At 37.4% G+C, this 60,748-nt stretch overlaps 5 protein-coding genes across 9 annotated transcripts; 3 read left to right on the top strand and 2 right to left on the bottom strand.

Annotated features, from left to right (window-relative positions):
• Positions 1 to 740: 740 nt before the first annotated feature.
• Positions 741 to 6,255, bottom strand: LOC103706259 (tubulin beta-5 chain-like). The gene is made up of 4 exons (XM_008790314.4): positions 6,138 to 6,255; positions 5,089 to 5,488; positions 3,687 to 3,956; positions 741 to 1,846 (listed from the first exon to the last, which is right to left on the bottom strand). The coding sequence occupies exons 2-4, from the start codon at positions 5,480 to 5,482 to the stop codon at positions 1,170 to 1,172; spliced, it is 1,341 nt and encodes a 446-aa protein (XP_008788536.1). The 5' UTR covers positions 5,483 to 5,488; positions 6,138 to 6,255; the 3' UTR covers positions 741 to 1,169.
• A 6,336-nt stretch (positions 6,256 to 12,591) lies between these two features.
• On the top strand, positions 12,592 to 18,324 carry LOC103706261 (DNA-directed RNA polymerases II and IV subunit 5A-like). Of its 2 annotated transcripts, none has more exons than XM_026804357.2 (4): positions 12,592 to 12,892; positions 15,305 to 15,478; positions 17,113 to 17,226; positions 17,923 to 18,324. In XM_026804357.2, exons 1-4 carry the CDS (start codon positions 12,740 to 12,742, stop codon positions 18,046 to 18,048), a joined length of 567 nt encoding a protein of 188 aa, XP_026660158.2. In that variant the 5' UTR covers positions 12,592 to 12,739; the 3' UTR covers positions 18,049 to 18,324. The 2 variants fall into 2 exon arrangements, with proteins under 2 accessions (XP_026660158.2, XP_008788539.2); XM_008790317.3 differs by having other exon boundaries at positions 12,592 to 12,937.
• A 1,888-nt stretch (positions 18,325 to 20,212) lies between these two features.
• LOC103706260 (DNA-directed RNA polymerases II and IV subunit 5A-like) lies at positions 20,213 to 34,047 on the top strand. 2 transcript variants are annotated; one of them, XM_008790316.4, is made up of 5 exons: positions 20,213 to 20,622; positions 27,466 to 27,561; positions 28,896 to 29,075; positions 29,249 to 29,340; positions 33,665 to 34,047. In XM_008790316.4, exons 1-5 carry the CDS (start codon positions 20,524 to 20,526, stop codon positions 33,729 to 33,731), a joined length of 534 nt encoding a protein of 177 aa, XP_008788538.1. In that variant the 5' UTR covers positions 20,213 to 20,523; the 3' UTR covers positions 33,732 to 34,047. The 2 variants fall into 2 exon arrangements, with proteins under 2 accessions (XP_008788538.1, XP_008788537.1); XM_008790315.4 differs by having other exon boundaries at positions 20,223 to 20,622; positions 29,249 to 29,362.
• A 2,856-nt stretch (positions 34,048 to 36,903) lies between these two features.
• Positions 36,904 to 43,754, top strand: LOC103706262 (U3 small nucleolar ribonucleoprotein protein IMP4). Its single transcript, XM_008790318.4, has 9 exons — positions 36,904 to 37,182; positions 37,271 to 37,354; positions 38,054 to 38,163; positions 38,267 to 38,317; positions 39,295 to 39,438; positions 39,579 to 39,668; positions 41,134 to 41,240; positions 43,226 to 43,310; positions 43,473 to 43,754. The coding sequence occupies exons 1-9, from the start codon at positions 37,071 to 37,073 to the stop codon at positions 43,569 to 43,571; spliced, it is 882 nt and encodes a 293-aa protein (XP_008788540.2). The 5' UTR covers positions 36,904 to 37,070; the 3' UTR covers positions 43,572 to 43,754.
• A 1,282-nt stretch (positions 43,755 to 45,036) lies between these two features.
• On the bottom strand, positions 45,037 to 56,724 carry LOC103706321. 3 transcript variants are annotated; one of them, XM_017842562.3, is made up of 11 exons: positions 56,611 to 56,724; positions 56,220 to 56,318; positions 54,943 to 55,086; positions 52,799 to 53,812; positions 51,423 to 52,560; positions 50,986 to 51,290; positions 49,571 to 49,677; positions 48,427 to 48,580; positions 47,416 to 47,568; positions 45,908 to 46,090; positions 45,037 to 45,700 (listed from the first exon to the last, which is right to left on the bottom strand). In XM_017842562.3, exons 1-10 carry the CDS (start codon positions 56,653 to 56,655, stop codon positions 45,953 to 45,955), a joined length of 3,297 nt encoding a protein of 1,098 aa, XP_017698051.2. In that variant the 5' UTR covers positions 56,656 to 56,724; the 3' UTR covers positions 45,037 to 45,700; positions 45,908 to 45,952. The 3 variants fall into 3 exon arrangements, with proteins under 3 accessions (XP_017698051.2, XP_026660159.1, XP_026660160.1); XM_026804358.2 differs by having other exon boundaries at positions 48,487 to 48,580; XM_026804359.2 differs by having other exon boundaries at positions 56,220 to 56,334; positions 56,611 to 56,721.
• Between the last annotated feature and the right edge of the window lie 4,024 nt (positions 56,725 to 60,748).

Below are 60,748 nucleotides of genomic sequence, written 5' to 3'. Positions count from 1 at the left end.
AGCAATCCCACGCAATCTCCTGGGATCATAGTTCAATCCTATGGATCAATGAGTCAGACAAATTATATAAACTTGGCACAAGATATTATTATTCCACTTTATGTTTTATAAGCTCAGATGAAGTATGCAATCCAGTAAACAATCTTATTATTTCTCAAACAAGCAAAAAGGAAAAACTAAGGAAGTTTATAGAAAGAACAACAAAAAAACAACCAATCCATTTCAAGAATGCAACCGACCGATACAAACTTAAATGCGACCAAGTTTTTTTTTGAAAAGATAAAAAAAGAAAACATTGATGCCATCACTTATTCCATTGTGGAGTTTAAAAAAGTTGCCTGAAACAACATAGGGCTGAAAAAGGGATCCAAATCTTGTTTATTGGTCAGATGCTAAAAATTGTTTCAGTAACCCAATAGATTCAGATGCAAAAGCTGATTCAGATGGCTTTGTCCAATCTGTTTTCACTCCCAACTGTAGCATATCAAGTCTTTATCCATCCACATGTTCTGGATCAGACGTATACACCTGTAGGCTACTGGCATACATTCGGAGAAGCATCATCAAGATGCCATCAGCACACCTTAACCATGACAAAAAAACTCTTTCAGAAACCTGGAAAAATTTCCTCAGGCATTTGCTAGTATTGACATCACAAATGAACACCTTAACGAACTCCTTAACTGAAAAGTTGCAGGGGAGAATGTGGTACATGATATTTGAGCATAAACCAGGCAATATAGATGCTGCATTAATCATTCAGGTTCAGCATTGAATGAATACATTGATCTAACTTCGTAAATAGTATCAGAAACATAGTAGCCTAAGTTTATCATCCAGGACTACCTGTAAAGGAAGCCGATACTTAGGGGCTCATTTTCCCAACTGTCACAAACCCAACATAGCGGATAATGGAGCCCAATAAAGAAATCAAGTATCTACGCAAAATATCATATAACCAACATGTAATCAAAAGATACTCATCACCAGAAGTGATAAAACTACAACACAAATAGTAATCCCCATGATGAGAGATTAAAATATAGAGGTGACAACATAGAAATCCCATCTAAAGACAACAGTGCATCATCACAGCATACCACCAGCCTAGCCACTGCCCTCGAATAACCGTGAAGCATCACCAAAAACAAATAAAGATCCATTCTATTTCACATCTCCTGTTGCATGTCCTCCTCATCCTCATACTCTTCCTCATCATCCACTGTGGCATCCTGGTATTGCTGGTATTCTGAGACAAGATCATTCATGTTGCTCTCAGCCTCAGTGAACTCCATTTCATCCATTCCTTCCCCAGTATACCAGTGCAAGAAGGCCTTCCTCCGGAACATGGCCGTGAACTGCTCGCTCACCCTCCTGAACATTTCCTGAATGGATGTTGAGTTACCAATAAAGGTAGAGGCCATCGAGAGGCCTGTGGGTGGAATGTCACACACGCTGGACTTCACATTGTTCGGTATCCACTCCACAAAGTAGGAGGAGTTCTTGTTCTGGACATTGATCATCTGCTCATCAACCTCTTTGGTGCTCATCTTCCCACGGAACATAGCAGAGGCTGTGAGGTAGCGACCGTGGCGAGGATCAGCTGCGCACATCATGTTCTTGGAATCCCACATCTGCTGGGTGAGCTCAGGAACAGTAAGGGCCCGGTACTGCTGGGATCCACGTGAGGTCAGGGGGGCGAAGCCAACCATAAAGAAGTGGAGACGGGGGAAGGGAATCAGGTTCACTGCCAGCTTCCTGAGGTCAGAGTTCAGCTGCCCAGGGAACCGAAGGCAGCATGTGACCCCACTCATGGTGGCAGAAATCAAATGATTCAAATCTCCAACTGATAAGAGGAAACAAAGCACATGTAGAACATGTTAAGTGTTGATAGCACAGGCATATAACCAAAGTAAAGAACAACCCCAATAAAGGCAGACAAACGGGAAGAAAGATTAATTTATTACCCAATAATGCAGTCAAAACTACAAGTTGATATGCTATTGAATTAGCCGATCTAAACACATCTCTCTAGGAGGGCAGCATGCTATCACGACTTCAAAGGTTTCTTGGAGATTGAAATCTCACCTTAATATTACACTTCACTCTCCTAATAGGACTTCTAGTTGTGCTATATTTCTGTAAAACTTTATCAGAAGACCTCCTGAGGTCATTGTGTCCAAATTAAGAACAATAATAAACATGACACCAACAATTTGGTACTAAAGCCCACACGCTACATGGGGAAAGGAGAGAAGAAGTCTGGTCAAAATAATTTAACATCAGAAATTCTCAAGAATAGAATAGAGGATAATGTTAGAGTACCCCATCCAAAAGAATAGTCCAAGTCTGTATGATGTATTAGAAATTGAAAGTCCTAAACTTCCAAATTTAATGCAAATTATGTGTAGTTAGATCAAAGGATGCAAGAAAAAAAAGGAGCTAAGCTAAATCATCAGCAAATTTCACATTACCAATGATCTCAAATAAAAAAGTCATTAATTGCCTGCATATGATTGAAGTTTTTACAAGTTAAGGATGAATACAAGCCTGAAAAAAATTGAAATATACGGTTAGAGGTGATTTGTACTACAACAATCTCTAAATTATATATGGAAATAATAGCTGATGACAATTAAGTTTTCCAAACACCAATTTAAAACATGCCTCCTCTTCAAAAATCCTTTGAGCGACAAGGTTGAGCTAAAAATATAAACAGACCCTGGCCAAACCTATAAGAACTTCCCATTAACCCTTAAGAACCTCAGATCAGGTTCCAACCAAAAACTCATAATAACAGAGAAAATCCAAATCAATTTAAACTAAAATTTCAAGGATTAACTTGATGAACAAGACAAAACATAGAAGCTCCTGAATCTGAAACAAGCCTGACCATTTGTATCTGCCTTATTTAGATCAAATCTCCATCGTGCCAATGACATTTGAACAAAAAGAAAAAAAAAAAAATCAAACTATGCATGAAGCCAGGCTCCAGTAGGGTCAAAATCCAATCTCCATCATAACAATGACATTTGAACAAAAACAAGAAAAAAAATCAAACTATGCATGAAGCCAAGCTCAAATTGGGTCAAGAACAGGATGGATGGATGGATGCTGTAAGGGCCATTCCAAATCATAAGACTTGTAAACTTCAAAACATGTTTCTCTTAAAAAAAAATTAAAAATGAACATGTTATTGTTTGCCAATAACAATAGCAATTGCATTCTCTCAATCCAAAGGGTCATTCCAAAATCTAAGAGAAAACAAACATCGCCACATTGTTAGTAGCATTACTTTCAGACTTTCCTCATGTCCATGCAGAATAGGCACTCCACAAGGAAATCATCAGATCATATATACAATAGATTACATATATTATGTTAAAAACAGGATGAGTACAAGCTTTACGATAACCCATGAACTCTTCTAGAACCATTTCCATGCAGAATAGACATTTCACAAGGAAAACAGGATAAGTACATGCATTATGAACTCTTCTACAACCATTTGGGACAAGTATTCAAACATTTCAAAATTTACATAAATTCTAAATGACAGAAAGTTAATTCATGTTCATGGGATAGATATTATAAGAATATTATCAACATTGTATAGCAAACAGAACATAAAGAATTGCACTGCAATGTAAGGCGCAAAAAAAAAGAAATGAGAAAAAAAAACTCACAGCTAGGAGTAGTCAGCTTGAGAGTTCGGAAGCATATGTCATAAAGGGCTTCATTGTCGAGCACCATGCACTCATCTGCATTCTCCACCAACTGGTGGACAGAAAGAGTGGCATTGTAGGGCTCAACCACTGTGTCTGAAACCTTTGGTGATGGGAAAACAGAGAATGTAAGCATCATCCGGTCAGGGTACTCCTCTCTGATCTTTGATATCAACAGTGTCCCCATGCCAGATCCAGTTCCTCCACCAAGTGAATGGCATACTTGGAACCCTAATCATAGAAAAGAAAGATTACAACACATTTAGCAGATCTAAGATAAAACATAAAATTAAGTTGAGCTCCTGAATTGGAAAACAAAGAACAATGACAAGATTATTTAATCCCGTAGGAAAAACTCAAGGACGAAAGCCCAAAAGAAATGTTACCTAGCCACAAGAGCATAGGGATCCATAGAAGCATAGTTTTCAAGAAGGAACTCAAAAGATGCTAATTATTGAGCAAACGTGAGGATAGATCCATCTAATCATAGGCCATTATGCATGTATATTGAAATGAACAATTTATTCAAACCAGAAAATGAAGCAGGATTTTCCAACAATAACACCCTAAAATAAATTTTCGAAACAAGAATGAACATTATTCTCAAAATAAAAAAGAACTAGAAAGGGAAATTAGCATCATCATAATCATTCTCAAAAAATAGATATCTAAAATAAATTTTCGAAACAAGAATGAAAATTATTCTCAAACTAAAAATGAACTAGAAAGGGAAATTAGCATCTTCAGAATTATTCTCAAAAAATAAAATGAATTTCGTACAAAATATCAAGAGATCAAGAGGAAAAGACTCGATCTGAGATTGGTCAGCGTATCATTGGCATCAATTTAATCTAACAACCTATGCTATCAGACAAGTAGTAAGAAGGACCAAAAAAGGAAAAACGTTCACTAAGCAGCTTCAGGATTTCTCATTGAACTGTTTGATATTCTCTCCTACCAGAAGTTGAGGCTAGCAAAAATCTTGATCCTCTAGAAACACCTCAGAGAAAGCAATAATTAAACTAAGAAATAAAAAAACTCATCTAAACCTACCGTTTGCTTAAGACTGACAGGCAAAGTAGATTTCCCCAGATCCACAAATAAGGAAAGTTTGAAAACCAAAATAAAAACAATATAATAGAGAAAATGATGCACATCTAAACAAAATGACGAATAATGAAGCATGATCGAGAGTCTTCCAGCGATTTCTGAAGAAAAATCAAAGGTAAAGTTATGCATCATGACAAGAAAAGCTGCATGGATCACTTGATGTGTGAATTGGATCTTCTACGCATCAAAAATGTATCAAAATATAGCATAAGATCAAGAAACCAGCAAAAGATTCAATGGCTCGCATGTATACCTTGGAGGCAGTCGCAGTTCTCAGCCTCCTTCCTCACCACATCAAGTACCGTGTCAATGAGCTCGGCACCCTCAGTGTAGTGCCCCTTGGCCCAGTTGTTCCCGGCGCCGGACTGGCCGAAGACGAAGTTGTCCGGGCGGAAGATCTGGCCGTAGGGGCCCGTGCGGACGCTGTCCATGGTCCCCGGTTCCAGATCCATAAGCACTGCCCGGGGGACAAACCGCCCGCACGAGGCCTCGTTGTAGTACACATTGACACGCTCCAGCTGGAGATCGGAGGTCCCCGTGTACCTGCCTGTCGGATCGATCCCGTGCTCATCGCATACCACCTCCCAGAACTTAGATCCAATCTGGTTCCCGCACTGCCCACCCTGGATGTGAAGGATTTCTCTCATCTTTACCTGAAATCCAAGCCAAAAAACCCAAAAATTAAGACACAAATCGACCTAAACTCCAGTTGAAATCTAGCAAAAGGAGAACCTAAATTCCCAAGAAAAATCATATTTTTTGGGATATTCAGCGTCAAGTAGACAAACTTAGGGATCAGAACAGAGATCTATTCAAACTTGAATAAAGAATAGTAAAGAAACATCTAAAAACACCTAACATCGCATGAAACGGATTTTCTTTGGAAACTCGGCGATAAGCAGAGAGGCTTGGGGTTTAGAACACAGATCGGTCCAAAGTTCGAGCAGAATATAGTAAAGAAACACTTCAAATACAAGAAAATCCAAATTTTCTTCAGAACATTCAGGCGATAGGAACAGTTACATACAGCGTAGAAAAGAGATAGATCTGCATTTTGATCGAATGCGCACTAAAAAGGCACTAAAACAATACGACCCGGAAAAGAAAACAGAGATCTCAGTAAAATCCATCCAAACAACTAAAACCTAACAAAAATCCCTCAAAACTACAAGCGAATCCAAACTTCGATCGAGTTCTCCCGACAACAAAAGCACTGGAACTCCGAGAAAATTCAAGAATCTAGATGCCAGAGCACCAAATCGAGGACTTTCGATGAAATATTTAAAAGATGCATCTACTTACCTACGAGAACTGAGGATTTCTGGCAAAGAGGAGGGAGATCTCGGAGGCGAAAGGGGGATCGAGAGAGAGAGAGGAAGGACGAAGTGAGAAGACGAGCCCTGCGAGACCTCCTATATAAAAAAAAACGGCGGAGCAAACGAGGCGATCGGACGGCTGGCTCTCTTTCCCTCCATTTTCAAGTTTACCGTTAGATGCCGTCGGATGGAGAGATCGGACGGTTGATTGGCTAGTGGGACCCAGGGAGCGTCGCCGAGGTTGTTTTTTTTTTTTTTGAAAAGTTGTGGACTGAATGACTAAAATGCCCCTGTAGTTCTTCTGAGTTAATTTAGTGGGAATGTTCGTCGTTAGTTTCAGCGGTAATAACGGCCGGTTGGAGTTTTGAAACGGGGTCCAGTGGAAGTTGTTTAGCGGAAAAGAAGACGTTACGGATAACGGCGTTGATGATATTTTGTTCCGAGATGGAGGCTTGCGGGGGCTTGCATGCACCGCTTGAGATGACCGTTACATGTGGCTGTAACGGTGCGGTCCAAACTCAAAGTACCGATTATATTATTATTTTGTTGATACCTAAATATGAAATAAGTTATGTAGGAAATCATAGTTGGAATTTCAAGATACACTCAATATTATAACAATATTATAGCAAGGTGGTGGTGCCTTTTAATTATGATAATTTTATGCACCTGCAATTAGTAGGTTTTTCATGAATTTGTATTACAAAGAGGAGATACATGCGAAGTTATTTGGGTCGTTGATGCATGTGTTGCACCCTAGGGTCCAAAAATACCATGTTGCTTGTATCTTTATAATTCATTTTGCTTTCCTTTTGGTTTTTTCGAGAAAAACCAAGGGCATGGTGGAATTCTTTTACAATCCTTTAGAGAAAAATAATATCGTTGTTGATTATTAGATGCTATAAGATTGTTGTTATATGTATATGATTCAGCGTTTTTGTACATGTGTATTTTAGTAAAAATATAGTTCGATTACCTAATTCTATCCCCATCATATACAAGATAAATATTTGTATAACTTAGACAATAAAGCTCAACAAGACAACAATGTTAAAAAAGTTTTTTTTATGAACAAATTTTTTTTTTTGAAAGCATTGAATCCTTGATGAGGCACCATTTTATATCAAATATAGGTTATTGCAATTTAATGGTTACTAAAGTTTACGTCAATATGTGCATGTTCGGCATTGTTTTTTTTACCCTTCTCATTTTGATAAAATATGTTTAGCGTTGTTAGATAATGAATTATTCCACAAAGATTTTTCAATCATTATCAATTATATAACAAAATAGGTGAAAAAAACTAGGGCCATCGATACGAATACTTCTATTTATATTTACCTCGTCTGCATCTCCTTTTCTTTTCATGGTGGAAAAAAGTGATGCAATACAAATGACATGCGAGACATTTTTCAAGAAAATTGGACCGTGAGCATAACTTTTTTTTTAATTTTACTGTATTATGTTTCTAGGTTCAACAACAAGCCATAGTTTGCAAGTATAATTTAATAATATCTTAGTCCTGAAGAAATTTGAACTCAATCTTTCTAACCTAATTGATTGGAAAGCTATGTAAGTCATAGTTTAAATGATATGCCATCACAATAACCTGAATAACACTCATTTGCATCTTATGACTCTATTATCCCATTAAATTGAGTTTTAAGTCACAAGCACAGCATATGATACCCTATTTTAGGTGTGTTCTTATTATCACAAAGTGGAACCAAACACGATGGACTCATTTGATATCTAAAAAACTATTTTGGGCATTCAAGATTTTGACTCCATACCATCTCAACCATCTAAAGGTACCTCACCTGGTGACATATTGTCCACTCCTCTCAATCAACATCAAACTCATATACATGCAACTTCATTTGATTTAGAAAAAAAGTTAAAGATCATTCATATCACTGGATTCAGTGATCATACGTAGAAAAGTTGGCATCTGAGTGATACATAAGGACCATTATATATTGCACTAATCCCCATTCGTGGGCATTGAACTGATAAATTGAGTGGTTAATGGATGGGTGATCGATAGCAAATTCAAGACTGATATAACTTTCTACTCGAAAAAATTGGTAGATTGATGCAGTGGCAGCCCATTATACTTCTTTACAGAAAGATTAAATTCATTTTTTGTCAAAACCCTTCATATCCATCATTTCCTTGATGACTATGCATGGTATTTATCATATTGGTGAACATGAAATCTCATTCATCTTTCATTAAACCTATTGGAAGACTTAAGCTCTTGAGTCTAGGTGTCTCATCTCAGGCTCCCAGGAAATTCTGTTACCATCATCATCCATCTCATATATTTGTAAACTAAGGACTGTTTTAGCAAGCCATTCATTAACTTATCATTCATGACTCAGCTTGGTAGTTGCCATTTATAAATTAACCCACCAGGCCCAAATCAATTAGTGAGGGCTAACCCTGCCATGTTGCTACAAGTATTTTCATGGCATATGGCAGATTTCTACAAGTATTTTGCATTCTGTATCCAGTACACCAAGACTGTTGATATTTACTAAAAATTGGACTTCATCAAACTCTGGATGCCGGCATTAAATAAGAACAAGAGAGAGAGAGAGAGGGTCATTTTGGTGAAACAAAAAAAAAAAAAAAAAGGAGAGATTTTCTTTTGCTGGTTTCTGCAGCGGCGGAAAGGTCAGTGGGCTCGTGGATGGAGTGAACGAATCAATATGGGACAGGGAGCACGAGGAAGGGAAGGCGACAAAAAGGCTTCAGCTTTAGCGGCACTTTCACATGACTTGGCATGTCACCCACGTGAGCCCCAACCTTTCCTCTGAAGCCGGCCACCCTCGGAAGCCGGCCCCCCTCGTTTCCCGTTTTCCCGTTATTTTATTGTTTTTGAATAATAAAATTCCATTTCCCTGGTGGTTCTTGTTTAGGCCCATTAAATTTTGATGACTCTTTAGTGCTTTCGACCACTGTTATTAGATCAATTCAATTGAGTATGAAAGAGGTGGATGATTACGATCCGCTTTTTAAAGATATTTGAGAGATGGTGACAAGTGGGATGGTCCTGCAAACCAAGTATGCGTATCGAAAGACTAATGGAGCAGAGAAGTTCTTTTGAAATATTTTTTATTAGCAGAAAATATTTTTGTTAAAGTGTTGATGACTTGAATATATGAAAACTGAAAAATAATTTTTGTATATTTGATTCATCAAAAACAAATATGCTTTTAATAAGAAAAAGAGATTATCCTATTTTATCTAAAAATTTTAGAGCATTTTTTGGCAAAAAAAGTAAAAATTCACAGCCCGTGGAATTGGACATTTTTTTATATAAAATATAAAAATCTTATTTTTATATGAAAGTTATTTTTTTATTATTTTTTAAAATAACTACAATCAAATATGAGATTTCTTTTTTTTGCTGACTTTTTTTTTTGCTGCATATCAAAGGAGTCATGGGAGATCTCTTTGGGTTGCTAATTAAAGTAGATTTTTTATGAGTTTGGTGCTGGACTACATTCATAGCTTTGCGTGGGTTGGGGACTACGCGATCTCCTGGGGTCCTAATGTTAGTTTATCTTATAGCCAATCATTCACTCTTTTTCTTGGTCTTGCCGTGAATAGAATGTAAAGGATAAGAATGCCAATAATGAGATGTTTAAGGTTTATGCGTGCAATATCAGACAATTGTGGGCATGTAGGGTATGTTTGATGGGAGCGAGCAACTTAAAGATTTTGTTAGTTGAACCGTGACAAGGCCAATTTGATAGAATTAGCATACTCAAATAAGAACATGGACATGGGGTTGTTTACATCCCATCCAACAATTACCATTTCGAAGAAGCTCTTTCACAATTATTTAGAAGTGTTACTATTATGTGCAGTAGTTCTTTCAGTGCACGCAAAAGAACAAGATTTAGATCTCGGGTCCAAGTTTGACATGAGCGTGACATGGCAAAGGTTGCCCAACAGATAAGTATAAGATTAAATAATAGAGAAACTAAAAAGGGAACTCAAGACTTGCTTTTGGGATAGATTTGCGTCCCTCAATGATGCAGCTGGGCTCATGGAGCTCTAGCTATGTGACAATACAAAAAGACATGTTCTGTTTGTGACTATAAAATAAATCCTAGTTTAAATATGACTAGAATCCTGTACTTTCTCTCACAAACATTACTAAAAGCCTACCTCTTTCTTTCTTCCCCAACTATTGAGGCCGAGCGACAAGAGGAAACGACGGAGATTTATTATTATTAGTATTATTATTTTTAAGCAAGACGAACGGATGGTATACAATTGGAATCAATACATCCAACAAAGTTAGAAAATAAAATATTACAAAGCATGATTAGGACAGGTGATAATTCAATCCACAAAACTCCTCCAGAATGCTTCGCCATATAAGAGGCAACCCAATTTACAATCTTGTTTGTCTTTTAATAGACATGCCTAGCCACTAGAGATACACACTCCCTTGAAATCTTCCAAATGTCATGCAGGAATAGGTGAGTGTCAATCATCTCTGCATAACCCTGAATGCATCTGACCTAAGTAGCTAAATCATCCTCGATGGCTATAAGGTCAGTTCTCAAAATCTGTCCTGCATAGGTAATATTGAATCGGGCCGTTCTCAACTCCGCACCAGAAATTGAGATATCAAAATTAGACTTCCGCCAATTGCCATCAGCCTAAAGTCTGGGCTTTGTATGATGAACCCCGTTCTTTCTCTGTTGTCGCCACCAGTCATGCTGCTATCAAAGTTGGTTTTAAGAAAATCGGAGGGTGGAGGCTCCCGGGTGAGGAACTCTATTATCTCAGCATAATTATTTTACATAGTGGCCCGTAAAAGTTAATGAAAGCATCGGCTCCGATGTTTTCAATTAAGGTGGACCCGGCTTTAGACTTTGGAGCCGGCATGAGGCCGGTCTTAAAACATTTCCCACTTTATAGCAGCAGAAGCAGATGATAACAAGCACAGTAAAAAGGGGAAGCTTTCAAGTTCTGATTTCACCAATTAGGAGTAGAAAGGTTTTGACTAGATAGTTCTGGTCCATAGATAGACCAACTTATCCTTTGTAAAAGGCAAACTTGTTGGAATCCATACTGGCTCATCTTAGCCTTATAGCTCATAAATCTATCCATGTTGTAGAGGATGGAGCATCTAAACATAGTCATGCTTGTGTTTTTCCACTTCAAACAATTCAATCACTTTTGATTCTCCAATGGTGTAGCGTATGCAGCATTGACAGTTCAACCCTTCGGATTTGTCGTAATTATCAATCTCACAATAAAAATATGATCCTAATATAGATCCATCCTAAATTTTGTATGAATTTAGCTTAGGTTCAAATGAGATCCCATGTTTTACAAATATGTCTCTCCCATTGTAGAGAACTTAATTGGTTGATTGCTAAATTTTTGAATCCTAAACCAATCAAATATCAAACCATGAATTAGGTCTAGTTTGATCCATCTTAAGACCAAGTACTGCAGACTCCGCTCATGCAGTTCAAGTTATAACACACCTGATTAAAGGCCATGAAATGACGGGTATAGGGGCCTTTCATGCTAGGACAGGCCCAAGTTCAAGTAGTAAATTTGTGTATCGAGTTTGGGGCAGGTTTGCAAACTCTTGAGGTACCAAATATTATATACTGGAGAGTAAATCGAGCTAAATAATCTATATTTTGAAAATTTTTTAAATATCCAGTTACGCATAGCAAGTAGTGAATGATGAATAATATATTTGAGAAGACATCCTTTACCTAAAATCAAGTATAAATACCTAGATATATTTTAACATGTCGTTACCTTTTATGCCTAAATGAAAATATATAAATAAAACTAATATTATTCTTTGATATCAAATTAATATTTTATATATATATATATATATATATATATATATATATATATATATATGTTTCTATGCATGTATGATTAGATATAATAAACTGAATAGTTTATACAAGTTTGGGTTAGGTCTGACATAAGAACCTAAATCCAACCCCAATATTTCTGCCAAACTGACCTTGATTCCATATCCAGCCATGTTTATTTTCGGATTTGGGTTGGGTCCGGGCTATGTTCATTTTTGGATTTGGGTCGGGTTCGGGCTAGATATGGTCCAGTGCTTTGGAGCGACAACGATAGGTATATCCAAATTTCCAAATTTCCATCCAAACTGATTGCATATTTCGCCTCTCCAACTGCCATCCATATCCATCGATAATGGACATGCACACAAATTTCTATGCGTATGATAGGATCCTCCCTCCGAATAGCCCAGCGAACCCATCCTACCCATTACTATACTCTTGACGGCTTGACACCCAGGCGTGACGCAGTCCACAATTCAGCACCCGCACAAAAATTTCTATGCACGCGCGCGGAAAGTATGACTCCCCCGTCCTCTTCTCCCCACCGCGGAGAGGAAACCAAATGAAACCACCTCAAAGCCTTTCCCTCCTCTGTCACCTATCTCTCTCTCTCTCTCTGAGTACTCTTTTTCTTTGGGTTTTTTTCTCGCCCAAATCTCTTCCGATCTCGCTCTCTCACCGCCGGAAGAGAGGAAGAGACTACGCCGCCGGCGAGATGGGTGACGGTAGGCTGGCCGACAAGTTCTTCCGGATTAGGCGAACTCTTCTGGAGATGCTGAGGGACCGGGGCTTCTTGGTCACCGACGCCGAGATCGCGATGACCAGGGAGCAGTTCATCGAGAAGTTCGGGATCAACTTCAGGAAAGAGGTTCTTGATTTCCATCGCTCCAAGAGGGACGACCCTTCCGACATAGTACTAATTTGTTTCTTTATTTCATCCCCTTCTCTATCGCTTCGTACACTTTTTTTAAAAGAAAATAGTTAGATTTGATGGTATTTTTTTGGTCCATTTCATGTACGATTTTGTTCTTTGGCAACTTCTGTTGACGGCTGGGTTTATGTGCTGGTTTATTCGGTGCTCTTTAGGTTTTGAGTTTGTAGCAGATTGTAATCTACTAACAAGCAACAAATCTTAGAAACCTTTTTTCTTTTTTTTTTTATTTGCAAGGGTTTTCTACTGATGCTCTGCAAGAGGGGAGTTCCAAGTCGAAGCTTCGTTTTTTTTTTCTTTTTGATTTTGCATGGATTTTTTTAGGAATGCTCTGTGAGAGTGGAATTCCGAGATGAATCTTGTTTGTTTGTTTTTGATTTTGCATGGCTTTTCTACCAATTACCAATGCTCTGCAAGAGTGGAATTCCAAGTCGTTTGCGAGTTTCTCCTTTTGGCCATCCTTGATAGGATGGAAGGGCTTTTTTTTTTTTTCGGTGTGCGGCGCATGCAAGCTTTGATTTATTCTAAACAAGCAGTATCATCTGTGAAAGGAATATATTTGGGAAAGAATATTTCTGTTTTTGCAACTCCTGGTTAACTGATATGCACTTATTGTTGGTAATATTTGACGGTAAGTGAAAGTATAACAGGAAACAATGTCATTGTTTCTTAGTTGAATTATTATAAGATTTCTTTTCCCCTTTTTAGTTGATTCATCTGTGAGAAGATTGTTAGCTAGAAAAATAATGTTCTTCATTGTCCGTACCAGTTTATGATTATTACCATGTTCTGATAATATTTAGGTATACAGCTGAATATTGTTTGCCATCATAAGAATGAATGGCAGAAGGGCCACTGAAGAATCAAAAGATTAGTCATTGGACGTTCTGCCTTTTGGTTGAAAGGAACGAGTGGGGATGCTTGACCTTTATCTTATGATGGGTCTGCAGATGTCTTCAAGTGGGAGAGCATTTGGCTTCAAAAATAAGTAATAGGCTCATTTGAGAATGGTGGTTACTACTAGAGAAGATATTCATTTGATTAAATGTGAAATAATTTGCTTATAGATAGGGGTTGATGCCTTTCATGATCATGAACATTTCTTATCTCGTTATTACGGTATAAGATTTTGGTTCAAAATGTGGATCACTCTATTTCCTTGTCGGGATATTGGAGAAAATTGAAGTTGTTAGAAGCATGCACCTGTAGTGTGGATTGCAACTAGAAGAGAAGGCATTCTATGAATCTAAGGATATAAACACTGGGATTTTCTGATGCTTTTAATATTCAAGGATGTTTCTCTTCTAGATATTATGGCTTCTGATGGTAACAGAGGACTCCATAACCTTTGGCTGAGATTATTGTGCTGGGATGTTACTACGAGAGGTGCCAATGATGATCTTTTGTGCTAGTCTATGGCATCCAATCAAAAGGAACTCCTACATTGTGAATCTTTTTGACTTGCTTCCAGGGCTATAGAGGAGGCAAATTTTTTGGAATGACAGATCATTCTGTTATCAATACCTTTCAAGTCTCTTGCTGTGCCATTGACCACGTCAATGTTGTAGTTCATGGAATAGCTTGATGCTGACTTTAACAAGCAAGTCAACAGAAGAAGAGTATTGATTGTGAGTGCTATTGCCCTGCCAAGGCAGGTTTGGTCGGTTGGAGTATTCTTCTGGTGGTTAAAAGGAGGATTTTAAGGTTGAAGAATCAGATTCATAGTTTACTCTTTTGGAAACTTTATTTGCAACAATTCGGGGCTTAGTAGAGAGACAGAGTTGCTACTTATATTTGAAACATGTTTTTTGGTTCATGATCAATGGATTCCTGTAGATGCCTTTCATCTAAAAGATTTAGGGTAGCTAAACTTGTTTAGTATGTGCAATTTTCATGGCTTTGCTCTTATTTATGAATTGGCTGCTTCTTGTGAATGCGGTTTGGAGATTGGTGGCTAATATTCTAGATTAAACAAAGTGTATTCCAATATGAACAGAAATATGAACAGGTGCTGTAAAATATCAGAATTCTCTTCTATTCTGCTAGTTATTCTTGTCCATTTGCTTATTGGCTTTTGTTTCATTTATGGTATTTTGTTTATACTATTATCTTTGAGGTTAGTTTGATGCATTCTGTATATATGTGTGGGGGGAAGGAAGGGCTGTCTGTGCATACCAATTTTGTTGCACCACTGTTTTTACCATAAACTGTATAAGTGGGGAGATCTATGACTTATGTTTGTGGGTTTTTTTCTCTTATTACAAAAACTGGCAAAATACTTATTCTTGTGGAGATCAACTGATAGGTTATGTAAAAAGTGATTGAATATTATCCTTTTTTTTGGACCAGATATGTGTTTTCTTTGTTGAGGACAAGCTTTGCATAATGTCGCTCGAGGCTTATCTAACGCAAATGAATTCTGCAAAACTCACCAGGGCAATATTTGTTGTCAAAGACAAGCCAACTCAATTGTTCCTGTGGGAACTGGGCGACCATTCTGCAAAACACTTGGAGGTTTTTACGGTGAGGTTTCCATTGCATTTAATGTCTAGATTCATAGAAACATTTGAAGGAGATTGAAACAAGGAGATTTTCCTGTTTATTTTTTAGAATTTAATTTTTAAATTAATATTTTTTTGCAGTAAAAGATTACAGAAGTATTGTTGTCTTTTTATTTTTCTTCAAAGAGCTAATGAGCAGTTTCACCACTAGTTATTTTAGCAACCTACTTCAAGCTAGATCCATTGTCCATTAACTATTGCAGACCTTGCTGCCTACCAACTGATCATTTAAATAGTTTTTGATGTGCTCTCTAGTGACATCTGGGCATGCTATGCCATACCGGCCCGAATTGGACGGTACAGAGCATATCGTACAGTACCGTACCGATTTGGTATCGATATCCGATACCGGTGGCGTACTGACACTCGGTACGCCAAAAAAACTCCGTACCGTACTGTACTGATACTGTGCTAGTATGGCATGGGTACGGAATCTGGTATCGAGACGACGAATCTTGCATCTTAGCAGACCACAGAACCTATAAGATGTTGAGTTGAAGCTGAACTTTTCACAAAATAGGAAAGATAGATATTAAATCAGGGTCTTCCTAATCAATAAATAAAATAGAAGTAAGGGAGGAACAAATTCCTGTTAAGTATTACATGGGTCCACTAAAATGTCTTCGATGAATCTTCAAAGAATTCTAAATTTAAAAGGTTTTCTGTTTATACCAGAAGAAGATGTTGGTCTTTTAATTTTTTGGGGCTTCATGAGTCGCAAAGAAGGCCATGCTGATGGTATTTTGCATCCACTTAATATGAACTGTGTTAGAATCCTTGTGTAATCATTAACTTTTTGGCATTCCTAAGTCTATTATGATGGAAAGTGAAGCACTTGACCTCTGAGAATTCTCGCTAGACTCCTTGTTATGGGTCTGTTTATGATTGCACAGAAGTTGAGTCTGAGTACTCAGGACATTCTATGATGGCTGGAACCTCTAGTTAGGACATTCATATGTTCGTTGAAGTAAGACCTCCCATTTTGTAGTTATTTCATTAAAATGAATTATTAGCTGAGATTTACTCCCATGTTAGGCAACTTTACTACTGGTGGTTCCATATTTCAACTCAAGGACCTATTAAAAAAAAAGCATGTATCTTCTTGACTGATTAATGCCTTAAACGAGATAGTCTAAAAAAGAAAGTTTTTTTTTACTTACTAATCTATCCTTTATGCTTGTATTTAGTATGCATATGTTTCCTTTAACTTGTCATATCTAACTTAATTCCTGGTGATGTTAATGTTTCTTTCAATTGTTTCTTCTTACATCCATCTTTATATATCAGTCAAAATTGCACATTCTTTATTAACTTATGTGGTAATAGTTTATAGAATATAGTCTATCCCCTAATAATATGCGGGGTAAGCACTTTTTTAATCAAATTTTCTTGTGAACATTTGAATATATATCACATATCTAAGTAAATGCTAAGGAATTTTAGATTCAAGCATGAAATTCTAACAATTTAATCCATTATAAAGTTATACTAATTTAACCTACCATGTCTCATTGAATTGATGCCCATTTTGCCAAAGAATAGTAATCAGTGGAAGTTCTTATATATGAAATTACATGTAGCCTTAACCTGTTGTAGGAGGAAGAGCTGTTAGTCAACATTTCAAAGAATGTTTTTGTTCCAAAGCATGAATTGCTTACTAGTCCCAAGAAGAAGTTTTTATTGGAGCGATACAATGTCAAAATCACTCAGGTACGTGATTTGCTAGTAATTATATAGTTAAAAACCTTTCCTTCATTTCATTCTCTTAATCACATTTCCCAAAGGTTTTTGATCATTGTTTTACAGTGAAAATTGTGAAAATACTCATATACCATAAAATTGCAACTTAAAAATAAGTGTCTCTATTATTTTTGATTTCAAAGAGAGCAGAAAGCCCATGTTCCATGTATGCTTTTTTTTTTAAAGACATATTTACAGAATTCTATATAATAAGATTTTTATAAAGGACCACAAAGCAAAGTTACTGAACTGTAAATATTAGGTTTGTCTTGTTTTCCCACAAGAATGACTTAAATCTATGCTTTAAATTACTATGGTATTCAATATAGTCTGTAGAAAATAATTGTTCTTGTATAATTTTATGATTTTTTTTTTTTGCATGATATAGTATCTTATTATGCAAATGAATTTCTAAAAGTGCCATGGCCCATCTTGACCTACACTACACATTGCAATGTAATTAGATCAAATGCTTGTCTCGTGTTATCTTTAAATTTTGTCACACAGTGAAGTTGTTTTTCTGCTTTCCTACATTTCCCAGGTTGTTAGCTATGTATCTTTTCCTGAATTGTACACTAATTTCATGTACAGGAAGTGTTACAGAGTGCAGTGATAAGGCTCTTATTTTTTTTTCCTCACTGACATATTGACCATCATGAATTTCAGCTTCCTAGGATCCAAGTGACCGATCCAGTGGCCAGGTACTATGGCCTTGTTCGTGGAGATGTAGTAAAGATTACCCGATCTTCTGAAACTGCTGGTAGATATGTTACCTACCGCGCTGCTGTCTGAGTTGGTACTGACTTCCAAGCTTGTATAGCTTAATCTGATAGTTGAGAGTAAGTCTACTTCTAGAAATTGGACACCTTTAGAGGACCTTTAGGCATGCAATGTTTTTGTGATGGTTTTTCATCAGGTTTAGGTATGTATGCTGGCTTTTGGAGACTGGCATTCAAGAATTGACACAAGATAACAACAGCTTTCACATAGCCTATAGCTACAAATCATTCTCACTTCATTATTTGAACTTTCTTATAGGTTAATTTCAAAGCATTGGTGTATTCTTATGAACTGGTATTGCATTTTTCCCTTTTTTGGGGAAAAAAAAAGGGCAGGAGGGGTGGCAGCAGTTCTCATTCAAGGATATTTACTAGAAATCTGGATTAAGCTCCTCCATAATTGAACTGTACATTCAAACAAATGTACATTAGAACAAGTTCTAGTTTGGGCATCTGCTGCTTTTTTTTGTGATCTCCGGTCATGTTACTCATGGAGGAAGATCACTTACTCTAGTTCCAGCTGAACTGGTGAAATACCATACATATTTGAAACTTGAGGAGGCATATGTGATGTCTGGGTTCAATCACACACCAGACCAAGACAAAGGGAGTAAAACAAGATCCTTTTAATGTGTTCAACTATGGGGAATATGATCCTAGTTTTTTTTTCATGTTGATCTGTCCCATTGAGCATGCTTGGCGTCCAGTGTATAGCCTCCCTATCATGGTACGCATTGCAGGCTCCATCCTTTTTGTTTTAGTCCATTTTTGGCAGACACAAGGGGTTAAACCCCAAGGTTACAATCTAACAAAAGAAGTAGAAATGTCAGCAATTGCAAAATAATTGCATCTCGGGCTCCATCCTTATTGTTCGACCCCTAAAACCGGATCCCTTTTTAATGACACCCGCATGAAACAATTTGCTTGGCTTGGTTTTCTCATGCATATGTAAGTGTATTATGTTGCCAAATGTTTTCCGTCCACAAATAATATATCCCTCATACATATCATAGCCTGCCATCATCTGAAGGAAGCTCCTAAGCTGGACTGGAAGGAAGAAAGCTAGAAATAAATTGTTCACAAATCAATTTCATAAGTTAACTTTAGCATTAATTGTGATTTTTGGGGGAAAAAAATCTACATCCATGTTAAATTATCCGGACCAGATTTGAATACTTCATGGATCAACCAAACCTCGAGATGTAAACCTGTACCATCCAAACCAATTCCAGCTCTCTAAGGAGAGAGGTGTGAGTAGGGCTTTGACCCCCAAGTCACCAGGTTCTAATATCTGTTCGATCTCTATCCTTTTGCTTCCTTATATCTACCTTATAAAAACGTCGCTTGCCGGGACTACCAAGGAACCTTCGAACGAACCCGACGAGTTGGATTTGGTTTCCTTCCCTAGCTTGAACCATGCCGTTTCCTTCCAACCATCCTCGGCTAAAAAGGGCATCTCTGTCCTTTCATCATTGGATTTCTCCTGGCCGTCCGATTCAAGGCGGACGGCATTGATTTTAACCGGAGACGAGGGTGGCTGGTGCGGTAAATAAGTCGAAGCACGTGGGTGATTTGTAATCGGAACAGATGACGGGTTAGGTAAATAATTCAAAGGTCAGATTTTTTTTTTTTTTTTTTTTTGGTGGGAACCGGCTTGTACCCCATCAGCCCCAGTGCCGGACAAAGCTGCCGACGAGGTCGGCGTCTTCTCCCTCACCTCGATCGTCTCGAAGGTCATCGTTTTCTCCTTCTCGCTCCTCTTCTCCTTGCTCCTGTCCGTTCATCGACTGCAGGGATGCCGTCGTCGCCCGCTTCCCGGCCACGGAGCTACCTCCCCTTCCCCTCCACTCCCCGTGTCGACAGGCCGCCGGCCGCCTCCCGCTCTGCCGCGGAGCTGGGAGTGCAGTTCCCGCACCGATGCGCCGCCCCCGGCCAAGCCGCGTAGAGCCGTTCCACGATCCCGTCTCGCCGTGCCCGGAGCAAGAACAAGATGAGGCCGATAGGCGTGGAGGCGGATGGAGATCGGGGGGTGGCAGATGAAGAAGAAGGCGGCGGCGGCGGCGGCGGCGGCGGATGGAGAACGGGGGGTGGCGGGTGAATATGGTTTCAATCGGATGGCGAACGGGGGGAGGGGCATGGAAAAGAATATCAAAAAATTTGTTTTTTTGGAAAATCTTAAAAAAAAAAAAGAGGCTGGGCTAAGCCAACTTTAGAATTGATTTGCCATCCTTAATTTTGACTTGATCAGCCAAGTCAGAACATAAATTATTACAGTTATATTTCTTTTTAGAGAAATTAGTAAAAGAAGGGAAGTTGGTAATCTATTTTTAACCGGCTGCTAAATACCCTCATTTATCGGACGGTCAAGATATCTCCCATTCTTGGATAAAATAATATTAAAGGGTGTCGTCGCAAAATTCAATATAATATAACAAGCATGGTTGGCGTGAGACTTCGGCAGCGGTAGCGGCCGGAGGAGGAGGAGGCGATGGCTGACGATCTGATTGGGCGGCTGTACCGAATCCGGCAGACGGTGATGCTGATGCTGAGAGATCGGGGGTACCTGGTGGTGGACTTCGAGATCAACATTGTAAACCATCTGTAAATAGGATCATAAATAGAACCATGAAGGGTGGCGTACCTGAATCCATGGATTTTCTGAATGATCAAGCTTCGTTTCTTCCTCTTGGCCCTTGTTCAAACATCCGGAGATGGAGTCCAATTTTCTGTGTTCGCATTATGGGCAGAGGGTGAGACCCCTTCGAATATCCTACCATCAAGGATATTATTCTTCCACTTCTCTAGGAGTCGGTTACGGTAATCATTCTGTAACTGACCACGTTGTGGTCATATGGGTCAAAACCCAATATTCTCCCACTTGGCCCATATGACCATACTTTGGTTAGAATGATGTAAACATTAGGCGCGCATCATTCTAATCCACAGTCAGTTGGGTCATCATAATACCATAATTAAACAACTTACTAATGCGAGTCAAGGGGGTTCCACATCAACATAATGACATAGTTCCTTCCAAGTACTACAACACTAGCAAATTATTTAACCACAGTCCATAAATGAGAAGTATCTTTAATGGTCAAACATTATGTCTTTGTCAGAGACAATTCCTGTAATCATACATTCAAACCCATACATGTACATATATTTGAAGAACAGAAAAATCAGAAACATAATCAATTATATCTAAGCGTCAAAGAAATAAACATAATGCAATCCTCAATTAATATCATGGATTACAACTAAGACCCATTCTTTCAACATGCTCTTTAAAAGTCTTCGGTTGTAAACCTTTTGTCAAAGGATCGGCAATCATGAGCTCTATCCTCATATTTTCTATAGACACATTTTGTTTCTGAATTTCCTCTTTGACAACAAAATATTTAAGCTCAATGTGCTTGGCACCATTAGAATATTTGTCATTTCTGGAGAAATGGACGCTGCAGTATTGTCACAAAAGATTCTTAGCGGCCTGGCAATAGAGTCGACAATCCCAAGTCCCGAGATGAAGTTACGCAGCCACAAACTATGAACCATGGCCTCAAAGCATGCCACAAATTCTGCTTCCATGGTGGACGAAGCAGTGCTTGTCTGTTCGGCACTTTTCCATGAGATTGCTCCTCCAGCTAATAGGAACAAATAGCCAAACGTTGACTTTCTACTATCTACACATCCAGCAAAGTCTAAATCCGAATAGCCAATCACCTCAAGGCTATCTGACTTTCTATATGTAAGCATGTAATTCTTTGTTCCTTGCAAGTATCTCATCACCTTCTTTGCAGCTTTCCAGTGATCCATCCCTGGATTACTTTGGTATCTTCCTAGCATTCCAACTGCAAAACTGATGTCCGGTCTGGTACAGGTCTGAGCGTACATCAAGCTACCAACTGCAGAAGCATAAGGTATATTTTTCATCTGCTTACGTTCCAATTCATTCTGTGGGCATTGCATGAGACTAAATTTATCCCCTTTCTGAATTGGAACAACACTGGCTGAACAGTTCTCCATACCAAATCTCTCTAGAACTCTGTCTATATATGCCTTTTGAGACAACCCTAACAATCCACGTGATCGATCACGAAATATTTCAATGCCTATCACGTAGGTTGCCTCATTCATATCTTTCATTTCAAAGTTTTTTGAGAGAAAAACCTTAGTTTCATACAATAAGCCAAGATCACTACTAGCAAGCAATATGTCATCAACATATAGGACCAAAAAGATAAACTTGCTCCCACTGACCTTCAGGTATATACACCGATCAACAGTGTTTTCCTTAAAACCGAAGAAAGTGATGGTATCATTGAACTTGCGATACCATTGTCGGGAAGCTTGTTTAAGACCATATATTGACTTTTTTAATTTGCAAACCATGTGTTCTTTTCCCTTTAATGGAAAACCTTCGGACTGGTCCATATAGACTTCTTCATCTAAACTCCCATTCAGAAAAGCAGTTTTTACATTCATTTGGTGCAACTCTAAATCATAATGTGCAACCAAAGCCATAATGATTCTAAATGAGTCCTTTTTAGATACAGGAGAAAATGTCTCTTTATAATCAATGCCTCCTTTCGGAGTGAAACCTTTGGCCACCAATCTAGCTTTATGTCGTTCAACATTACCCTTTGAGTCGAGCTTGGTCTTAAAGACCCACTTACACCCAACTGTCTTACAACCTTCGGGCAAATCAACGATATCCCAGACTTCATTCTGATCCATTGATTTTAACTCATCTTTCATGGCATCAATCCATTTAGTAGAATCAATACTTTCTATGGCTTGTTTAAAAGAAACCGGATCTTTTCTTGTCCCTATATCAAAATCAAATTCTTATAGATAAACCATATAATCATTTGGAATGGCAGATCTTCTTTCTCTTTGAGATCTCCTTAATGTCATCCCTTGTGGTTCTTCTACAACTTGTTCAGTGGTGATAACTTCATTATGGAGTGTTTGATCATTAATTTGTTGTTCATTGTTATTAAACTGTATGACAACTGTAGGAACAACAATTTTCTTAGAAGTCATGGGTAAAGGGACTTGCACCCTAACTTCTTGAATTTTCACATTTTGTGGTTTATCACTCCCACTGGTTTCACCATTCTCAATGAATTTGACATTACCGGTCTCTATAATTCTTGTACTATGGTCAGGACAGTAAATCCTATACCCTTTGGATTTTTCGGGATAACCTATAAAGTATCCACTAATCGTTCTAAAATTCATTTTTTTTTCATGTGGATTATAAATTCTGGCCTCCGCTGGACAACCCCAAACATGCAGGTGTCTTAGTCTTAAACTCGGTTTCCTTCCTGTCCATAACTCAAAGGGAGTTTTTGGAACTGCCTTACTAGGAACTCGGTTTAATATGTATACAACGGTCTTAAGGGCTTCCATCCACAACGATATGGGTAACGAAAAATTACTTAACATACTCTTAACCATATCCATAAGTGTACGATTACGCCTTTCAGCTACTCCATTCTGCTGTGACGTTTCCGGCATAGTGTATTGGGCACGTATACCATGCTTTTCTAAGAGTTTAGCAAATGGGCCAGGGTGTTGTCCTGTTTCATCATACCTACCATAATATTCACCACCTCTATCAGACCTGACAATTTTCACCTTTCTATCTAATTGTCTTTCAACCTCAGTAATGTATACCTCTAGGACATCCACTGCCTGAGATTTTTCATGCAACAAATAGACATAACCATAACGTGAAAAATCATCAATAAAGGTGATAAAATACTTCTCTCCACCAAATGATGGGGAGTCAAAAGGCCCACAAATATCTGTATGGATAATTTCAAGAAGTTCTTCACTTCTTGTGGCAACTTTCTTTGTGTTTGGTTTGCTTTCCCTTAATGCAGTCTACACACATACCGAGATCAGTAAAGTCTAAGTTTGACAAAATCCCATCCTTTACTAATCTCTCTAATCTTTCTTTGGATATATGACCCAATCTTTTATGCCACAAGTTAGAAGATTTTTCATTTATCAGGTTTCGTTTAATTCCAACATTACGATGCAAGGTCATAAGAGTTTCAGCAAAATGATTATCAAGATTTACTTTATATAAGCCATCACACAAAACACCAGAACCAAGGAAGACATTGTCTTTGAAAAGACGCAAACTACCATTCCCAATTTTAAAAAAATATCCTTCAACATCAAGTTTAGAAACAGAAATTAAATTTCTAGAAATAGAAGGAACATAAAGAGTCTGAAGCAAATCTAAATGACAACCAGTATTTAAAAACAAACGATAGGTTCCAACAGCTGTTACAGGAACTCTAACCCCATTCCCCAAAACGATAAAACTCTCATTTGGATCTTGCATCTAGGTTGTAAGAAATTCCTGCATCGTATTTGAAACATGAACATTAGAACCTGAGTCAAACCACCAAGTATTAGAAGGAACTTCAGTAAGGTTTGATTCAAAAATACATAAGCCAAAGGCTCACCTTTCTTTTCAAACCATGCCTTGCGTTTATGGCAATCCTTCTGATAGTGTCCCAATTTCTTGCAAAATGACATCTATCTTTGTTTTGTTTCTTCTTATGAACCTCGGTATCATGATGAGGCTCTTTACCCTCGGATGGTCCACTCTTCATGCCCTTTCTTGGCTTCTTCCATTTCTTCTTGGCTCCATGACTTACAAGATTGACATAATGATGTCCTTGTTGCTTAAGTCTTGTCTCCTCTTGAACAAGCATACTGGTCAATTCATTCACATTCCACTTATCCTTAATAGTGTTATAGTGAATTTGAAATGATCCAAATTGAGGAGGCAAGGAGTTCAAAATAAATTGAACTAAAAAGGATTCATTCACATCCATCCCAAGAGCCTTCAGCTTAGCAGCTATATTTGTCATTTCAAGAATATGCTCATGCATCCCACAAGTACCATCAAATTTCATGGTGGTAAGCTTAGCCATTAATGTCCCAGCCAGAGACTTATCAGCAGATTGGAAACGTTCTTCCACAGTTTTCAATAATGCTTGAGCACTGTCACATTCAGGAAGCGTTGACTTGATATTATTCGCTATATTCATCCGCATAAACATAATGCTCAATCTGTTCGATCTTTCCCAAGTTTTATAAAAAGACCTTTCTTCCGAGCTGCTCAAATCAGTAATGTCAGCCGGTTTCTCAGATCGGAGTGCTAAATCAAGATCCAGAACATCTAGATGAAACTGGACTTGTTCATTCCACTCTGAGAAATTAGTTCCATTAAAGATCGTAACAGATGAAGCTTGCGAATGAAGCGAAACAGGAATAGATACTGCAATAAGAAAATTAACAATAAGAAAATGCTTACAACATTAACACTTTGAGTTAGCAATAATGATGAATAACATAAACAGTATTACCATAATACACCTTTGGGTAGTAATTATGAAACACTAAATTACTATTATGGTGATTCCCAATTCACCTAGGAATAATTAATGATATAGGTCCAAAATTCAAATAGGTCTGTTGCCTTTGAGCATCCAATACCTATTAAATCAAGGATACTCATTAATTATCCTAACTCAGCAAATCAATCATTTGAAAGTGGTGCACCTTTGGGCCAATCCATAATATCTCATGATTGAAAAACTGTAAGTCATAATTTGCGAAGTCACTATCTTAATACCTGGGATTAGAGTATTTGATGACTTGATGTCTATTAAACATTCTAGTTGGGTTACTTTGGCAACTACCAAACTATTTCATAATATAGACATCAAATTAAAATAATGACATTGCACATAATTGACAATTCATAATATGACAAATTAAAATAAAACATGTATTTAATATTTTACTAATCTACACAATCAGTACATGTGTCATATTATGCTATCAAGTATACTAAAATGTAAAATAAATGACAAATTTTTTTATCACATTACCCTACAAGGACCTCTGCATAAATAATATGTTTACAGGGACTAAATTAACATATTTTGAGGACCTCTGCATAAATGATATGCTTTACAGGGACTAAATCAAAATATTTTGTTTCTTATAGCCCTGGAAGGATGTCAGCATAAATAAAATGTTTCACGGGGGCTTAACAGAAACAATTTCATCTTTTAACAGCCCTCTAAGGATTTCAGTATAATTAAATATTTGACAGGGACTTAATATAAACATTTTCATCTTTTAACAGCCCTCTAAGACTTCAGTATAAATAGAATGTTTCATAGGGACTTAACAGAAACATTTCATTCTTTTAACATCCCTGGAAGGGCTGTATGCATAAATAAAATGTTTCATAGGGGCTTAACAGAAAATTTTCCTTTTATTGGCCAAACGAATTCGGGTTTCGGGTTGAAACCTAAAAAACCCGAACCCGTTATGCCTTTTTTTTTTAAATGCAGCGGGTTAACGATTACGGGTTCGGGTCGAAACCCAAAACCCGGACCCGTTATGCGTAAATTAATTTTTTTTTTGTTTTGTTTAAATGGGAAGAGGAGACGGGTCGGCCCGACCCGTCTTCTTCCTCTTTTAGCGGCGGGCTAGGGTTCCGCCGAACCCAGCCCGCCTGCCTCCGATCGCCGGGCGGCGAGCGCACCGCCTGCCTCCGGTGGACTCGCCGCCCGATGGCGCGCCCACCGGCGGTCGCACGCCAGCAAGGGCAACGCCGGCGGGTTGGGGTTCCACCGAACCCAACCCGTCGGCCCTTAGGAGCTGCGGGCGGCGATCATGCCGCTGGACGAAGTGCAGCCCGACGGCGCCACCCGGATGGACCTGCCGCCGGACGAAACGTCTCCCGACGGCGTCACCCGGGCGGTCGCGCCACCCGCACAGACTCCGATGAGATTTATCTTCTATTTTTTTTTTTTAATCGGGTGGGAGGGAGACCATGGCCGGCGGCTACGCTGGATCCTTTGTTGGCTCTCGGCACCATATGTCGGCCAGATCTGGCGTCGGCTCTCGGAATCATCAAAAACCCATCCAAGGACAACGTAATGGTCGACTCTCGGCACAGTATCCCGGCGTCCCAGTGACGGCCGGTCAAGATGGCGATGATCAGATCGCCTCTATGCTGGCCAAAACGACCATTGCCTTGTCCCTGTGATCTACCCTTTTACTGTGATCTGGTTCTAGGATGAACCAGGCTCTGATACCAAATGTAAACCATCTGTAAATAGGATCATAAATAGGACCATGAAGGGTGGCGTACCTGAATCCATGGATTTTCTGAATGATCAAGCTTCGTTTCTCCCTCTTGGCCCCTGTTCAAACACCCGGAGATGGAGTCCAATTTTCTGTGTTCGCGTTATGGGCAAAGGATGAGACCCCTTCGAATATCCTACCATCAAGGATATTATTCTTCCACTTCTCTAGGAGTCAGTTACGGTAATCATTCTGTAACTGACCATGTTGTGGTCATGTGGGTCAAAACCCAACAAACATGACCAAGATCGACTTCCTCCACAAGTTCGGCGAGGGCGTCAAGCGGGAGGACCTCCTTATCAACAAGTCCAAGAAGAACGACCCCGCCGATCAGGTAAATCCTCCCTCTCCTTTCCTTACCTTTTCTCTGCCGATCTCTTAATTCTCTTGGATTTGACGATTTATTCTCTTCTTAATTGGATCTTTTAATTGATATGTACGTTAAAATTTGAATTTTTTAGCAGAATTTTTGTCTCAGCTGATTTCTGAATGCTCAAGAATGCTTCTGGTTGGATATCAGTTAATTTTTCATAAGATTTTGTATTCAGGTTCCGGTTTTTTTCCCCCAGTTTGTTTCCGTTGTTGGTGACACGTAGACTGTAACTACCTCTAAGGAATTCCTCGTCAGTCTTGTTGTTGACCATCTTTGGTGTTGTTGTTTTAGATGGGATATGCCATTTGTGTCATTCATTTGAAACATGAATTTTATGGCAAAAGGATGTGAACAATCAGTTATACTTTGGAGTAGCTGCGGTCAGTTGTTGACATTTTTTCCTTCAGGTACTGCATTTTATTTGACTCTTTAGCTTAATTGTGCCTTTGAGAAGAAACCAGCTTCATGTTATAAAATTCAACATCTTTCCCATTTTGTCGAGACTCTTTCTAAGTCTCGGGAATTCCGGGAGGCTGCTCCTTTGATTCAATGAGCTTAAGCTGCAGCTAATAGGGTAAATCTCTGTACATGCCAACTGGCCACATAGATCTTATGCCAAGCACTTCCCCTGCCTAAATTTCCTCATGTAGAAACTCAGCACCATTTTCTAGAAGGTTATAACAGAGTGACAACCAGCCATAATGTCTACTTGATTGTTCCATGAATCCTTCTCAACTTTGAGTTGTTTTTATGGCCGACACATACTTGATGGGAAAAAGGTTTGGGCGATAGTAATGATGATGGTGGTTTTGGAATGTAGGAATCTTTTTTTTTTTAATTTTCTATGTTACAAAAGATTCTGTGTGTTGCTCTAAAATGAGCTGTTAGAAATCTTGTTGTTATGTGATCTGCCTATAGGAAACAAGTGTGCAAAGATTGATAGTAGAAAACTAGGGAGACTGGGAGCAGGGCTACTAATTAGATGCAGCTGTCACCCTTCTGTAGATGCCTCATCAGGGGGGGCTCTTGGTGTCATAGAGGGTAACGAAAAGTAGGAAAGTGATAGCATCATGTTTCATGTCATTTGCGATGACTAGGAAATATGTCCCACAAGTAGATTCTCATACAAATAGGGATCATCATAAAGTGCGTTAAATTTCAAGCATAGATGTCTTGACAGATAAGAAGTGCTTGGTTAAGTATGGTGCCTGCACTGGAAAACATAATTTTCAGATGCTGAGTTGCTTCATGTGCCCTCAACTTTCTCTCATTCTTATCTTTCCTGCATGGAACAGATATATGTTTTCTTTCCTAACGATGAAAAAGTTGGTGTGAAACAAATAAAGAAATATGCCGAATTGATGAAGGCAGAGAGTGTTCCTAGAGCAATATTAGTTCTTCAGCAGAATCTGACTCCATTTGCAACATCATACCTTCAAGAATTGTCTCCAAAATATCATTTGGAGATCTTCCAGGTGAGTTAAAGAACATTATTTGTGCATACATAGTCTTGAGATCAACCATCAGTAAAGTGAGGAAAAATAGAGTTTTCATCTTATGGGTTCCATGCCAATTTCCCTTTTTTAGTAGATTTTCTAAACCATGGATTATCGATGATGTCTTTGTGATGTTTAACAATTAAATGCAGGAAGCTGAGCTCCTGATCAACATTAAGGATCATGTTCTTGTTCCAGAGCACCAATTGCTTACAAATGAGGAAAAGAAGACTTTATTAGAGCGGTATACTTTAAAAGAAACTCAGGTATGCTTTAATTATCATACGCTCATCAAGACATTTCATTTATATGTAACTTTATTAATTGCAGATTTTGATGCCTATATTCTTTATAATGAAGCCAGATAATAATCACTCTAGCGATCCAAATAAGGTATAATCTGGGAAAACACTAATCACCTCAATATGTTTAGGTTCTTAGTACAACTAGTTAACTTTTCACCTGAGGTTTTGTGAGCGTGTCCTGATCACCTTATTTTGTTATAAGCATCCAAAACTGATGGCTGTTGAAGATGTCCTTTTTTTAGTACTGAGGAATCAGAGGTCATCTAGATTGCTGTGCCATGATTTCTTGAATGAGCAATTTAATTTGTCTTTCCTGTGGTTGATTTGAATTTCTGCCAGGGAACAGGATATGCTGGCTAAGGTATGTATTGGCCATAGCAGACACCAGCATGTATTGTCCCACTTGAAAATGTATATGTCGCTCTATATGTGTCCCTGGAAGACCATATCAGCCACTAATTTACATTATGAAATAAATAAAGTGGAGTTTATAAGTCATTGAAGCATCACGTCTTACATGATAAAGTTTAAGTAAATTTCCATCAATAAATTAGCCCTCTCTTGGATTTTTGCTAGTGATTTCACCCTGTAATTGGTAAAAGTGGATGTTCAAGTTTAAGGCTTTCGACATTATTATACTGGTATGTTAGGACTGTAGGCCATTCTAAGTTGTTAATAGATGTCTTGTGGATTTCATATGAATTTAGTGGCTTCATATGAAGATGAACGCTGATCAGTGTGTTGAATTTGGAATCATTTTTTAATCAGTGGATGAATCACTTAGCTATGAGCTCTGTTGTCCATATTTATTCTTTGGCTGTGCATTTACTTGACGCCTAATTTTGTATTTGAGCTTTGAAATCATTGTTTAGACATTTAACTTTAGGATAAGTGTTCTGGACTCTGCCTTTTTTTCCCCTCAAAGGAAACTCTGCTGCATTCAATTAGCTTCCAGACAGTATACTTATTCTAATATAGTTAATAATTAATGATAAAATGCGTGTCAAATTATAATAATGAGCATATAGCATAACTATAAATTTTCCTTATTTTGCATTAGTTTTCTACTTGACTGATGCTTATTGAACAATGTCATGGCATCTCACCAGTGCGTGAATCCCCAAATTAGCTATACTGCTTGTGCACCTAACTTAACAACCCGTACTGGGGTAGAGAGCCTTGCTCCTGCCCTCAAGACCTGAATGCTTATGCATTCTTGGGCTGGCTGCAAATTAAACAGAGTTCTGAGCTCAAAACTTGTTAACCATTTCTACATGATTCAAAAGCATGCATCTTAAATTGCTCTTCTATCATTGCAAGCTTCGATCACACAGCAATTAGCCCTCAATAAGATATTAGGCTAAAGCATAATAACAGAATCCAAGGATAAGGTCCTTTACCTTCATTGCTGTTTTTGCTAGCATTAATTTTGTCCGGATTTGAAATTCTTCTAATGCACGGATAGATATATGAAGTAGCCTGCCCAAACTCACTCCTACCTGATCATGGACCTAAGTAACCTAACCCTGTCAGATGCAATTTGATGTTCGATATGAACAAAATTTGAGTTGAATCAGACCAAGCTGACTGAGGATGAGCAGAGTCAGACATATTTGTAACAGATGTCAAATAACATACATCTTATATTACCTGATAAAAAATTATTTCAATTAAGTTGCATGTGATGGTGAGTTGTATTAACATTGCATGTAATTGATTGACATGGTTATGTGGTTCATACAAGTAATGATGTCCAATTGCCTGTGTAGATATTACAATTGGGGGCAGTCTATAATCAAGTTAGCTTGGTTGAAATGAGGCAAATAAGTAAATATCTTTGCTTGGTGGCCTAGCATGGCGGCCTTCCCATTTCACACCATACTCTGTCTTCTTGATCAGATTCATTGTCCTCCATAAACAAGGATGAATCAAACCAAAATAGACAAACCCAGAGAAAACAACCTTTGAATTACTACTGCAAGAAAAAGACACCCACCCTATCTGAAAAGTCGGTGGGATTATCATGTAAAAACTTACTATGGAATACTTGCCCTCACAAGGTCATCCTCTGAGCCACCTATCATCTGTCAACCAAGCATAGTTGAACATGCACAAGAATTCGAAGACCATCTTTGAGACATAAAAGACTCGCATTTTCATCTCATGCTGCTAAAAGAAGCAACTGTTTCTTTCGAGATCCAGGAGATCTTCCCATTGACTTTTAGCAACAGAGACAAAAGAAGTACAGATGTTGGAGAAGTACAATCACTGCATCCTGGAATGCACTTCATTGTATCCCACTACCAAGCCATGCATTCCCAACAGAGACAACAGGATTATTGTGAAATATACTGAGAATAGCACCATCTTTGATGGAAATTGCAAACAATATGATATTACTCTTAACCTTTGTTGCTAAATAAACTGTCTTGTGATAAACTTCGCAACATTGCTAAATCAACTTTCAAAGTTTAGCAATAGAGACAAAAGAAGTGCAGATGATGGAGAAGTACAATCATTGCATCCCAGAATGCACTTCACCATATCCCACTATCAAGCCATGCATTCTCAACAGAGACGCTAGGATTATTGTGGATATACTGAGAATGGCATCATCTTTGATGGAAATTGCAGACAATGTGATATTGCTATTAACTTTAGTTGCTAATAAATGAACTATCTTGTGATCGAAGACATCCACTGTGGAGGATATGGAGCAGTCTCCTTCCTGCATCCTTTTTTTTTCACTGGCTTACTTTCCCAAAACTCACACCTGACTTCTCCGTCTGATATTTTGAATCTTTGATGACTAGTTTAATGTTGTTGTCTGATGATATTCTCCAATGGCTATTTGACTTGCTATAGGTTAACATATATCATACATATATCATAGTAGAATCTTCTTTCAGACTGTAGTAACTAGATGGTTGATGTAAGTTAGTCTTGGTAATATGACTCTTTTAAGGTTTAGGAAAGGGTTGCTATAAATGTTTGCTGGAAAATTTATCTCATACCTGAGTTCTGATTAAAACTGAACTACAAATGTACAGATTTCAATGCAAGTTGATCGTGGAAGCTGAGATGGATCTAAAGAATATTAAACTGTGACTTGATTAGGGGAAGAAGAGGGTTTGGAGTTGTGTAAGATTAGATCTAATGGCTTGCTGTTCATTCAAAAAATGGATCTGTTTTTTTTTCATGTTAAGTGAACTACCACAAAAAAATTACTGCAAGGAAGAGGAATCAACTAAAGAGAATCCATCTAAAGTTCTAGGATATAGGATTGGAGATGAACTGCTACCTAAAATAACACAACTAGTGATTTGATTAACTAACATTTAACTTGTGCAGCAGAGATTAAAGCTTGGCGGCAAACTGATTTGGGATCAAAAATAGAATTGAGATGTGTTGCTCCACAAAACAGAAGAAGAAAAAAAATTGATGTAGAAAAATAAAGAAAACTAAAAAGTAGATGCAAAAAAGCAAAAAGAAAAAATTCAAGGAATAGGAGAGGATATGGCCAGACACACTCCAGGGATTTAGTAATGGGGGCTGGTGCCACACCGGATCCATGCATCATGCAGGGTCGTTACCTCAGCAGCCATTATTTTTTGCAGAGTCCTTTCCGTTCAATCAAAACATAAGGTTCATACATTGCTTAAGATGCTATAAATAGAAAAGCCTAACTCAAATTTATGCAAGTCCCAAAATTATTGCCACTTCACTATTTAATGCTATTGTTGCAAGAATAATATAATGAACATTACCACTCCAGTAATTAGCCCCAAGTTATCAAATAAAACTAGAGATCTTTTAATCTTTGATTCCAAAATAACCTGCTACAACTAAGAATAACCAGAAATAAAAGGAAAATACAAAAAATCGGTAAATACATTAAAACTTATAAAAACTCCTAAGTTGCGTCCCTATGATGCATCATAGTATGATCTTGGATCTCCATCGATGATTTATCTTAATCAATAAAACCTAGTCATGAATAATGTGTCAGCACCTGTAAAAAATCAAACAAGTTGAATGATATTGGGTTGTTTACTTGATTTATTAGCATTAACCGAGTATAACTTGCACCCTGGTGCACTCTCTTCTTTTTGATATACAATGGAACCATAGCTCTACATTCATGATGAATTTGTTTTGCCAATCTTGTCTGATTTTATGATTGTAAGAGTAGAATTATATTTCAATTTCAGTATTCTTCCATAATGTAATGTTTATTCCGATTGCATGAATTCATATATTCAGTTTCCAAGGATTCAAGTTACAGACCCAGTTGCAAGATACTATGGTCTCAAACGTGGACAGGTTGTGAAGATCATCCGGCCCAGTGAGACTGCAGGCAGATATGTCACCTATCGATATATTGTCTGAGTATATGCCAAAGTGCTGCATCTTGTAGTGTTATAGCTCAGTGTTGGTTGTCTTTATTTTAAGAGCCTATGGGAATTTGAAGTGCATTCCCTGTTCAAAGTGTGTTATCATTTGCATCAGCCATAATTAACTCATGGCTGCTATTTAACTGTAGATAATTTCATAAATGTAGCTATATGTCAGTCCTGATTGATAAAGATATGATTATATTATGTATGGTTAATAAAGGTCTGTTTGAGCTTGAGATTTTGTCAAAATCTCATTGGGGTCAGTTCTAGGTCATGCTTGAGTTTACACAATCCATGTACATATTTGCTCTCCTGATTTCTTAAGTGGTGACGTGGACTAGCTAAATCAGAGTATATAACAACCATCTACAATCGATCTAGATGTTCTCAAATATCTATGGAAATAATTACAGAAATTATGAACTAGGAAGCATCCTTCCATGTAGCTCTGTGAAATGAGTAAGCTGTATTTGATCAACTTATGTTCAGCTCCAAATTGACCTAATTCAATTAGTAAACAGGTCAAGCTAGAGCTTGGCCGGTTTAGTTCGAGGTAAGCTCAGGGTTTTGATCTCAGGCGCGATCTCAGTTTGTATTCGTATCAGGCCCCTCCTTATATAATGTATGCATAAATCTCGGCTTTAAGTTTGGTTGCTATAAATTGATAAGTCCAAGATATTAGTTGACACAATATGCTTATATCGGTTGATATTTTCCAGTCACCTTTCGTTTCCTTAAATAGACTTTCTTAATTAGTAAAATCTTGAAATCAATCTCTAAATATAATTCTTAATCTTAGATTTACAATATTGGTCAAATTTCAATATCTTAGAGTGAAAATATTGGTCAAGATCTTGGAAAATCTTGATTCGAGATCTCAGTCATTTCGGTCTCAGCCACTCATTAAGATATGATATATCAAGATTTAAAAATTTTAGGTAAGTTTGACTAAGCTTGACTGTAAATAATTAAGTAATATATAGCATAGATTATTTTAGTTATTACATAGAAATAAAAACTATTTCTAGATTGTAAAGCACTGTGATGTTTGTCCGAATTATATGAGCCTACTAGATTAGATTGCAAAGCAAGCCGAGCCTGAATTAGACCTGACTTACTTAAGCTCAACTTGTTTGCAACCCCAACCGCCATACTTATCGGCTGCTTTGACTCACCGATTTGCAAAGGTTGGAATCAAATAATAGATATTCGAAATAGCAGTTGTATTTTCCTCGACAAATTCCACAAACTGTATAGGCTTTGCTGATTCTACTTAAAACTTGTAGCTGATTTGTAAATAAGCCTGTCAAGCCAACTTTCTTCTTGAGTAACTCATATTTTAGCTAGAAAGCAGCTCGATTGACTAATAAATGAATCAAATACAAGGCAAAATTTTAAGCTTGAAATACAAGAGAGTTGACCAAAGAGCTAAGTTAGCTCACTCATGTTCAGCTTGATATAGCTCCACATAATTATAAACCTAAAAAACAAAAAAAAATATTTAAAATATAAAAATCATTTATTAATTTTATGTTATATATAAATGGGAATTTTTTATTAGATGAGTTTTTATAAATGGAGTTCCCATGAAAAAAGAAATTCAGAAATATCTTCCTCTCGGTTGTATTAATTTATGATTGAGACTCATGCCACTTCAACATAAACCTAAATATATAAGGGAAAATGTTACTTAAGAATACTGCATACAAATGAAAGTAATCTCACTCATTAATTCTCGATCTAACAGTCGAGAGATATGACCTGCAACGAGAAGTTCCAACTTAGCTTGCCTCTCTGATCTAGCCAACTTGTTTGGAGCTTCATAGACGCAGGCGTAGGGATGTAGTTTTTATCTTTCAAGTCTCAACCGAGCCATGGTTCTCTGTTCCGTGGTTGAACGAGAGGGCTCACCAATTCTTTATCTCGAGCTCTAGTTTTGTTTCCCATTTTCCACATAAATGCTAAAAAAATATTTTGTCATGTATATGCAGTTGCAAAATGATAGACTGATAGTTCGATTATTAAGTAAACAATCCGATCATGTAAAATTTCGTTTTTCAAATAGTAGAGATTTAGAGTCACATACTGACATGATTTTGGATATGGAAGTCCCAAACAATTTGCCCCGTCCCTGAATCCCTAATCAACTTCCCCGACAACCCACCACCATCCTCCATATCCCGAAGGAGTAAAAAAGAAAACAAAAATTAACAACAAAAAAAAATTAATGCAAGGTTGAGATTGGATCAGATACAAATACATCTAAATTCATATTCACTTTATTTGGTGAATAAATATACAGATGCAAAATTTCTATTTATATATATTTTAAACAGATATAAATGCAAATTAAATGTTGAATATATATATATATATATATATATATATATATATATATATATATATATATATATATATATATATATATATATATATATATATATATATATATATAAAGTTAGATAATTAAACTTTATAATTATAAAATAAAATTGATAATATTACTAAGTGAAAAGTAATTAAATTAATATCATAATAGTCTGGTCATCTATTTTTCTCAAATATTCATGTGTGATGTATAAAATTAAATAGGACTATAAATATAATAAAATATTTAGATACGAATCGGATAATTATTTATCTATATTTCTATTTTTTTAATAGATATTGTTAAGCATGCCTTGAGTTTACAATTTCTAAAAACTAGAGATCGAGTCCAAATCGATTTAGGACACAAGATCGAGTCTAAATCGACTAAGGACAGTAGTTCAAGTTCAAATCAATTTAGAAAAACCAGTTCGAGTCTATATCAACATACTCTATTATGTATATTTTTTGTAATAAAAAAAAGAATAATTAAGCATCCTAAAAATTTGATGTATTGGGTGTTAGAGTTTGTGATGGAATCTCCATGAAGCTTTTTACATCATTTCTGCCTGTGGATGTAGGTTAGTAGACCAACTCCGCTAAATATTGTGTCCTCTTCTTCTCCTTTTTTTTCTTTTTATTTCATCAATCACAATAAACATAAATATAGATGTAAATATTAGATAATTAAATTTCTATATATAAATATTGATCTAACAGCAGCATGGCTCGACCTCCACCTAACGGTGTCCTATAAAACCCCTCGAGTCACCCCGGCGAGCCGGAACCGAAGGGTTTGGGCGCGCTCGGTAGGGAGACGGCGGCACGAAGTCAGAGGAAATAGCGAAAGCTAGGGTTTTCTTTCTTCGATCCGGTGAGGTCGAGTTCTCTTCTTCGTTGGAGCGATGTTGCGGAGGAACACGAGGCTGAGGAGGGAGTACCTCTACCGCAAGAGCTTGGAAGGCAAGGAGCGGGAGTACTACGAGAAGAAGAGAAAGATCCGAGAAGCCCTCGAAGGTTTCGCCCTTGTTCCGACCTCAAACCAATGTCATCTTTTGATGTTATTCTCCTCCCTTCGATTTCTAATCTGATGTCGATATCACAGAGGGAAAACCGATCCCAACTGAGCTCAGGAACGAAGAGGCCGCCCTCCGTCAAGAGATTGATCTCGAGGACGAATATACTGCAGGTATTTTTTCGGTTCCTATGCAGTTAATTTTTAACTTTCTGATGTTGTGTGTCACTTTTTGCTGGTTTTTATTTTTCCGGAAGAGGGAGAGAGAAAAGATACCATCTTTCCATCTGGTAGTCTGAAGCAAGTGTTAGAACTCGCATGAATGTGCTTGTGTATCAAATTAATTTATATCGATGCAATTGAGGGCTGCCTGATTCTAGTTTTCTCGAGGAAAATCAAAGTCCAAATGTTCAGTTGGAATCTTAGTAGAAGGATGCTCTTTAGGTGGGGATGGAGTTGAGCAAGGTATTTTTGAACAGGAGAAATTTGCATCATTTATGTCATGGAAATAGCGGGACGAGAAACATGGCAAGCAAACGGGTAGAAGGACATGACAGATGAATGTTTAGGGGGGCATTCATGAGCTCTATGATGCATTACAGAAGCGAAACAAGAAAACATATAAATTACATCGAGTGTGTGTCTGGTCCATAAAAAAGCAAGAGAAGAGGCATAAAATTGCTGTAGAAGTATTATGACATTCAGTGATGAAATGAGGAATAAATATCATGTTTAGTTTGTCTTTTGTATTAAGACATGCATATGTAAGTACACAAGATTGTTTTGATACTATAATCGTAAAGCTTTACTTTAAATTCAATAGATATCGATGCTGACACTGCATTTTTCTTGACGATATGTGAACGTGGATAGTACCAAGAACTCACATCGATGATGAGTATGCTAGTGCATCAGCGAAGGATCCAAAAATTTTATTAACCACATCTCGTAATCCAAGTGCTCCTCTTACTCAGTTTGTCAAGGTAATTATCACTCCCTGTACTGCTGGGACATAATTTCATCGTGGATCAATTGAAGCACCAAAGCTTTATAATCAATTTTAACTTGGTATTTTTGTTGTTTCAGGAACTAAAGTTTGTTTTTCCTAATTCAACAAGAATGAATCGTGGTGGTCAGGTACAATTGCCCTTCCTTTTCATGTGCCTTTTGATTATATATTTAAGCTTGTGTTGCTAGTCGCAAGCATCTCATGACATTTGTTTTCCAGAAAAAATGATTTTTTCGTTCCCATCTTTGAAAGTATTTTGCTGATGGGTGCATATTTAAATGGAAATAGCTTGTAATGTTCACGAGGCCATTAACTTCCCTGATTTATCCAATTACTGAATTCTGCTTTATAATTTGCAGTTTACTGTAATACCTGAAAAACTTGTATACAGGTCTAACTTGGCGTATCTAAATGCTTAAGTTGACGTCCATATAAATCATTGAGTTAAGTTCTAGCTGTGCATAATATAGCAGAAACAGTTATTTTTCAAGAGGTATAATGGATCCTGTTAGTGTTGTGGAGCTGCCGAGCTTGAATGGTAGATGGACTTAATTAAGCCAAAATTTGGCATGAACTAGCAGCCAAGGACATGCAGCATTGTTGAAATATTTGCAAATGACATGATACTCTAGGTTCAGAAAATCTTCTATTACAATCTCAGCTGCCATTTATTTCTTTTGTGTCAAATTTACATGAATTGAGCACCCTTCTCCATGGCATCTTATGTGTAACTTTATAGAGGACTAAACATTTTAAACAAAATCAGGCAGCCTATCAAACGCAGTGAAGTGGGAATTTAATCAGCTTGGGGGTGCCACTCCATGTTGATACCAACTGATACAGGCTACACAGACCCTTGTGTTATGTTCATAACAAAATGGCATGATGTATCAAACAACATTGAGCAAAATGCTTTGCTGCTTACATTATTGATTGCAAGTTCTTCAATACTGTGATGTCAATGTTGCACATGTAGATGTGTGTAACACATATATATATATACATATATAGACATGCAATGAGTGTGTATTTAATATTAGTTCAACCTAAATTTTGACTTGGTCTGATTCTTTAGTCTCGACTTGATAACTTTACTTCTTTGTAGGTGATCTCAGAAATTATTGAATCTTGTCGTGCACATGAATTTACTGATGTCATTTTGGTGCATGAACATCGGGGTGAACCAGATGGTTTGATTGTTTGTCATTTGCCATTTGGTCCAACAGCTTATTTTGGATTGCTTAATGTGGTATGTGGAATACTTAAGCTATTCATTTTTTAAATGACAATATGTAATTACTTTGGGATGTAGCTTGTTGTTGGGAATCTTTGTTAAACTCTTTTACATTTCCGCTGCTATGTTCTTCGTGTCCGGTTTATCCTTTGCAGGTAACAAGACACGATATTAAAGATAAGAAGGCTATTGGAACAATGTCTGAGGCTTATCCCCATCTAATTCTTGACAATTTTTCAACTAAGGTACTTTTCAATTTTGACTAACTTGAGCAATATTCTTATTTATGTGTGTTGATATCGAGAGCTTCTTGGTGCCATTTGATTTTATTTTCTTAATTGTAAAAGAATACCCTTTGTTGGTAAAAGCTATTCTTTAACCTCATTGCTACATATATAACCATAACTATAACCATCCGCCTTTTTACCAACTATTTGGCATCGGCTTGTAGCTACATAATAAGTTGTGACAGTCCAATAAGTTGCTATTTCTTAACAACAAGGGAAAAAGCTTGTTGAAACTCATTGAATATTATATAGTTTTCTGATAATGGGAACTTTTGTTAAGGCTTGCTTTATCGAAAGGTTATTATGGGGTGCTTTTATCCTGAACTATTCATTTCTTAGAACAAGCATCTGATATCTAGAAATAACATGGAAAGCATTTTTATGGTTTGTGACACAGGTTTAGAAAGAAATTAGAGAAGGATTGTGTTCAGTTATACATTACTTGTTATTGGCATATTATGGGATAAAGTCAGGTTGATATGGTTTACCAAATCATTTGATGAGCTTTTGAAATAATAAAATTACAAAAGATAGTTAGAAAAATTGTCGTGCCAATTTGTACCAACAAATGTGTTATGTAGACTGCAGGCAATTTACTGATGATTGAATCTGTGAAGATACAGGAGAGCATTCATGCAAGTTACAATAATTCATAAGGGAACTGATGTAGCTAATACATTTCTTTGTTGAGAAAGTGTGTTGTCTTGTTAAGCCTGGTATACATGGTGCACGCTTTCCCTGTTAGCTTAAGCTTTTGGTGTCAATTGGCTGGTTATCAGTCTTTTTGTCATATGCTTTATGAATATCCTGATTTTCTCAACTGGCCATTTCTTAGAGCAAATATTTGATAGCTAGCTTGAATATGGATATCATTGTTATGATTGATAATTTAGGTCTACAAAGAACTAGAAAAGGATGCGAGAGGTTACGACTGAGTCTAGTTATATATCAACAGATGTGTCATATTATGAAAGTAGATCGACATGGTTTAGTAAATTGATGAACTTTTGAAATAATGGAATAACCAAATGATATTTAGAAATATTGTTTAGCAATATGTACCAATAAAAATGTTGTGTAGACTGGCAGCAATTAATTTACACATGATTTAAATTGTAAAGGTACAAGATGTCTTTCATGGCTAGTTACAATATCAATAAAGTAACCGATCTAGCTGATACATCCTTTAGATCAAGAAAGTTTGTTGTCTTATATCATGTTCCTTAGTAAACATTCAGATCACATGATATTGGGTTTCTTTCAAATCACAGTAATAAGATTCTTTACCTTTTTAATGTTTATTTGTGACATATGCTCTTTTCCTTGACATTGATACTGGATATTATCATTTCACCAAGATATTATTTTCTTCCCTTTCTTGCTAAATTCATCTCAGTGTGCTTGATTTGGTGACTTATTGCAGCTTGGTCAAAGGACAGCAAACGTTCTAAAACATCTCTTTCCAGTACCTAAACCAGATTCCAAACGCATAATCACCTTTGCTAATCGGAGTGATTACATCTCATTCAGGTTGGTGCTTCTGCAGTTATCTCATATTATATTGATCCTACAGGAAAAGAAAAGTTACGACACCTTAAGGAAATATCTGGACATGCTAAAGTTACCTGGCATATTGGAAGTGTCAGCACTTGGACTGGTGTATGCGTTAGAAGTACATTCTGAGATTCTGTGCTTGCTGGTTTTTTGACTGTTGTCCCATATTTTGTTGTGTCCTAGTGCTTAAAGGAGTTGGTGCTCTGTAGATTCTAAAGTTTGAATTTTTGGCTATCTGTGGAAATTAAATACTCACCATGTACCGGACAATTTGGTTACTCAGCCTACTTCAACTATTTCTATAAGGTCACACTTATGATTCTGAAAAGATTTACTGCTAATATGAGGTGGTAATTACTCGTGCTTCTTGCTTACAAGAAAACACGTTTAGTTTCATCTATGTAGACATTAGGTGAGATGTATGCTTTTATGTTTTCTTTAACTCATTCTGTCTCTTTATTATGATTTGGTCAACCATAAGTTAGGTTAAATAAAGGTCCGTTTTGTTCACTTTTTTCATGAGTGAAAGAAAGGATATCCAAGTACAGGATATCTAGGTTCAGTGAGTTTATACAGATCTTACTTTGTTATGTATGATGCAGTTGTGCATTTCATAATGGTTTTTCTGAAAAATCTAGTGATTACTTCCTCTTACCCCATCAATCTTTGTTGGATACATCAAAGAACCCCTGCCTTATGGTTATTTTTGTTGATTCTCTCTCTCTCCTCCCCTCATTCATATTGTAGCATCCCTTCTTATCTTATTGTCTTTACCTCCCTACATCTTCTTTTTTGGGTCTGGACCTCATTCTTTAACTGTATTTCTATCTTCATTTTATTATCTTACTTCTGCATCCTGTAACTTTTTATCTGAATCTTATTTTAAAATAGTTCTTTGTCCTCATTATTTGATATATGTTTCTTCAATAATGATTTATGTATCCAACAATCCTACAATTATTATATAAGTGTCCATCAAATTTAGATCTGATTAGAACATGTAGCTGAGGGGCAGATCTGCGACTGGAGAGGTTATGGCTCGTTTTGGTGTTCCACAAGTGCAATTTTTTAAATGATTAATTGTGGACCATTTTGCAAGGAGACGCTATTTATTGTTAGATGCTGGCGTAAGCCAATATCATTCAACAAATATAAAGTTCATGAACTTAATCTTGATTTACTGTAATTTTAGACTTCTGTCTTAGAGGTTACAGCTGTTTAATTTTGAAATTGATACTTTGCTAGGGTCCGGATATATTTTCTGCTCTATTCTAAGGTCTAAAAACTAATTTAAGGTGGTGTCTTTTTTTTTTTTGTCCGTTTGATTTTCTTCTGCTTATTTATTTAAGTACATATAATGTGGCAATTTGTTTGTAGTGACCCCATGACGTGTAGGTTTCAATAACCTGTAGTGCATCCTCCATAGGCCAGAACTCCTTTCTATGTCCCAAATCCCCCATCCACTTCTTTTATATGTGGTCCTCATTTAGTTTGAAATTATTCTCCTATGGCTGCGCTTTAGACCAAATAATAGAAACCCAACTACTTGAGCCTCCTAAAGATGAGCAATTAAGCTACTGCTTCATGTAATTTTCATGAATTATTCTCGTTTTCATTGCAAACCTCCTCTCATATCACATCATATAGGTTCTTTATTGATATCATTCTACTAAGGCAAATCACAGTTAAAGCATGTTATTTATTGAATACATGTGGTTTGCGATTTTTGATCAACAATTCCAAATAACTTATAGAAACACATCAAACAAGCATATTTAATTGCTGTCTAGTATCTAATTTTTTTATATACAAATGCTTCTTGGTGCCTATGGTGCACTTCATTATTGACAGGTAGGATGATCTGTAGGCATCTTAGTGGTGCAATATCCAATATGTTGTTATTATGTCTTATGCTGTACTGATCTGACATTTATTATTCTCTTTTTTTTGGAACAAAAAAGGCATCATGTCTATGAAAAACATGGCGGTCCTAAATCAATTGAATTGAAGGAGGTCGGTCCTCGATTTGAGTTGCGACTTTATCAGGTGATCACTAGCAGATCTCACCTAACCTTTAAACTGTTTGTTGATGTCTTTATACCTTTTGATTTAGATGTTGAGCTCCTTATGAAACAAAAGCATTATATATTACATTTATGGTAATCATCGCATAAAACTTATTTGTGCTTTTCTTCCATTTGCTTTCAGATCAAGCTAGGGACTGTTGATCAGAGTGAAGCCCAGAATGAGTGGGTAATAAGACCATTCATGAACACTGCCAAGAAGCGGAATGTTATAGGAGATTGATTACTGATCATGCGAATTTTTTTTCTCTGTTTAAATTTGTTATACTTTTTTTAAGGAAAAATGAGGATTTGTAATAGTCCCGATGCTCATCTTGAGAAAATTTTACTAGCTAAATTTTGCCTACTGTTACCTCACCATTATATTGAATATGACAGAAGAAGAGGTTTAAATATTTTGTTCCAATCCCGTAAGTATTTAATTATCCATATGTCTTTTCCCCAAAAAAGCTAGGGTTTTGTTAGAGTTGCCAATGGCTTCATATGTACATCTAGTGTGGCACTGGAGGGTCTGGATCTGTCAGTCATTCTTAAATTTTTTGTTTCTTGGAGTGTGTAAATGAACAAGCGCTTAAGTTGTTTTACTTTTGCCTTTGTCTATAATTTGGTTATAGATCGAGCAGAATTTGAAGCATGGATGCAGTAAATAGGCTGGACTAGCAATTTTAAGAAATCGGAGGGCTTCCTAAGAAAAAAATGAATAAGTATTGCTTAGCTGGAGGATTAAGTAAAGTTACGATAAAGAGAATAGTATGACTTTGAATTATACCTCTGGTTCTTGTTGTACTCCACAAATCTGGTTCAAATTTTTCCAGGTTGCTAACCTATGGCACCAGTGGTTTTGCAACTCTGGCGTCAACCAGCCCATAAAGGCTCAACATTTGCTGGTGTTAGCCGGTGTAAATAGGTTGAAAGATGCTTCCATCGTTGCACGATCTAGGGAGGATCAAATGCAGACAACCTTTCATTATGTATGCAGACAGCCTTAATATGCAAAAAGGCTGTTTTCCTTATGTTGGACGCTGGTAATAGCCTGATATTTTACAAGATCAATAGGAAATGATTTTAAAGATTAGGGCGCCTTCTAAGGGCAGTCGATTTTCTTTTGCTCTGCTCTTTGTTGGTGGCTTAAAATCTTGCCAAGCTTTGGGAAGTTTTCAAATGCAACCTCATGAATGACGGACTTGGTAGCTAATTTAAGATAGGCTTAAAATAAAATAGCTCAATCAAAATGTCCAATTGAAGGGTTTCCAATGGGGCAAGTCGACGCACCATAAGCTACTCAAATAACTAGCTGGTGAAGATCGTCCTGTTTGGTAGGCAGAAAATAGCAAAGGAGAACTAGTTATCCAATAGGTTCTTCGTTCTGCTTCCCCTAAGAAAGATTTTGCCCCCTCTAATAGCAAATGAAACCATTTTGCAAGCTCCCTTGATCCTTGGATGACCAAAATAAGTCATGAAGTAGACAAGAATTGCATGGGTGTACCTTCTGTTGGTAACCTCAAGGCTGTGTTCAAATGTTGCCTACTCGATTTACTTGAACAAGCATGCAAAAAGCTAAGGCAGCAAATACCAACAGAGGTCATGCTTGCCAAACCTTGCAAACCATCAAGCCAACAGACTTGGTTACACTGCATATATGAGAGGTAAGAAACAAATAGCAGATACATGCACCAAAGTATTTAAGGTTATTGCATAACTCATGGAGACACTACTTTAATATGATCATACAGAGACATCAATAAAAGTAGTAGCCACATGGGAAAAAAGGAAGAAGCAACCTAGTGAATGAGACTAGGATCAAATGTGCACAAAGATAGCAACAAAAGCAATTGGCACATGCAAGAAAAAACAAAAAGGGGGATGAGTGCACAAGGTTCCCGCCATTGCAAGATCTAGGGAAAATCAAAAGCCTTATACCATATGTAGAGAGACTATTTTGTGTTTCGAACCTGTGCCGAAGCTCACCCTCCAGAAGGCACATGCAAATAATATAAAAAAAACAACTTATATTGCACAGTTTGAATTATAATATGTTAAAGGACTTTTAGAATCCTTGTAGCTAGTTCTTCTCAAGTTGATCAGATCTGTTCAAGACTGCTAATTCTTTAGCTTTTTGTTTCTTCTTTTTCTTTAGAAGGTAGCCCATGCCCCAGGAGTTATTGCAGAGCATTTAAAAATGCAAGACTCTAGAAGATGATAGTTATCCAGGTCGGTTAACAGTCTTCCTCATTAGATCTCCGAAATTACCAGCATACCATCTTCCGAACCTTCTAGTCTGGAACATCGAACCCGTATCCTTTGATGAAAGCTTCTAATTGTCCCTTTGGGTTGTATTTGCTTTTTCTCAACCTGAAAATATGACCAAGTGAACATTTCAGGTTCGTGGAAAAATAACATGGCGCAAGACTAGACACAGTGCAATAACTACACAACCTCATTAACAAACTTTGGGAATCCACACTAGTAAGAACAAAAAGACAGGAAGGAAAAGTTGGATTAAATTTTCCAGTTATAAAGTAGCTTCAACATTGTATTAGTTAATAAATAGACCATTACTTTGCGAAGGCATGGAGCTCATCTGTATCTAATATATCCTGATGATCATATTTCTTGACTCATATCTGCAGATTCGTCTTGAGGAAATTTTGGCATCTTAATTTTGTGCAATGGAGCATAGCGGTCCTTTTTGAAAGGAAGTAGCTTGCCAGAAAACAAACTGTTCACAATCCAGCTGGCTGGCTGCAAGAAGCACCCAAAATGAAACTATTAAAATAAAATACTAAAAAAGTATGACAGAAAATGTGGCAGCCAACTTATGATAAATGTACATGTCAAGCACAAGAATAACTACATTAATCAGGTGAAGCTAATATTAGAAAAGTACTATTACAAATTGTTTCCATATACATCTTTTTAGCAGCCCTTCATTCTTTCATGAGTTCATTAAAATATCTAAAACACATACCCAAGTGAACAAATTTAGAGTGGATTGAAACATAAGACAACTATTCTTCCCCTTCACCAAAATAGTAGGGCTTGATAGTATTTAAGGTTTTAAATTTGACCGGGAGAATGTGATACGTAGGACAAGAGGAAAGTCTGGACAAAGTTGACACCTTTATGAGAGAAACTTTTACCAAGTATATGGAGAACTCCAGTCCTTATAATCGCAGTCTCAAACTCTTCAATATATATATATATATATATATATATATATATATATATATATATGTAGAAAACATCTTGCATAAGATGGAGGAGGCACCTAATATACTAAAAGCTAGACACAACATAAAAAGTGATGCAAAGCACTCTAATGTTATTCTTTTTTCCTATTTCTTTTCTCGTTATTTTAATAAATTATTGGTTTCTTTAACATTTTAACAGATGTTGCTAGTGCTTGAGATTGAAAACCCCAAAACCAAATAAGATTCCTTGCGATTTGCTCATTCAGTTAAGGGGCTTGTATGATGAAAGGGGAAAGGAAAGACAACCTCATTTAGGCAATGTTTGCATAAAACACACGAGGAATTGTGGGACCAGGGGCCTTACTGATCCCTTCTGATACCTCCTCTTCCAAGTGGACCATCAGTAATCCAGGAGATCATATGGATACGATAACTATGCAAATATACAGGATACAAGTTTTAAGATGGCTGGCACAATTGAGAGTGGAGCTATAGGTTGAATCCATATATTCCAATTCAGATTATAAAGCACCATATTAGCTAATAAAGTTGTGTATCTGCATAAGTATTTTGATATGTTGTTCTACCATATGGGATCATGTCATTTCCCCTCCATGTAATAAGTTGCATCCTGTTAAAACCATACGGAACTAAGAAATATCTACCAAGATTAGTTAAATACGATAAAATTCCAGGCAGCCAAGGCTTAAATTGGATGTATCAAGTTATCTGCCAGAATTAACATTAAGGCCAATTTAGATAGATGAATCTTGCAACCACTGTCATGTAATAGAAGATAGCTGTTTGACTTTATAAAGCCCACACTATGAATGTTTATGATATTCCAGTAAATCTATGATCAGAAATGATAGTTACCACCGTCTGTAGATTGTGCTCTGACGCACAGTGCTTCAGGTGACGTGAAACACTTCCCTCATTCTCAACAAGAATAGCCCCCAGCTTATTCTTCCCATCCTTTAAGCTCTGGACCAGTTGCTGCAGAGATTTAAATACTCGACCACCGCCATGCTGCAATATGAGAAGATATTAAATGCATAAGGGAATAAAGACAAAAGAAAAGAAATGATAGCAAGACCAAGTAATATTAGAAAATACACTAAAACAGTGGAAACTAGAGCTACATTTTGACATTTGTAGATATTGGAACAGAAAGTGACCTTTTTAATTGTATCACAAAAGGCATGCTTTGGTTTGTTGTCTGTTGGTTGCCTAAAGGGAGAGATTTGAGATTTTTGGAAGGGAAAAGGGATCGTAGTGCTTCAGAAAGCTTAATAGTGTTTGGGGAAAAGAAGTGGTGATCATTGGTGCAAGGGACCCTCCATGATAGGCTCTTAACATTTCCTTCTTTCTTTTTCTTGACCCCCTCATACCACCTTGGCATACAGTTGGTCCCTTCAAATGCTATAAAATAATATTCTAAAATTACTAAAAAAATGTCTACGGCCATATGCATATACAAAATGGAGCATGTATATTATTCATGCATATCATATTTATGTACATTCATTAGCAGCCATGTGCATGTCATAAGCAATATAGAAGCTATTACTTCAAATTGATTAAAATATGCAGCTTGTTGCAATTGTTGCTCTTGAATTTTGGAATCTCGATGAAGCTAGGAAGCTTGTCTATCTGCTTGGGTTGTCATAATGCTGGTTTTTGTTGTGACATTCTTACTAAGCATGGTCAAAATTCAGTAACTTCAGATAAGAGATACATGTGACATGAAATGTACAGATAAAAATAGGGCCAATGATTCAGGAAAAATGAGATGCATCAAACTAATAAGATAACAAAGAGTTAAAGCGACAAGATTCTCAAATAAATTTAGGGTTTCAGCTACCAGCACATTTGATTGAAAGTCACCTTTATAATTTTTGAAAATTTGGTACAGAAACTGATTTTGCCATTAAGCATGATTCCTACTTGGTCAAAGATTAAGGAGTGGTCATCAAAGCAAAGTGGCTCTCGAATTCTTAAGCCTTCCTCTGCAGGGAGTTGAACTGGTCGAGTCATGTACCTGGTGAAGGAAGAGCATGATGAGAAGCGTTAGTATAAAGAAGGCAAATCATTTCTATTAAAAGAGGAATAACAGGATCAAATGCTAAATACTCAGCACTGCCTTTTTAGTGTTAAACTTAATATGTATAGAGCACATTCAGCTGCATAAATAAATGATAAGGTCAAATAGCACAGGCAAAAGCAGGGGGAAGATGAATTAAGAGGTTCCAATTTATTTGGCATTTTTCAATTATTGATTTTTAAAGAAGCCCAGATGCATGAAAACTAAAGAACCAGTAAAAATGTCTAGTGTAAAATATCTTAAAATGAGCTTAAAGATAGGAAGTTTATTCCAATCATTAGGTTAGCACGTAAATCCATATGGCACAAGTGGCAGCATAAGCTTGTTACATGAAAAATAATCAGCACATAAGAGAGTTCATATTTATTAGAAATTGTAACCAAGCACATGCTTTAGAACTTACAGCAGATTTAGGGGGCAAAAAATTATCTTAATGATCTAAATCTTGCAAAACGCACAAGGGACACTTTGATGATGATACAAAAAAGTTGCGGTTGAGATTTTGCTTATTGATCAGCCACCTGATAATGGTTAGTACTTGATAATTTATATAATTATTATCATAAAAAATTGTTGTTATCATTTTGATTAATCATTATTAGGACAATGTACTGACAAAATAATTCATTCTGGCCCATTCCATCAGGCTTATAAATGATAAATCATTAGTTGCCTAGGGTCATCTCTCTATGAACCATGATCACAAGTTCCTTGGATCCTTAGTCACAAGTCCCATCACAGCCTACTAGGTATTACTTTCTCCTTCTTCAACCGTTCAAAATTTGTCAGACTACGAAAATAATTAGTTGATTTCCTTCACCTTTTCTACCAAAATATGAAGATAGCATGTTTTAAGGTTAAAAGCTCAATAGGCTATTACAGAGACGCAGATACAAAATGTTACAGCAGACAATATTCAAAACTTACTTCCCAGGTGACAAAACAGAGCCATCTTGAACTGAATCAACAAGCCAGCTAGCATTGAGCGTCCAGGTATTAATTGCACAACCATATAAGAACTTAGTTGTTTGTACCTGTGTAAGCATGCATGACAGGAATCAGTGTGCAATTATAGGGAAGATCTTTTAGATGCAACAATTTGTTCTTGTGGTCTAGATAACTGTAATTACAGCAAAATCAGGAATAATATCCAACATAAAAATGAACAAGCTAATTCCAGAACAGGAATCCCAAGAAAGAAAATGGGTGAAGACAGTGCAAGGCATGGTAGTTCTTTTATCCTCCCATGCACAAAACCTACCACAATTAACAGTCTCCATGTTAGATCTCACAGGACCTGAATGCCAACAGTGAGCATTTTGGTTGTACTATGACTTATAGTTTAATTGGTTACCATGATCTAAGGTGTAGACCATATAAGTTATATTCCTCAATGAAAACAACGAAGAGAAAGGTGAAAATAAGGCTTGCTCCCATCCAATGCAAAGTGAGTACAAGATCTATATGTGCATGGTCCCTCAAAGACATTTAAATTCATGCATGCGCACATGTTCCCAACCATTTTGATACCAAATTAAAGGTATTTGCGATAACAGAGGCATGAAGGTGCTTCTATATTCAATTTTATTTTTTAAAATATCTAACAAATAAATGTAGCGCTACCATGCTATCCATCAGAACAATCAGCTACTTGCAAAGATGATCTACTTGGAAACCTATGGATACGTTGAAACGAAAATCATATAGAAATTAGTGGATATTTGATCAAGCATATGACACCCCACAATTTAACCTCACTAAATTTTTGCTGCTAATGCAACTTCTAAATTCCAATTACAAGCCATGTCATCTTAGTTCATAGTAAGCAGACAGCACAATAATTTAATCAAGAGGTACATCTAGCAGAAGTAAGGTTCGCCGTCTCGGTACCAGAGCCCATACAGGTACCATCTTATTAAGTGTCCATACGTGGTACAGTACAGTAAGATTCAATATTGAGTGTTGTTACAGTACAATACCACATATTAGTTCGGTACCGGTACCAGAGCCCATACAGGTACCATCTTATTAAGTGTCCATATTAGTATGATACGGTACCGATCGGAATGGCAGATCTTGAGCAGAAGTTCTACAAATCTGATTTTGGAATGAATTTTTGTGCTTTCTTAAACTTTAGCTAAGAAAAGTAAGCATAATTTTCAGCAAGTTAAATTGAATGTTCCCAATTTGAAGTTTTATATGTGCGATATCTTATTGCCATATTTTCAACAAGATCATACAAACAGTTCAAAACTCTCAACTATCTTGGTGGCACTATTGCATCGTAATCAAGCCAATAATAATGACAAAAGGGAAAGGGTCCTGAAATTTTAAATGCAAACCTTCTTCGGAGATAGTATGATGGGAAGCTTCCAGCACGCTGGATCTCCCTTCCATTTCCCTCTTAAATCTGGTGAACATGCTGGTATATTTGAAAGAACATAACCTCCATATTTTCTGATCAGTGCCTCAAGTTCCTTTCTCTTCTGACTTGAAAACCCAGTCAGCAAAAATTCTAGACCAAGAAAGATCATTTCTGTTCCATCTATCTCATGGGAACTTGTCCAATGATTATAACTCTTTTTAGTTCCAGACTTGTGCTGCAATGTGGAGTTGTTCACTCTTTTACTGGTTCTATGTTGTGAGCCTACAAAAGTATAAAGTTTCAGAATTTTGATGGAGACAAATTAATGGCATTTCTGTCGACAAGTTTTGTCACTGAAAGTTACAGAGACAATGAATCAAATGGATAAATACAAGAAGCAAATCTAGGACTTACCGTTCAGCCCATATCTAAATTGCAGCCTTGAACCGGTCTTGGGTGAGTCAATATTATGTTTAGCTTCCAAAAAATGAACTCGCTTATTCTGGAGCCCCTGTTTATTTGGAGGACATAAGCGTGGACTTCTTCGCAATGGTAATGATGTGGAGTTGGTTTGATCCTTGTGTATAACTTCGCTCATGGATACTTTTGATTTGCATTTCCTCAGCTTTGATGCTGAAAATCCTCTTAGACTCCCTTCTTCAGCAGCACTACTTAAGATTATATTATAAGCCTGAAGGCGAGGCTTCTTATTTAGTACAAAAGGTGAGGATACCTTCTTGTGCTCAAGACCCAGAATCGCAAAGACATCATGAGGGATCTCCGGAAGGGGAAAAGGTTCATTGACACTATCTTGAACCTTGCTTCCGAAACTATTGCCATTTTTTGGGCCATCCACATCCACATATTTGTCTGTGCACTTCAAAGGAACAGTACAATCATCTTTATTAGGCAGAAAACAATGGGTGTTTCTTTCATTACAAAACAAATCCTTAATCTTTCCACCCATGTTAAGGGATGAAACTGAATCATAGCAGAAAGCCATCTTCTTTGGTGTGTTCAGGGTAGGCATCACCATGCTGTAAGGCTTGAGTGAGGAAACCTGCTTGCAACTTGGCATGTCAAAATCTTTAGCATGCTTCTTAGAAAGATCACGTTCTTCTGCCTGAGCTAATGGTCTCAGGGATGAAGTCTCCTGAAAATTTGGTGCTGTAGGTTTTCCATTCGAAATTTGCTCCTTAACATCTGCCTTAGAACTCATGAGCTTTTCACCATCCTCTTCAGTCTTCTTCTGGTTGGAATCGTAAATAATAAAGGCATCATCTGAAGAAATACTGCATGGTACAATAGAACAAAGAGGATCTACAGATGATAAGCCAGTAGATCTCATAAGCTCTTCATGAGCACTTGCATTTTCCTGACAAGCAAAACTACGTATGTTAGTACATGGAGTGCTTGATGATCCAATTATCTCTGGTTCTGCTTCCATTCTCTGCTCAATTGGGTGATCATCAATAACATCCATGGATTCTGAGATGAAGCTAGTCTCTCCATTAAACAACCCTCTTATGTTTTTCCTGTTAGTTGCATTCCCCTGTAAGATTAACTCTGTCAACCTTCAAAAGAAGAGAGAAAGTAACAATAATAGGAGTCATACAAAATGAGGTAAAGCAAGACATCCTTTAGAGATACAAAATTGTCAATCTCTCAATTCTATTTAGTGCTTAGAAAATTTTACATGACATATATAACATATTTCACTGACACAATTTAGCAACTTTTTTTTTTTTGAAGACAGCCATTTTGCTTGCAGAAAAACAAGTAGGCCTTACCTTAAGAATTGCTTGATCTTCTTCAGGACCCTTCTGGTTTGCAGTTAAAGGATATGCATTCTGGACTTCTTGTACTCGAGCTATAGATTTGTTTTTCAAACATGAAGTGTTGGAACCAAAACATAGAAATACAGAGGGCCTCGTTTGTTGCACAGAGAGAGGTTTCAATGGCAAATTCTTTGATTTAGTAGCAACAGCACCACATGTTTGGGCAACGGCTTCAGTGGTGTCCACTTCATGAGCCTTGAGTTTCTTGCTCTGTGTTTCTGCCTTATCACCACAAAGACTTTCAAAGACATGTGTATTTTGTTCACATGGATAGTTGGATTGTAAAATCCTATGCTTTTTGATATCTGAACTGCAAAAGTTGTCAGGATATTTCCTTCCACGAGGTGAATTATCAGAAGAATTAAGAAGTGGGGAAATTAACAGACCAACATCTTCAAATGCATCTGCCATAAAGCTTTCATCCAAATCACAAAGTTCATCGGTCTCATCAATTTCATCACTTGAGAAGGCAGGACCATCCTCTATGTCCAAGCAGCATTGATTTCGTGCATGCTTCACATGAAGAGCAATTTCTAGAATAGTTTTGGCTTTCAAGAGTTCGGAATGGCAGCTACTAGACACCATTTCTGAAATGACCATTGCTTCTGAGGCAACAACAGAAAGCTCAACTGCATCATTTATGTCTGCATTCCTGAGATTGCAAGTTTCAAGCTTTCGTTGAAATCTCTTCCGATTATTCTGCTCAGTTTTGCTGAGTGGTTCTCTGATGGGCTTGATGGACATCCTTGGTTTGCAGCCTACTGAAAACATATCATGTGTTGGGCCTCCATCCTCCATTAGATGCTGATAGAATTTTTCATTCTGGATGCCTGGAGTTTCTGGATCAGGTTTACAGGATGAACCTTCATTATTTTCATGCTTTTCTGTTTCAGGTATATCACTAAGTTGACTTGAGGAGGGCTGTGAAACACCGACTGAGGAAAGATGCAGATGAAAATGTAATGCCTATTGAAAGGAGAATAAAAAAGAAAGAAAAAGGACAAAAAAGAAATAGATGTTAGGATCAGCTGATTACATTGGTCATAACAGTAATAAAAAGGTGAGAGAAACACTATTATATGCTCAATAAGCTTCATGGAATATATGGTAGTAATGCAATAATCTCAAAATGATTTTTTACATCAAAAGAAATTACAGAATTTTCAGAGAGAGTGATCCACAAGAACAAATAATCAGATGGCTACTTTGTGTATGGATACAGGTTATATTTATTCTGGTTTCATCTTGCCACAGTAAAGCAATATAAGTTTAGTTCATATAGGAATAGCCAAGAACTATTGCACATAGCATGCTAGCATGCTAGCGTGTGGGTGGGTGTGTGCATGATACAGAAGCTGACATGTTCGGAACAAAACCTGGTAACTAATGTGTATCCATGGCATATTCATAACATGCAATTCAATAGTGGTAAGTGTTAAAAAAACTTGTTTGAGGGCCTAGAATGTAGGAAAACATGAAGAGAAATCCCTCATAAGCATATAACAAAAGGGAAACATAACAAGCAAGCCAAAAAGGAATTCTAGGGAAAGGACTAGAAGCATAGTTTAAACTTCTATGTTACATGAGAATCTCAGATAGTTAAACAAGATATAGTGGTCATGCACAAAAAAACCTCCTGATTTCAATAGCACATATTCACTATGTCCATGTTCTTGCAGAAGCATTCATTTGCAGTTCTGTACTAATGCATAATGATGTCATACCCTGTCATTCATTTCAAAGCTTGCCGGATTTTGGGTTTTGTTCATGACAGAGCTCATGTTTGGTAAGTATAATTTTGACAACAAATTGGAAATCCTACAATAGTTAAGGAATAAAAAGTAGGAACTGCAAACAAGGGGCTACCTGTCCTGTCCTATGAGCATGTTCCTGCAGTAGTAGCACAATCATATGTAGTTCTGCCTTAGTATATTTATACCAGGAATAAAGCATTTTATGATTTATTATAGTTTCATTCACAATTTTTGCAAGGAAATTCAGTGATGCAACACTGAATCATTTAAGCATAATACAAAATTTTGTCAAAATTGCAAACACATTACTGACAACTGGGAATGATAGTTATAGAGATTTACATTTCCAGAAGATGGTGTGCTTCCAGCAGGTGTCTCATCATTACCAGATAAATGTAAACGGCAACCACTAAATCTGGCATGATCCCTGAAAAACTGACCATGCTGTCCACTGTCGATAGCTTCTTCTTCAATAGGTATCACATTCTGAATGTTATTATAATAAGCACAATAAATAAACAGATGCCAACAATCTTTAAAACCTATTAAAATAACATAATTGGTGTCAAACACATAGTGTAAACTTTTTTTTTATTCATTAGGCAACACACCATGGGATTCTATGAATCAAACTAATCTGCAAGTGGTGATACGTGCAAACAACAGTTCAGAAGTGCTCAAGTAACAGGAATATATATATTAAAGACTAGGAGATGGTCTTATTATATCCAATAGTAGATTGTTGTGGTGATTTTTTTAAATTATGAAGGGGAAAACTTCCTTAGGCATTCTGTGCATATTGTTTCAATTAAAAAAGGGAAAAATTGTCACTCTTCATTAAAACTTAATTCCTCTATCAGTATTGTTTTGTTGATATGATGATGATAAAGCAATTTAATCAGGTAAAGGAAAAGGTGACTATGAATTTCATTCACAGGATTTGTTTTGAGAGAAGAAAATATGAAATGGCATAGACTAACTGTTTGTGAGCCTACCAAGGAACGGAGGGGGGTGTTGATTGGTTGTAAAGAATCATAGATAAAACAAAAAAAGTCTTTCTACTTTAGACAGACAGTAGCAGCTTGGAGAGCAAAAAAAGGAACTTTAGAGGCAGGCTGTTACAAAAAAAGTTATTAAGATGAAGATTTCTGTGAATTGAGTGTGATGACATGAAGAGAGAATATATTCCCCATTGAGATAAAAAAATCCTTTATTTTGGTCTATGGCATTGAGATTCAAACAAGTCCATGAGGCCCCATTGAACATTTCATGTGACACAATGCAGTGCTACTAAAATCATGGATTGAAAGCAGTATGCAGAATGTGACTAACAAAATGCACGTGTACTTGGAATACTTGTTCTCCATCTAGGCTCAGTTTCATTTACATAGCAAATGCTTTCATAGTCGCTCTTAATAAAATAACTAAAAAGGTGAGCTCCCAAAAGTTATGTGGCCATCTACATGCTTGATACTGACAAACAGAGAGGAAACCATCAATCACATTTCGCACATAAAAATTCAGCTTGCATTTTGGGTTCAGCAGCTAGACTCTCCTCAAATAACACTATTTCATTGCAATGAATATTATAAATCACTAATTGGCATTGCAGCACACACCTTGCAGACCTGAGGAGAAACACCCTGTTCATCTTTATCGCCATCGCCGAACATAGGTAGCTGATGCGGCTGAAGCCATGGAGGGAGCCAAGCTATATCCTGAAATTATCAGATCCTAAGCTCGAATATTAGATCCAAATACATACACGTTTTCTTCAACAAATCTCAAATGATCATAAAAAACGTGAAAAATCTAGAGGGAACCCATAACTCATGAAGTCCCTGTGAGATGACCGTCACTCAAAGAATCATTCTCTGTGGAAATGTAGAGAAATACTGATACGGGGATTCAGTCAGAACAGGTGATGACTGAAGAAATCTTGCATGCATTTTGGGTAGAATAAGGGCGCGATTTGGATTTTGGGGAGCAATGAGAAGGAAAGACGCTCACCTCTGAGAACTGGGGGGAGTGATAGCCAGAGCCGCCCATCGCCATGGCATCGGGGGTGGAGGAGGAGGCGCCTCTAAAGCTTTTTTGCCGCGAGATGAGGAGCACGGTGGCGGGAAGGAGGCTTTTGGGTTTTGAAGGGTTTTTGGTAAAGCGGGGTTACGGGTTTTAAAAATGGAGCTGATTGTTCCCGGAATTGCAGGAATACCAGCCATCCTGGTTAAATCCTATGCACGCTTAACTCGACCTCGGACCTGACACAAATTCTTGGGTTTGTGGGTCCCAAAAATTTTCCAATGATGTACGCTTAACTCGACCTCGGACCTGTCTTATTATTTTGTAAACTAGACAAAGTAACTCCTATCATTCTAATAATCTCTTCTTCGTAATCATTCATAACATGGATTTCTCTATCATGTAGCTCATTCACTATGAACCTCGTTTACCAGTAAAAAACACAAAAGTAGAGTTGGTGATGCCAAAGGAATGGTTTTTGTTATGAAAGATGAAACACATATTGAATTAGTTCTTTTAATTATTATCGTTGTTGGTGTCGTGAATGAGCAATAAAAGTTCATCCTTATTAATCTTGATTGTTTCGTAGTAATATTTTCTAAATTTTGATTGCTTTGTTTTTCTGACTCCAAACTTAATAAAATTCTTAATACTAAGAAGAATAGCGTACAAAAAAAACTAACTGAAGATCTATTCTACTGCATAAATTAAAGTATAAGCTATATTTATGAAAAAAACCTGGAAAAACAAAAGAGAGAATAGTATCCAAATTGCTACAATGTCATGGCCCCTTAGATTACCCACTTGATAAAATTCTAGACCAACATGCATATGCAATAATTAAGCTCTTGTGATCAAACTGAAGATTTAATCCACTGTATTTCTCATTATATTATTTGCTATGTTTCTTCATACTAGAGTCCATCTCGGCCCAATAAGTGGGCTTGAAAAATTACTTTGCCCATGGACAAGCCCATGAACAGCCCTAAAACGATATACATGAACAGAGGATGAAAACTGGAGATGATTCGAAGTTCAAGTACATGTTCAAAGCTCTTCATTTTTCATCCAATCACCAAGATGATGCTTGCTAGGTCACATCTGATTGCTATGTGGACTGGCGACCATCCAATATGCCTTCAATTCTTAGTTATTTTTCCACTCCTTTGGAGCCCATTTAAGTTATAGTTGTGAAGTCTCGAACAAGTCCTAAATTATTGAGCCCACCGCAAAACTCGCTGCATTCACAAGCGTGTGGGGATACCAAAGTGGGGGCAAAAGCTACGGTCTCGAGTTAAAAGCGAAATCATCAACCAGAAAAGCATTGTGACTCCCAGACGATGCCACTGCCCCCCTACCCTCCTGCCACAACCAATTAAAGATATAAAGGCCACCAAGAAAGAAGCCAACTGATGTCTTTCACTGTCTCACCTAAATTTAGTTGGCCGATGAATCATTTAACAAACAGGACCGGCATATAATATCCTTAAAAGCTTATGTCACAATCTAGGATCTTACCAAAAAAGATTGACCGAAAGATATTTTTTGGATTCTTTAGTCATGTATAAGTACCAAATATCTCCTTGGCGAATAACCGATATGGGATTAAACACACGCTCGCACGGGTTCTTACATACTTCCTCCGTTCAAGCTCTGATGTCCTCGTTAGGTTAAGAGTTCAAATCCATTCAAATCTAATCACCTCTACCACGATCGGCTCGTGGTCAGCCTCCATGAATCAACGCTGCAGTGTCTCCTAGTTCACATGAGTCATTGCCGAGTTTGCTCTGATACTGTTTGTCACAATCTAGGAATTTATCCAAAAAGACTAGCTGGAAGATATTTTTTGGATTTCTTGATCCTATATAAATATCCAAGATCTTTTTGACGAATAACTGATGTGGAGCTAAATACACCTCTGCATGGATCCTCGCAGCTTAAGCTGAAATAGTTACTCAATATGATATTAGAGCTTAGATATACTGAATATTGCAAGTTCAGATACCTACCTATCATGCTAATTAATTATTTAATTATTTTGGCTATTATTTTGATTTATTTTAGCCATTGTTGTTCCTTCACGTACACGATTTGAAGTTAATAATTCTCTATCAGCTTAAATTTCTGGGTCCAGCCAATGGTTACTAGATAGGAGTCGTCCATGATTATGCCCCACATGTCTCATAGCCAATTAGCCACAACCTAAATCATGCTACCCATGGACCTTCTCAAGAAATTAAAATTCTTCTATATAAAACCTGCCCTTTAAAAAATCTCAGTCGCCTTCTCTGACCCCAGATCATAATACGTGTCTTGCCTTTTGGCCATGCTATTAATTGAACTAGTCATGAGTCATGGTAGAGTTGTCTTCCCCCATAGAGAGTAGGGAAAGGGCCCATGAACAGGATCCCCTGCTTGAGTCTCCGAGAAGTCTAATATGTGGCGAGATTGCCTCGAATCCATATGTCTTATCAATTCTTATTCTTCTCTCATGATCACAAGCATGGCTGCCCGGGCCAACTCAAGAATATGGGGCCACAACTAGCTTTCATTAATCCCATCTGCACGCCGTTGCACTTCTTTGGGACTCTTCAATTGATCCGAGGATTTAAACTAATATTGCTGAACTCAAGCATCATCTTCATATATCAAAAATAACAAAGAATGGAATTAACATAAGTCGAGCAGCTTTTTAATAGTAATTTGTCATGGGTCATTTACTTCCGAACCCATCGCTGAATCTCTTAGGGCATATTTAGTTCGTGACCAAAATCGAAATCGAAATTGGAATGGAATTTGAATACTAGAAGAGAGTAGAATTTAGATTTTGGAAGATTGGGGCATTTTTATTTTTCTCTAAAAAATAGAATGAAATGAGATTCTCATCAATGAAACCGCTAGAATGGAAGTTGCTCGTATCCATTCTCATTCTCATTCTAGAATTCAACTCCCTCGCCCAAACATATCTTTAAAGTAGTCTTCTTTCTCCTTTGATTCGTCGTCATCTTCCAATTGTGGCCAACATGAGGACACGCATCTCTGCAATGCATCAAAATTCAGCTGTCCCTTTCTATCTTGCGAACCTTGGATGCATACTCTTTCAGCCTTGTGATGCCACAATGTCATTATCTACTCCGAACCCATCGCTGAATCTTTTAGGGTATATTTAGCTCGTGACCAAAATCGAAATCGAAATTGGAGTGGAATTTGAATACTAGGTGTAATGTCCGGGCCCACAACCTACTAGGCCCAATAAGGAATAGGCCCAGTTAAGGTTTGGGCCCAAATTTCACTGTGGGCGGTGCTGTTATAATGTTTAAAAAAAAAAAAAAAAAACGAAGGGATAAGACCGACAGAGAGGGGTTACCGCACCCCCTGCTGGCAGCCGTTGCCGGCGCGCCGGAGACAGGGGGGCGGCGGCCAGTCCCTAAGTATGGAGGAAAAGAGAGGATGGGACCTCTCAGAGGGGGGTTTCATCCTCTAAACAATGATTTAAGCCTCTGCCGGCAACCCTAAGTCACAGACCCCCAAGAACACTGAACGGGAGAGAGAGCCGAAGCCCTGGAGCCGAAGGCGAAGGAACCCTGAAGCTCCAAGAGGAAGGGCAAAAAGCCAGGTAAGCCCCCTTCCTTCTCTCCCCCTGTTTTGTGCAAGACAACAAAGAAACAAAGAAAGAAGGGAGGAAGGGGATTGATGGCAGACCAAGGGGAGCGGCTGCGGGCATCCCGCAGTGCCGCCGGCTTCTCCCAGCATCTCTTCCCCGTGGGAGAAGAGAGGGCCGCCGCAGGCGCGACCGTGGGCTCAGCCGCAGGCGCGGCTGTGGACGCCGCGAGCTCGGCCATGGCACCGCCGACTGTGGCTCGGCCCTCCCAAACCCCCCTTCTTCCTTCACAGGGGAAGAATGGAGAGAGGAAGAGAGAGGGTTTGGGAGTGAGAGAGAGAATATGGGGTGGTGCCGGAGGGAAGGACCAAAGAAAAGAAAGAAAGAAAGAAAGAGAGAGAGAGGAGGAAGAGGCCGTAGATCCGGCCGGAGGAGAAGAAGAAGACCGGAGGATCGGCCGAAATGGCTAGGGCTTCCGATCGGAACCAAGGAGAGAGAGAAAAAGGAGAGGAGGAGGGGACTTGC

Source organism: Phoenix dactylifera, chromosome 3, assembly GCF_009389715.1.
Source record: "Phoenix dactylifera cultivar Barhee BC4 chromosome 3, palm_55x_up_171113_PBpolish2nd_filt_p, whole genome shotgun sequence".
NCBI lineage: Eukaryota > Viridiplantae > Streptophyta > Magnoliopsida > Arecales > Arecaceae > Phoenix > Phoenix dactylifera.
This window is presented reverse-complemented; position numbering and strand designations above follow the sequence as displayed.

Coding starts and splice junctions, on each gene's coding strand:
- LOC103706321 (XM_017842562.3), bottom strand. CDS start 56,655: ATGGCGATGGGCGGCTCTGGCTATCACTCCCCCCAGTTCTCAGAG. Junction 56,319..56,610: donor ACTCCCCCCAGTTCTCAGAG/GTGAGCGTCTTT, acceptor TGATAATTTCAG/GATATAGCTTGGCTCCCTCC. Junction 55,087..56,219: donor TTTCTCCTCAGGTCTGCAAG/GTGTGTGCTGCA, acceptor AATAACATTCAG/AATGTGATACCTATTGAAGA.
- LOC103706260 (XM_008790315.4), top strand. CDS start 20,524: ATGGCTGACGATCTGATTGGGCGGCTGTACCGAATCCGGCAGACGGTG. Junction 27,562..28,895: donor AGAACGACCCCGCCGATCAG/GTAAATCCTCCC, acceptor TGCATGGAACAG/ATATATGTTTTCTTTCCTAA. Junction 29,363..33,664: donor ATACTTTAAAAGAAACTCAG/GTATGCTTTAAT, acceptor TCATATATTCAG/TTTCCAAGGATTCAAGTTAC.
- LOC103706262 (XM_008790318.4), top strand. CDS start 37,071: ATGTTGCGGAGGAACACGAGGCTGAGGAGGGAGTACCTCTACCGCAAG. Junction 38,318..39,294: donor GAATGAATCGTGGTGGTCAG/GTACAATTGCCC, acceptor ACTTCTTTGTAG/GTGATCTCAGAAATTATTGA. Junction 39,439..39,578: donor ATTTTGGATTGCTTAATGTG/GTATGTGGAATA, acceptor TATCCTTTGCAG/GTAACAAGACACGATATTAA.
- LOC103706261 (XM_008790317.3), top strand. CDS start 12,740: ATGGGTGACGGTAGGCTGGCCGACAAGTTCTTCCGGATTAGGCGAACT. Junction 15,479..17,112: donor AACACTTGGAGGTTTTTACG/GTGAGGTTTCCA, acceptor AACCTGTTGTAG/GAGGAAGAGCTGTTAGTCAA. Junction 17,227..17,922: donor ACAATGTCAAAATCACTCAG/GTACGTGATTTG, acceptor CATGAATTTCAG/CTTCCTAGGATCCAAGTGAC.
- LOC103706259 (XM_008790314.4), bottom strand. CDS start 5,482: ATGAGAGAAATCCTTCACATCCAGGGTGGGCAGTGCGGGAACCAGATT. Junction 3,957..5,088: donor GAACTGCGACTGCCTCCAAG/GTATACATGCGA, acceptor TTCTATGATTAG/GGTTCCAAGTATGCCATTCA. Junction 1,847..3,686: donor CAAGCTGACTACTCCTAGCT/GTGAGTTTTTTT, acceptor TCCTCTTATCAG/TTGGAGATTTGAATCATTTG.